Source organism: Pinus tabuliformis, chromosome 1_2, assembly GCF_031772625.1.
Source record: "Pinus tabuliformis cultivar Carrire ecotype Pingquan chromosome 1_2, CPIR1, whole genome shotgun sequence".
Lineage (NCBI taxonomy): Eukaryota > Viridiplantae > Streptophyta > Pinopsida > Pinales > Pinaceae > Pinus > Pinus tabuliformis.
The window spans coordinates 230,602,699-230,674,787 of NC_142298.1; positions in this window are offsets into that span (position 1 = coordinate 230,602,699).

The window sequence follows — 72,089 nt, forward strand, 5'->3', positions numbered from 1 at the left end:
CTATTCTGGAAAGCTTATGCCTAAACTCAGTTTTTTATGTTTAAATGTTTTCAAGCTTATCCAATCAAGTAGAGAAGGACAAAGGGAAAATCTAAATGAGAAATCCAATATCCAAGGTCTTATATATGCTTCTCTAAAGGGACAACCTTTGCTACTCTCAATAATTCAGGATCCCTCTTTCACCCATAAATAAATAAGTTTTAATGCACAATCATCTTTAAATGAATAAATAAAGGAAAAAGAAGAGAAAGGCTTCCTACATAGAAAGGTGAAGCAAGCAACTTCGTCGGGGTACTATCCAGGCTCACTAGAAGAAGAGAAATGTTTTTGTTCCTAAAGTGACTCTGTCGAGGTACTGCCTAGGCCTTCTAGAAGCAGAGCAACACTAGAGATGTAAAATTATACTCTAAAAAAATGAAGCTCGTGAACTTCATTACCCTATCCTGATTTGAAATATTTTATGATTGATGATCCCATGTTTGTGTTCAACATCGTAACAGAATGAATGGGACTATTTTTATGCACAAGATAAGTGGGGAAGATATGGTAAGATCAATGATGAATCAATAATTCCTGAAGAACTAGACCCTGCATGAAAGAATTGACCAAGGAAAAGAAGCTAGAGTTCTACCAGTATGTCGCCAAGTGTTGTCACTGTGACAAACACCCTCCAAAATTTTTCATACACTCGAATTTTGGAGCCTTCTGTGTATCTTATGATTGGTCATTCCATAGTCACTTCTTTTTCAGCCGATTTTTTGAGCTCCCTTCTTGGACTTGAAGTGTTGAAGTCACTTGCTCACAGATGCTCAGTCTATAACATGTGCATGAGCACATTCATTTATGGAAGCTTAGACAAGAATAACACTTTCCTATCAAGAATATTCATGTATGATGTCCAATTCATTTGACAGTTAATGCACACTGAAAATGATAGTTTCTCACATTATAGCTGCATTTGTACTTCTATTTCGGTGATTTTTCCAAATTATCGCTCCCACACACCTTAGTTTTCGTGAGTGTCACTTTTATGTTTTTAGTTGTTCATTTATCTTGCTTACACTTTAACTAGTGTCATTTTCATGTTATGATTTCTTTGGCATGTTTTTTTCTCACCGTCATTCGTGTATCGCAAGTTTCATTCACATTTTTATCTTCATATAGCAAATTTCATATTTTCGCATGGGAATTGCCACTTATCATGAAAATTGGAGCTTTGGTTTATTTCAAGGGGAAATATTTGTGATAATCATTTTTTCTTATTGTGTAGGCATTGTTCCCACTCATTTCCAAATATTCACACTCTGTCTCACAAGTGTCATCATCATCATTATCGCAAAGTCTATCTTCAGTGCCGCACTTGTTATAAGTTTTCGCAAAGGTTGTCGCATTAAGGGAAGTATGTGTTCATACGTTCTGGATGATCTACGTTGTATTTCCAAGTGTCCAAGTGTGTGATAAAAGTCAAGTTCTATCACTGTTCACATTGGTTTCACTAATCCCGCACTTAGCCAAATTTTGGAACGTTCCTAGCAACCTAGCCTCATCCATCCCTCCTAAACTACGCATTGCATAGTCTTAGACATTAAGTAGCAATATTGTCTCTTGGCACTCCATAATGAAAAATATATACCTCCTAGAACTGGACATTCCATAACCTCAGTGCTCAAGCCCAATCCCTGACTCCCAAAACTGTGCAATCACCTAGTCCCCTCTGTACTCCAAAATTGCGACGTTGATTGAACTAGTGTCTAATGCCTTAGCCTAGCTCACTGAGCTCTCAAGATGTGCAATATTTTTACTAAACCTAGACTAAATTATGAATTGTGTAGTCTCAAAGCCCAAGATTTTCCCCTAACTTCATGAATTGTAAAACTACGTAGTCGCTCGGCCTTTCCCTTGGCCTCCCACTAGTTTTGGCTCAGTCAGCGGATCATCATGCGACATCTTAGATAGAGTTTGATCAGATTGATGTCTTCTTGACATGAGTGGATTGAAAACACATGAAATCTACCATGATATGGAAATATGATAAATAAGGAGATGGAGAAGGAACACATGTTAGATGAAACCTAAGGAGTTGAGGACAAAGGATGATCATCAGGTAAGAAGACAAAGGAACACTAGAATATGATTAGGACCACAGACTCCATTTGATTTACAACCTTCTGGAGGATAAATATGAAAAAAAAAAGCACATCTCTCATGTACATGAATTAAGAAGGACAACGTATAATTTCCACATCATTATGTCTTCAATGTCATGTATTGTTGCAAACATTGAAACTCATTTCATGTATTTTTTTTAAGTGTTTTGGTTCCATTTACAACATAGGAAAAGTGTCATATTTTCGCATATTGGTTTTCGTACATCATGTAAAATCCTATTCTGATGGTTTCAAGGGGCTACCTTTGTGTGTATGAGTTTTCCTAACCATGTAAAGACCGGTCGCACTCATTCACAAAGTTTTGAGCACTATCGCACATGTGTCGTCATGGTCATCGCAAAGTGTATATTAAGTGTCACACTTGTCGTAACTGGTCATAAAGTGGTCACATAGAGGGAAATGTGTTGTTCATGTGTCATGGATGATCTATGTTTTTCTTCATCAAATATTATAAGTGTGAGATTATAGTTTAAGTCTTATTACTATACGCATCAGTCTCACTAGTCTCACACTCAACCAAGGAACTTAGCTCCACCTGACCTACCTAGACTGCACAGTACGTAGTTGTTGTGTATGTAAATACTCTCTATGGATAGAGATGATCCCTCCAGCCCAATGAGTGGGTCTATAAACCTAAGTGACAATCTACCAGACACTTTCCTACATTACAATTGAATAGAGAGATGAAGAATATGGCCTACCTCATTTTGATGCTATCAAGTCATCCTTTGTTGAAAATTTCGAATCACTTGCATTGTGGACTCGTTCCTACTACTCACAATGTTTATGCACCTTCACAAGAGATCAAGACACAACAAGGCATGCAAATACAAACAACATATTCAAGGGAAACCTACTTAAATAATCAAGGAATGTTAAGATAGATGATACATGAGCATACACATCAATGGAAAATGATCCATCAGTTGTATATTAATAGAAAATAAGGGGAAGCATACAACCAATCCTTGGTGTTGATAGGCTCTCCTTCAAATCAATATCCAAGTCCAATATAATCTCTCCAAGCACTCCTTCTCCAAGCCAAATGAGTAGCATATAGGCAAAATATTAGCATAAGGGTGAAAATCGACATAGACCAACCATTTTGGAATGGGAGAGGATGAATATATAGGCTAGGAAAGGGATTTAGGATCTCTCCAAAGATAGGATTAGGCCATTATCTCAAGGAGGTATCTCATGGGGATAATACCAAGAGGCCAAGTTGGGAGAATTAGACCTCATTTATGCTAAACAACCTCCTGCTCACTGCTCTGGAAGCTTCTAGATCACGAAGCTTCTCATCCTCTTTGGGAAAATTTCCTTTTTTGGATCATCACAGGGATACAGGTGAATAGAGTGATGCCATAGCAGGTCAAGTATAGTGTAACTAGCAATCATCACTTTTTTTAGTGTCATAAGGGCGATGATTCTCAAATTATGGTTTTATAGTTATATATATCAGGGGAATATCAAGGCATTTTCCAATCAAAGTCTTAGGAAGGATCTGAACTACATGTATGAATGAGGACACTGCATGACGGTCATGTTTTAGGCACTTCAACGTATGTCATAGGTAAGTGTAGGAGGTGTGAAAAAATATTGTGTAACACATGCCCCCTAAAGCATGAAGGTAGACCGAGAAGTGATGGTTGAGATGCTTTATGAGCTTTTGCAAGGACAAAGACAAACAACGTGAGGAGACCTAAAACTAAAGGATGCATATACATATACATATCTCGTATCAAAACATGAATACAGGGTATGTACACAGCCATCCGGATGATAAGGATTATATGAAAGCATCCATGGTATGGGTGCAACCATCCAAATGAGAAGGATCATATTTGAATCTAAGGTACGGTCACAGCCATTCGATATAAAAGGATCATCATAAATGTAAAGTCCCGTGGTATGGTCATAGCCATCTATATAACAAAAACATGTGTATAATCATTAATAACATATAGCTCCATGCAACCTGAGTCATATCAGACAAGACTCAAGGTCTTACGGTCCATCACGACTCGATCAAAGTACGGATTCTAACATGTGAATGACTGTTTTGAAGTCGAACATGCTAGAAAACCACCTGATTACAGGCCAATGATAAGGACCGTTAACAAGTACGAGAGAAACCACCAATAATGACAATGGATCTCAAGGTATGATAATAAAATCTGTGAATGTGATAATGAAACTGATGTCGAACACTCATGGAATCATCCAATTGAAGGCCAATGCTGAAGACCTATCGTCGGATGTGAAGAACTTTCCATTAAGGCATGCAAGATCTAAGGTACTGAAAGGGAGTTTCTAAGTCATCTTCCTGAATAATGAGATGAAATCAACAGGAAGAGACCCATTGAAGGAGGGAAATTATGAGTCCCCCATCATCGACATGAAACAAGGAATAAAGTGGAATGAAATGAATAACACCCAAGACTATGACAATGGGTCAAAAAATGTATAGGTAAATAGTTGCATATAGGACTTCTCTTGAACACAAGCGACATGACTCTAGAGTGTGGAAGAATTTGGCTCAACATAGGACTAAATGTCATGATGACAAAATGAAATAGTCAAATGAGAGGAAAAAATGGATCACCCAAACTTGGGAGGAAAAGTGACTGAGTGAGGATATCCTAAACCTGACATGAAAGAAGAAGAGTGTCATGTTCAAGAGCGACATCCTACTTATACAAATGATGTTTCATTTACATTTCCCCCCACTATTTCTAGTGAGTACCCGAATAATTTTTATCACACACTTGAAGGGGATAGCATATGCTTGTCATGTAATTTCATTCTTCGAATGAATCCATCCCAATAACTTTTATGAGTCATAGGGAGGAGAAACTCGATCTCGTCATGGTGACAAGTATTTTGACGTAAAATTTTAACAAGTCCAATGTAAGAACAACTTAGTTTATTTTTCATATCTAGAGAGTTTGAAAAAGAGACGAAAAAGAAAACTCCATCATGCCCCTTTTCATAATTTGTCCCTCGAACCCAAAAAGGTAGAAAATAATATTCGAGAGAACCTCTTGACCATGTCGACCAAGGTGTACCTTTTTCATAAATAGTCAATCTCAGACCGAGAAAGGGGTAAATGTATACTGAGATGATGTCAATTCATTTAATTTAACGAGTTCGAAATGACAAGTACTTGGTGATATTTTTAGTTTTTAAAAGTCAGAAAAGGGCTTAAAGATGACTCCAAGTGGTTTCGTTTCTCATTTATTTTTAACGAGTCTGAAAAAGAGATATAACAAAAACTTGTTTGAATCTGCTAATAATAATCACATGTTCTCCAGAAAGTACCTATAACTGCACAAGGAAATTCACCCATCACTCACATCGAGAAATAATAATAATATTAATAAAATCTGCAAAAACAAACTCAAAAGTTATAAATAGCTCGTAAGTAAAAATAGTTTTATCATTTCACCAAAGTAAATTTTGAGAGTGCATTTGTTCCCTATTTCGCCCGATTTTCAAATGACGACTGTGGGAGATCTGGTTCCTCATTCGTCAAATCATCTACAATAGGTAAGAGATTTGCCTGTACTCTTGCATTTCATTCTATTTTTAGGATTTTTAATGTAGTTTTTGCTTGTGAGTATGAGGATTTTTATTTTTAAATCGCGCTGGTGATCATCATGGGTTCTTCATCAGACCCGTGATGATCACTCTTGAGCCTAAAGGCCCACATGATGACATTGATCTATTAATAAAAATAGGCGCTGTGGCGTCGAGGCGGGAGTTTTTGAAGAAGAGCACTCTTTAAAGAAAAAAATCTTGATTTTGATCCGTGAAAAAGTTTCTAATTTATGTTTAATGTTGTTTTGTAGGAGATCATGGTTCTAGAATGGAAATAAAGAGGCCATGAGACCGAATACCACCACGCATCCCAGGATCCAGAATGTGTCATTGCTTTTGGAAATCGCGGGTTGCAAAAGTTCTTCAAGACCATAGGATTGAGAGCTCAGATGGAGCTGTTGTTGTATTTGATCAACTTATGGGATATTGATCAAGAGCTCTTCATAATTAAAGAACAGGAGCTAGTGTTGGAAGAAACATATATTTATTTCATCACGAGATTTTCTAGGAGGGGAGAGAGAGTCTAACTCTTTGGATCTCGCCCAGGAGGTGAAAGTACTAGCAGTCTAGTTAGGAGACATTGCCTAGGTTTATAGATGACCATGGATGAGAAAGTGAAGACAGCAATAGTCACTAATATTCCCTTGAGAACTATCTTCTTCACCATAGCTCGCCTATCTGGAATGCAAGCTCTCAATGAAGCTTCACAATCACAATTCCGGTATGCAGTCGATTGTATGACTCCCACAATCTTCAACTAGTTTGGAGGGCTAATGGATAATATGAAGAGATGTCTAACCAAAGGTAAATGAGGGAACCTGAAACAATTTGGTTTTGGTTCAATATTGGTTACTTTCTTCCTAGAGCGGGTGCCCTTGTTTTGGAACTAGTTTGTAGAGGTACCAGATCCTCTCCCCTAGGATCTGAGGCTAGTGCGGTGGAGTCATCTCATTTCCCCAGGTGTAGGGGGCCAACAGATTCATTTTACTCCATATTTTTTCCACTGGATACATCACCAACTACTTGTTGTGGACGATTATGCTTAGGCCGACACAGATTTCAGATGGGATCCATATCTACCTCTACCACCAGGAGAACAATGGACTCATGCACGTAAAACTTGTTTTTTAATTTTTTTTAAGTTTTATGATTTTTTTGTAAAAGTGTAACTCAGATGTAACTTGTGATAAGTGTGCAGATGGTGGAATGGAAAAACTGCCTAGAATGTTGCCAATAGCAAGGCGAGTATCCCATTAGATAGTAGGTGCTAACTGTGAGGAAGGGGCAGACCCCTTGCTAGAGATGGAGCACAACCTGGACATGATTACTCAGGGAATACCATAGTGTGTTTCCATAGACGAGGTGCCACTGCGAGGGTTGAGGCACACCATAGGGGTATTAGCGAGACTGCATTAGCTATTAGGTCAAGTGATCAGAGCAGTTTCATGCTACCATGAGCATCGTGTGGGATGATAGCCTTTCTAGTTACTTTTACACATTTTGTAGGCTTTGAAAGCCAAGTGTCTTAGAAAACTTTATATTTTGAGATTTTGATGTAAACACTCTAACAGACACGGTATATATATACATATGCATGTTTTTTTTCCTAATGTCCATGTATCATGATGATGTGATTGGTTTTATAAACTATGCAAATGTCTATCAAGGACATAGTTTACTAATGCATCTATTAATGTATTCAAATTGTGTGGAGTATGTTGATATGTGATAAAATAAAAATTTCTTTCTAGTAATCGAACACATAGATACATACATAATATATGTGGATTTCTTACTACATAGTTATTTTTTAACTATAACACAATGATTTGTGAATCTAACTTGACAACTAAATCTGTAATGCCAAGAGTAGTTGCTTCTGATAGTAGTTCAATGACTACACTGTATTCAACAATATTTTTAGTTGTTCGACTGAGGGTTATAGCTTGTAAGTCAATCAACTCACCATGAGGGAAAGGAGTGCCCAAGATGCTGAAGACAAATTCCATGTGCTACGACAAGCACCATCAGCAAAACCGAGATAATGACTTGATGACATCTGCAAACTAAGTGTAACACAAGGTAAGCAGAAAAACACATGTCTACAAAGTAAACAAACACACCAAAAACAAAAAAGTGCACACTAATGAATTCACACACTAATGTACAAAAATTCATTACACGAATTTCACGCATAATAATTTTTCAAATACAACTGATTTCAGGGTTGTGACAATGCATTTCCTTTGTAATCAACTAGCTCATAGGAACCTTTTTGTAAAACACGTTTGATGATATATGGCCCATGCCACATAGGTTCGAACTTTCTAGCACCTAACTTATCATTAGCCTAATCATAAAGGAGGACCAGGTCGCCTTCAGAAAAAGTGCGAGGAGAAACGGTTTGATCAAAATTAGCTTTGACACATTTCTTTTGGGCTTCAATTATAAACCCATCAATTCAACAGGTCTCATCAAGCCTCTCAGTGTATAGTATTCGCTCCTCTTCAGGTGAGGATTAGGAAGAAGTTTGACAACTAATTTGAGCAAAGGGATTTCACATTCAATCAGGAGAGTTGCCTCTAAACCATAAACTAGCTAGAATGGAGTGAATCCAGTGGTCGTCGCAACGGAAGTTTTGTAGGTCCAGAGAGATGGGAATAACATCATATTCCAATCCTTTTTATCTTCCCAATGGTGCGTTTAAGCATAGTAATAAAAATTTATTAATTGCTTCAACTTGGCCATTGGCCTGTGGATAGTAAGGAGTTGAGCTATCATGACGAAGGCCCAACTAAGCAGTCAACTCTCCCATCATGTACTTATGAAAATTTGATCCATGGTCATCTACAATGGATCGTGGAATGCCAAAACGCACTATGACATGGTTAAAGAGGTACTGAGCAATAGTGATACCGTCAACATTGTATTTGGGCATCACCTCAGCCCATTTAGTGAAGTAGTCAATGATGATGATAATATAGTCATTCCCCCCGGCTGAGTGAGGGTTACATGTCATGAAGCCTATGCCTCATTTAGAGAATGGGATAATGGTAACTAAAGGGTGTAAGGATGTTGGTGGGGCACACTACTTGCGGTTAAAAATCTGACATTCATGGCATTTCTGAACAACCAGAATACAATCTTTAAAGATGGAATGACAGAAACAACCGGCGTGGAATATTTTTTGAGAAGTGGTGTAGCCTAACATATGACCACCATAGGCTCCATACTGGCAGTCATTCAAGACTCGTTCATCCTCTTCAAGTGTTAGACATCTGCAAAGAATAGAGTCTACATGGACTCGATACAATGTATCACCAAGAATCTGATAGGGTTGGGACTGATGCTGGATGCAACGTTGGTCGGATCAATACAACTCAGATCAAAAGGTTTAGGTTTGAAGATAAACGATACTATTTCCATACCATGGGTCAAGAGTGCTAATGAGAAACAAAGTTTCATCAAGAATCTGCATAGTAAAATCAGTAGAAGTGCTTTCATATGGAAGGGCACATATCAACTCAAGAAAAACAAGTGATTTCTTTTATTTGGTGGCAGTAAAATCCAAATCAAACTCCTACAGGATAACAATCCTTTTGGAGTATTTCCCCCACAGTAATGGATGAGTCAATATATAGTTCATGGGGTTGCAATTAGAAATCACCATGGTTTTCCATAAAAGGATATAATGACGAAATCTTTGGACAACATGGACTACTACCAAGGCAAGCTTCTCGACATGGGCGTATCGAGATTCAGTGTCAAGGATATTTCAACTTAAATAATAAACAACATGTTCATTTCCATTGTCATCATCCTAAACCGACACCATAGCAATGGTACTATCAGTTACAGCCAAGTATAGGAAATAATCACGTCAATAATAAGGGGGATGTAGTGAAGGAGCACTAATAAGCATGCTTTCCAAAGCGTCAAAGGATTTCTAGGTAACATCATCCCAAATGAAAGGAATCCCCTTCTTAAGAAAGTGAGTAAAACCCTTGGTGAGTTCAATGTATTTAGGAACTAATCGACGAAAAAATTTAGCCTTTCCTTGCAGGCATTGCAATTGAAGCAAAGAGGTACGGGGGGTAAGTTCATAATAACCTAAAATTTTAAAGGATTGATTCACATACATTCACGGGATACAAAAAAACCCAAGAGTTGACCAGATTCAACACAAAAAGGCACTTGTACAGTTTAAAACAAATGTTATAATGTCGAAATCACAGAAAAATGGAGCTTAAGTGGCCCGGATGGTCATGATGCTTAGCAGCATGAGTTGGTAAGTCATCGAGGTAAGGTTGAACAATGTGTCAAATATTATGAAATGCATAATACATTGCTCTCTTGAAGGTAGCACCAACATTCTTTAAACTAAAACGAAGCTTATTATACACAAAAGTGCCCCACGAATAGATAAAGGCCACCTTATGTTGACCAGTAGGTGAGATGTTGATCTGGTTGTAGCTAGAAAAACCATCCATAAATCAAAAAAATATCATTCCCATCACACTCGTCAATGATCTGATTGATAAACAGAATGGGATAATTGTATTTTGGACATGCGTGATTGATGTTGTGGTAATCAACACAGCCACGAATCATGTCATTCTTTTTAGAAACAGTGACAATGTTAGACACCCAATATATAAATGGGATATGATAGATAAAACCAACCTTTAAAATATTTTCCACTTCTGCCTTAATAGCAGTAGCCTTCTAAGGATGCACAAGACAAAGTCATTGGCAAATAGGATTTGCACTAGGATAGGTAGGTATTTCATGCACCACTATTGTTGGATCAATACTAGAAATTTCCTCGTATGACCATGTGAACATATCTCGAAATTATTTGAAAAGTTAAGTTTAAACACTAATCTCATTGGGAGAACAAGACATCCCGATATGAATGTTCTCGACAATTCCAGGTTTAACGAAAATGTCAAGAGGCATAGTTGCAATAATGTTTCCCATATTACCCTCAAACAGGACTTCATGCACCAAAACATGTGTTTGAAGTGGATGTTTTGGGCAGTGATAAACAAACACATCAAGACACGAAGACATCTCACAGAGGTTGGGAAGAAATGAAGAATTATGATGGGTATTGTTCGAAGGGGTTTCATCCAGATATATAACCTCAATGATACTCTCGTCAATAGGGAATGTCTCATTCAAAGGATTTGGAGAACCCCATGAACCAAGCCAAGGAGATGACACATAAGTATCTAGGCTCAAAAACAACATGAATTTTTGAAGAGGTCATTGAAGCCAAGGCAATTTCTTGATAGTCTTGCTCTAATGGACTTAATAACATAGAATCACCAAATGAATCAATTTGATCTAGAGTAGGAATAATCGAGGGATCTGTAGAAATTGAGATCATGTTGATCAAAGTGACATTCAGAGGTGGGAAAGTAAAAGTACCCATTAAAGAAGAATAATTGAAAAGACCTAACCCCACACTCTCATAAGGAATTTTAGTATTTCCCACATATGCGACATTGTCGTTTGATGTATCAGAAGAGAAAAAAGATAGTTGGTGGATGGTGAAAATTTTTCCTTCATGAGGAAAATGAAGCACCCAGAATAAAGAAGAAACCACTTAAAACATAGCATGGGTCCAACTTTGCCCAAGAAGAAGGTTGTAGTTGAGACTTGCATCTACAACTTCCACTTCTAGCTCAATGGTCTTTCCTTCTAACGTGATCAGAATGTTTGTGAGAATACGATATGGACGGAAGCCTCTACCATCAAAGACCTCCAAAGTGTTCAGGGACTGATTGAGAGGAGGATAGCCAATGGATTTCCGTCACGAAATAAACATGATGCAAGAGGAAGCACCTTCATCAATAAAAATCTGATGGATTGTCTTTCTTTTAATGATAACTTGATTCAGAAAATCAATTTGATGAGGAAGATGAGGAACGTGGTTTTCAATATTAAAGATAATTAAAATTGAATCGGCAAGATCAATAACGCACATAGCAGACAATAATGATTTCAACTACATCATACATGTTTGGAGAACTTCCAAAGAAGACATCACCAAAGGTTCTTGAGATAAATCTTCAATAATATTATAATGTTGTGAAGCTATAACATTCAGATTATAAGATGATTTCTGAAGTACACCTTTGGGAGGTGGTCCGATTACGAACTCATTGATAGGATGCTCAATATGGAGCATACCAGAAATGGATGGAGTAGAAGTAGAAGGTATATCAGTGACTTTTTTCTCAACCATCTGCTTTTGCGGGGTTTGATAGTCCTTTATTCAAGTAGCAACTGAAATAGTTGATGAACCTTGCATCATGAAAGCTTGGGAACCAGAGGAAGAAGGGGATTGCAGTTGGTATACCAACTATGTCTGCTGAGATCAAAAAGGTTCTTTCAAGATAGCCAGATTCCCTTTCAATAAGAAGTTAATGTTAGTATCCCGGGGAAAATCCTTGGTATAATGGTATTCCTCACAAATGAGGCAAGGATATTTCAGCTTTCGCTTAGAAGCATCATAAACAGACGATTTGGGTGGATCATGCTTTAGGGTATCGCTTTTTGCTTTACATTTACCCTTTTTCTTACATTTTGAGGTCTTATCTGTAGTGGTAGACTCAAAAGCATGTACCTTGGAGGTTTTACCAAGATTTGATGAATTTTTTGAAGGATTATTGGAACCAATGTTTGTGTTATCACAAAATCACTACTGAGGGCTGCAACCAAGCAAGATTTCATGTAACTCTTTCAAACCTAACTTTAGATCAAAGATTAGCCTCTTTGATCAGAGAGGGCTCTCTCACAAACTCTTGATAAAATCCTTCAAACACTAGATGGCTAACTCTTTATTCACTTATGAAAGCATAACTGGTTGGAAACACATCAAACTGGTTCTCATTGGGCTATGGAGTCTATAATATTAAGTAAACAAGGAAAACACAGTGATCTCATGGAAATCAAGGCTCTTAGCATTACATGTCAAACATACTCCACCAAAACATAGCTTGCTGAACACACAGGAAGTCAGAGCATAAGATTATGAATTCTGAGTGATTGCATTACAACAAGACTATAAAAGAACATAAAGTATAAAACACCATCATTATATTTGAACATGACAATCCATCGAGAATCTTGAGAAGAGAATAACTCTGTTTTACTATTACTGTCAAAAAAGGTCTTACAATGGCCCAAAACAACTCTGTTTTTCTATAAAGTATCCAACCTTTTTTACATAAAAGTTATTCCTATATATAGCCAATCAAAACACTACTGCATGAGACTCCTCAACAAGCATGAAGGGAGCTCGGAATTTTGACATTAATGACCTTAACTATATCATAAACAAACTAATTGATTACAAGAGATATGGTGCTACGAAAACAGAGGACTCCATCACATTGGCACTTTAAGTCTTTCTCCTCGTATACTTTGCTGCGTTCTTGGAGCTTGCCACCTGTAGCATTACAATAATAACCAAACCAAATTGACAGCAGATTCAATGTATGAACAGCTTCGGATGCCTGATGCATAGATGATTCATCAACCAATAAGAAAATGAAGCCTATATTCACGGTTGTTGCCTCCCATCGGTGTTCATGTATTAATGATCCAGTTTCAAGCCATTTAATCCTTGGATAGTCCCATGTGACTGAAGAAAACTCATGATCTGGCCATCCCATAACTAGACAAGTGTATCACTTAACACCTCAGCAGCTCTATCATAACCCTAAAAACTCGGACATAAAGTGAAACTTTCAACAAAAGATAAAACTTCACCTTTTCTTCGAATACTTACACCTGGCATCCTTTTTTAAACATCTGACTGACTTTCTATAGTCTCCATGCTGGCATTAAGTCATCTCTTTAAACATTGTTGACCTCAGCATTCAAACTCAAGTTTTCAATATAAACAGTCATCTACAGCAGTTTCGTAGCGCGCTACGAAACTGCTGTAGGTCATCAAAATTAAACACATGAACCTTACAGCAACAATAACTCAAGTCTGTGATTTCTTCAGTCATTCTATACAGGTGCAAGGACATCAAAAAGTCTCAAAAAGCTTTTAAAAAGATGATAACCAAAATATATCAAAATTTGGGAAGCACATTCCTCCTTGGATCATTTAGCTAGTTTGTCTAGCTTCCCTTTCAGGCTGATGACTTCTTCCTTCAACTTCTTGTTCTCTGCTCTTAGACTTGCATTCATTTGTTTCATAATCTTTGCCTGCTTCAGAGCTGGCACTGTCCATACATAGGCATCAGATACTGAGCTAGCTTGACTGATCAAACTTGTTTTACCTTTCATTACAGCTTTCTTATAGCTTGTATATTTTACTGCCTTTTCTTTAAAAACATTTTGAACCTGAAGTATTTCCTTACTTGCTCCAGCTTGTTTCTTAATGGCAATCACATTTCCACTTTGACTGATAACAACCTTATTATCCTTGTTCTTGCTTTTAGCTGCTTGGACTGTTTCAGAGAAGATTTCAAGTGCCTCTGTCCTAGGCATTTCCGAAGGTGCTTTCTCTTTCTGAGCTCTCTCCACTTCTTTAATTTGCCTTCTAGTCACTGGTATGCGTGGTTTAAAGGCATATTCTTCACTTGGTTCTTCAAACTTTAACCTTTTAGAAGCCCTTGACCTTTTAGAACTTTCAGGTGAGGATTGTGTTAGATCAATATGCATTGGTGGTACCAATTGATCTTGCTCAAGTTCAAGTGGTTCAATTTGGATTGGATGATCTTGTTCCAATTCAATGGCTTCAAGTAAGTCATTTAAACTACCCTTTGAAATAGGACTTTCTTCCACAGGGACTGACTTTCCTTTTTCTTTGCTTGGTTGGCCTCTAGTTTTCACCCTTGAAACCCTTTCAACTTCACTGGATTTAGCTTCATCTTTTCTTTTGTGAGTCTTCTGTTTTGATGACTGAGGTGTTTCCTTAGGAGATGACTTAGGGGTTTCCTTTTCAGATACTCTAGATGATTTTGGAGTTTTATCTACTGATGCTTCAAGTATCTCTTTAACTGCTGGCTTAGGAGTTTTCTTCATTGATGCTTCAGGTGTTTCTTTAACTGTTACAGACCTCTCTGATTTCTTTGTTTTAGCTTTGGGCTTCTTATGGTCTGTTATTTCTCTCCTAATTTCAGCCAAAGTAGTTTCCTCACTCCTTTCTTCTCTTTCTCTTACAGGTAATGGAGTGAGGCCCGTTTTACTTGGGAAACCGGCCATAAACACAAATGAATCCCAGTCTTTACCAATTTTATGTAGGCTATCCAACACCAGCAATTTAACCAGACCATGATGAAAAAGAGATGTTTCATAAGCATCTTTCTTTAACTGAATCTTATCACACATCTTGCTAATACTCCTGAACAAGTAAAAAGGTATGTCTATTGAACTCTTACCAGTGAAGTGTAACAGCAGCTTGAAGTGGTATGAGTAAACTTTGTTGTACCTACCCTCACATGTCAGGTACTTCTGGATACATGTCAATAGCATAGCATAATTCTCCTTTAGATAGCTCCTTGGGACAGCTTTAGTGAGATCTTCATCTACATAAGGTGCCTTCAAGAACTCCTTACACGGACCCATGTCAAACTTGAAATTCTTGAACCACTCTTGGCCACCCCTCGGGATTTCTGTGATAGTAGAAATGACTTCAGGGGACACCGGAAACTCCAACATGGCCACCTTCGAATTCAGTCTAGTGAAGTTCAATGCAAATGCCTTGGTCACTTCTGCATGTCCACCCTTTAATTTTTCACAAAATCGCCAACAACCAGCACTTCGAAATGCCTTTGCTACCTCCTCATTCCTGAGAGTTACATCTAACCCCTCCGGCTCTGTTCTCACACATTTACCAGAACGGTGCTCCTTTCTTTCCATGCTTCTTTAAGTATTTTTACACAAGGGAATGATGGTGGTTTGCAGCGCGAAAACAATATTTAGCTATAGAGAGCAGGCTCGCTTGCAGTAGTCCGTTTAAAACAAAGCTCAGGCTTTTCATATAGCAAAAACATTCATATGATATAAAGGACTCATTATGAAATGACCATCTCCTATAACGTCCTTCAAACTGACACACAACTATATGACTTCGGACCTTATGGAAAAATAATGGCTAATCATGACATAGAAAGGGTGTGAAAAGACAATCATGATCGGATTTGTGACTCACTACTCTCGGATTAGACATTCAGAGAAAAACGCTGCAAAAAACCCTGAAACTCCGATTTCGTAGCGCGGGCAGTTCAAATTTAAGAGGATGCGCTACGAAATTGCTGACAAACAGAGCGCTACGAAAACACGCAAACATTATTTCGCAGCAAAACTGACCAATCACACCCGCGCTGCGAAACTGTGCAAGTACCAAAGACATCATACCCGCGCTGCGAAGCTGCGCAAAGTACCAATGACATGACATGACATAACTAACAATGATGGAGGGTGTCTAATGATCTTGCCTTTACACGAATTCTCATCCACAACTCTTGAATTTCAAATTTGAAATTGACATAAACTAATAAACCTATTTACAAGACTTCAAGACTTTATAAAAACTTATGGACAACCTTATATATATGAACTATAGTTCCTAGTGATAACAGTTTGAAACATATTTTTTCTTTGAAGTAGTCTTAGTGGAAGTCTGATACACTGAACCAATTACACCATCAATAGGTGGTACATTGAGAGACTTTTAGGATTTCGGATCCAAATATGGTCTTGGAGCATCATGGAACATCTCATATAATGTGCCACATTGGGAATAAACTAAGTCTATATACTGAGCACATGCAATTGCTTGTTCCTCGATAACATATCCACCCACTGCTATATCTGTAGAATTTTTGTTTACAAATGATTTCATGAAGCATTCGGTTAACAACTCATTAGGAATCTCGAATTTTATGAGGTGACACCGACGTATCCATTCATGGATATGATCAGAAATGTGGGTAGTAGTATCTTGATTCAGAGATGTGAGCAAATGAGTGTCAATTTCATATCGAATCAGTAATTTGAAGTGGGTGAGGAAGGCCATAGATAAAGAGTTAAATTCAACATAGGTAGTTTGAGGCAACGCAATGTACCATTTTGTGGCAGCACCTGTTAAGGTTCTCTAAAAGAGGCAAAGATGGATAGAATTGTCAACATATCAATTTGAAGAGCACCATAAGTGATATTTCATCACATGAGCTTGTGGGTCTATGGTGGGTCCTCTTCAAACTTTCCTTCAAACTTAGGGCAATTGCTTGTAATTTTAGATGGAACCAGAGGCCAGTAAGGGGAATGAAAGATAGGATCGTTTGTGAGCCTTGAGGCATCAAGCAGTTCCGACGTAGCTAAAAATCGAAATTGTGGATTAAATGGCATGTAGGGTTTTTGAGGAGGCCCAAATTGCAAGTTCCATCCTTGCTAGTAAGGATTCTACCCCCACAGTGGAGGATTTGACCATACGGGATTTGATTTTTGCCCCAGTGAGGATTACCTTGACCATAAGGTGTATTTTGTCTAGGGTAGGTTTGATATTGACCTACCATAGGCCGTTGATAAGAATTATACAAGGCATATAGATTGTAATGTTGTTGGACCTGTTGACCATGGACCTGAAGAGATTGGCCTTGTTACTGTAGGGGTTGACCTTGTGCTTGCAAGGGTTGAACTTGTTGATATATACATATTGAGCTTGTTTTAGAGGTTGAACTTGCTGCTGCAAAGGTTGAGTAGGCTATTGATAATGTTGCAAAGGTTTCCCTTGTTGTCGCAAAGGTTGCCCTTGTTGTTGTAACAGTTTCCCTTGCTACTGCAAGGGTTGTTGAACAATTTCTTGGGATATACCCTGAGGGTATTGGTAATTTCCAAATTGAATATGACCATATCCACGAGGAATAGTGGATTGACCACGTTAGACATAAGCTCTTGCTTAAGGAGTGTAAGATGGATTGACCCAGGCTTGCGAACCATATGGGACATAAGCCTATTGGAGTGGAATCTGAGCCATATAAGTCTATTGATACTAGATATTACCCAACCCAGATGGACCAACAAGGTTGGAATACCAACATAATAAAGTTGATTGGCTCCAACCATGTGAGTTTGTAATCCACTCACATTGGTTTCACTTGACACTAGAGGAATGTTCATATTTTGTCCCCTAGGTACTGGCACATTCTATCCACATGATGGAGGGGTGGAAGAACTAACTGAAACCTGACCTAAAACAATCGGTTGTACTAGAATGGATAGTTGAAATGACGATATAGGTTGTGATGGAATTGTAGGTTAAACGGGAACTTACGTGATAATAGTTTGTACAGAAATTTGAGAGGTCATGTTTGGAATAAACAGACCAGAAGTAGGCATGGCATTGGAAAACCAAATGGGACTTTGATACAAAGATGAAACACTAGGAGTTCCAAAAATTAACTAGGTTAGGCTTGTATAACCAAGTGGAAACATGGGCCGACTGGTTTTAGGAAGTATGTGAGATGGGACTCTTCTTGTAAAAGGAAATCCTTATGGAGAAAATTCATACCCTTGTTCATCATTGACATGAGGAGTATGAGTAGTGGAAACTTCCGAATGACTCGGAAAAGAGGTGTGGATCTCACCTTCTGAACCCATGGGTGGAAACAATTGGCAAGGAGGCGTCTGATATGTATGAGGAGATAACTCCAAAGGAACATTAGTCCAGTCATAAGGACTGTAAGGACGCTGAGGAGATATCACAACAAGATCAAATAATGGATTCGACATATATAAGACAAACCTTTGTGGACTCTCAGGGATTCCTGGATCAAATTCTTGAGGTGACAAGGAATTAGATGGTGGTGGATGAGAAGAAAGGGGTTGAATACTTTGGACAATCCAAAGTTCAAAACCTTAAGCTTCAAGTGATAAAGGAAGTTCTGGGTGAACTCCTTGTGAAGACCCTTCAGTATCAGACAATGAAAGGGAACGTTGGGGTGAACTGAATGGTTCAGTTACGATGACATTCTCTCAAGAGTAGAAAAGGAAAGGAGATTCGTTGAGGGTTGATTAAAAATAAAATTTACAATGGTTTACGAAAGATTGGGTCAAGAAGCAATTGCATGGGTTTGACATGTTACGTGGGCAGTTATTTTTAGAAACAAAAACTTTTCCTTTTCATGTTTTAAGAGTCGTGAAAAGGACGAAAAGGTGACTCTAGTCACTTTTATTGGTTTTACGAGCTTGAAAGGACAAGTGCTCGATGATATTTTCAAATTTAAGGTGTCAGAAAAGGTAGAAATGACCACTGAAGGTACTCTAGGAAAAAAGGATTACCAAGTAACTGTGAACTACAATATACACCTCAGCAAATAAACTTACCAAGGACTTGACGTATGTGCAGGAAATCTCCCCGAATGTTGTGTTTGGTGTATCATGTTTACAGGGTGGTAGACTCGGCTTCTTGTGGATAAAGGTTTGCAACCTATGAGGGTCTCCCTTTATATACTCAATGGTGCAGGGAGAACAAGTCCATGCTATCACTGTCTAATGCAAGAGTATTGCGAACGACAACTGCTAAGTTTTATAGACACTGGAACACGTCTCTAGCCTAGACCACTAAGTAAGAATGTTAATGTTTCAACTTTTCCTTAGGTTCATTGAGGTAAATTTTAAGTTTATCTTTGAATTAAGTTTTAGTTTTGAGGGCTCAATGATGTCACCTGTTCCTAGAATGCAACGAAATGATGAAAATGAAACTTTTAATTCGATGAAGGCTATTCTACTAAAGAGAGAAAAACAACCAATCAGTGCATCAAACAATCCAAAAGCATCAATACAAACTTTTCAATGCAATAAAATGAAATATAATCTTTCAGTCTACTAACGATTGCAATGCCATAAAGATGAAAATATTTTTATTTTCAATAAAGATGTAATCAATGCAAACCAGTGAAAAAGAGCAAAAGAAAAAGCAAGCAATTCACTAATCATGAACAACTCTTTCATTCTCCGATTTGAATGCAAGAAATGTTTTGAAAATGGTTCGATTATATACACTTTCACTTTCTGAAACACAATAATAACAACAAGCACTTCCTTTCGATTCAATAAAAAACACACAATTTTGTAATCTATTGCTTGCCAATGGAACTAAAGTGACTTTCAAAGCATCTACTCGATTCAACACTAATGAAGATATCCTTATACCAAAGAACCAAAAGTGACTTAAAAAATATGTCAAGATGCAAAAGAACTCTTTGAACAAAGGTGATTGATCTCTAAAGAGAAGACCAATGAGTGAATGAAGGGTGACCTAGAAACCCTAGGAACCCTAGAAAGAAAATCAAGCTCCAAACACACTTAAACCAAATCAAAAGATAATTGTAGTCAATAAAACATGTCAAGCAAGACAATGACACTGTCATCAGAATCAAAAACCATTGCTAGAAGGAAAAAAATTGAAATCAAGAAGAAAACCCCTAATTTTCTTAAACTTCTCAGATCATCACACCTGTCATAGGAAAAACAATGATAATCATGACTGTAACTAAAACTTCCGTGATTCCATCACGAATGTCAGGGATAAAACCGCGATGGTTGAGAAAGATGAGATAAAACCAAAAAAATCTTAAGGATCAACAAAAATAAAGAACCTTCAAGAAATCAAAAGTAAGTGGAAAAAGTTACAGACAAACAAACAAGCCTGAAAACAGATGGTTGGTCAAACTCAACACGAAAGTAGGATGAAGGATTGAATGGAAATGATCATAGCATCCCAAAGGGAGTTTCCATTTTTTCCTAGGTAAATCCTCTTTGCAGACAAAGATGATTCCTTTAGCCCAATGAGTGGGTCCAATAACCTAAGTGACAATATACTAGACACTCTCCTAGCTTACAATTGGAAAGAGAGATGAAGAAGATGGCCCACCTCGTCCCGATGTTATCAAGTCATCCTTTATTGAATATTTCAAATCACGTGTGTCACGGGCTCATTCCTACTACTCACAACATTTATGCACCTGCACAAGAGATCAAGACACAATAAGGCATCCAAATAAAAACAGAGTATTCAAAGGCAACCTACTTAACTGATCAAGGAATGTTAAGATAGATGATACGTGATCATACACATCAATGGAAAATGAATCAGACGTTGTATATTAATAGAAAATAAATGGAAGCATACAACCAAGCCTTGATGTTGATAGGCTCTCCTTGAAATGAATATCCAAGTCCAAGATAAACTCTCTAAGCACTCCTTCTCCAAGCCAAATGAGTAGCATATAGGCACAATTAGCATAAGGTTGCAAATAGACATAGAACAACCATTTGGGAATGGGAGAGGATGAATATAGAGGGTGGAAAATGGATTTAAGATCTCTCCAAAAATAGGAGTAGGCCCTTATCTCAAGGAGGTAGCTCATAGGGATAATACCAAGAGGCCAAGTTGGGATAATTTGACCTCATCTATGTCGAACAACCTCCAGCTTGCCACTCTTGAAGCTTTTAGATCACAAAGCTTCTCATCCTATTTGAGAAAATGTCCTTTTTGGGATCATCACAAGTATACAAGTGAACAGAGTGATGGCATCACAGGTCAAGTACAATGCAACAAGCGATCATCGTTGTTTATTAGTATCATAAGGGCGATGATTCTCAAATTATGGTTTTAAATCTATATCCTTCAGGGGAAGCTCGGGTCATTTTTCAATCAAAGTCTTAGGAAGGATCTGAACTACACATATGAATGATTACACTGCATGATGGTCATGTTTCGGGCACTTCCGGGTATGTCACGGGGAAGTGCAGGTGGTGTGACAAAATACTGTGTAACAGTAGTTCTAGACCTTAAGGTGTGACCTGCCCCCTTTGTACTACAAAATGTGCAATTCCTACCTCCCAAAACTATTTCATTGTGTAGTTTCTATGCCCAAGGCCCAACCTTGACCTCAAGGATTGCACAATCATTCTTCCCAGCTTGGTCCTAACTACGCACTGTGCAAGAAAAAACCTCAATCTCTTTCCATGAGCCCTTGAACTGTGTAATTACACAATAGCTCAGTCTCTCTTTCCTCCTAAAATAATGCAATATGTCATCCCAAAGTCCATCTCCTCAGCCTACCTCGCTTTCATCAAGGACAACAGATTTTTTTTCCCTCAGTCTAGCCTAAATTACACACTCTGTAGTCTGAATGATCAAGCCTCGCCCCTAGCTACTTGAACTGTGTAAAATTGCACAATCACTAAGTCCGCTCTCCTCACCTCTCACCTCGTCTTGGCTTAGTTAATGGATCCAAATGCACTATCTTAGACTAGGGGGTTTTTAGACTGATGTCGTCTCGCCATGATAGAATTGCAGATGCAGGTACTCTGTCACAACATGACAGGTTAATGAAGAAGGGGATGCATAAGGGAAGCATGTTGAAATGCATCTTTGCAGCTGGACATGCAAACTCATCAATCGAGGTAAAGCAAAGGGACCCTAGTTTGTGACCACAACACAAGACTTTAGATCATTAAAGAATCCTTTTCACCAAGCCATGAGTAGGTGGAAGACTAAATCATTCTTAAGCAGATACTAGAGACACAAAAACAACAGTGGTTTGGAACTGCCACACCATCAAGCAATCCATGTCAACAATGTCATGTCATGATTTGTCATAGGCCACATCATCATTGTGGATCATGTATATTCAAAATGTATTGTAAAGTGGAAGTCCAAGTGACACACATGGAATATGAAGCGTCATGTAAGTTGAAAGGTCATAGGAAGTCAAAGAGTCACGAAGGTAGTCAAAGAGTCACAAGGAGGGTGAAGCATCACCCCTTGGTTATATATACACCCTCATTGTATGAGGAAAGGACTTTTCACCTTGGCTCCTCCCGCGAGGCATTAGAGAGATAGATCAGTTCTTTTGAGGAGCAAGGAGTGGCTCCAATGCTCCACTATTGGATCTATTGATGTTCATTGTATACATGTGTCTTGGACATTTTACTTAACAAGAGAAGCCCTATGAGCCAACATGTTCTTTATGCATGGATTATGGATATTTGTAAGACTATTCAGTGAATGTTTGTAATACATGTTTTCTTTCATTTGTGCTAAAGTAGTTGAACTATTTAGGCTATTTTGGTACTTGTCATATTGATAATGTGTTTTAATTGCTATTATCATTATCACATCCTCATGGAATAATTTGCTCGATATTAGACAAATATTCCTCTTCATACTAGTTTCAATGACCGCCACATCGCTATGGAATATTTCGCTTGATGTTATACGGACCATTCTTGTTCATGTGTGTCTCTACTAGGGTGGTACTACTACCTCTCTCTTAGAGGCTCACTATTTGTTATGAAACCAGCTCACAAAAAGATAGAAAAGAGAGATCCACGCCTTAGAATTCAGCCTCTTCGAGGGGGCAACCTCCTTTACATTACATAAATGAGCAATTCTTGGATGATACAAATGAAAAACCCTCCTTTCTATATATAGGAGTCTAAGGAGTCACAATATAATCTAGCCGAACTAACAATAATAATATAAAGCCACAAAAATAACAATAGAGGGATTCTATGGGGCACATAAATAACAACAAGGGGGTAATAGGGGCACAACAATATAAATAAGGGGTATAACTACAATAGTAATGGGGTAATCACTAGTATTATAGGGACCCAACATGCCCCTCTCCTTAAAAAAAGTGTTGTCCTCAACGCTTGAGTAGTTTTGGATACTTTTGCATAAAATTCTCATCCTCCCATGTGGAATCTTCAGCGGATAAGTTCTTCCACTTGATAAGATACTTTGAAATTGATCGATTTCGTAGCTGTCGAGTTCTTGTTTCTGTGACTGCTTCCGGTTCCAATATAATTTTTCCTTCCTCGTCAAGTTTTGGCAATATTGTTTGAACTGGGAGCTTGTCGCCTATAACTTTCTTTAAACATGAAACATGGAAAACTGGGTGCAATCGAGAAGCTGCAGGAAGCTCCAATTTGTATGCCATAGTACCAATCTTTTGCAACACCTTGTATGGACCATAATACTTTGGTGATAATTTATTATCCTTCTTAGCTTGCTTTAGGGACATTTGCTTATATGGTTGTAGCCGTAGGAATACCCAATCACCTACATCAAAACTTCTTTCACTGCGATGTTGATCTGCCTGTTGTTTCATTCTATTTTGTGCCAACATGAGGTTATCCTTTAAGAGTTGGAGGACTTATTGTTGATGTTCGATGTGATGTTCCACTGCCTGAACCTTAGAATTTTCTCTTAACTATGATGTGATGGATGGTGGTTGATACCCATAAAGTGCCATAAATGGGGTCATTTTTTTTGCTGTATGGAAGGAAGTGTTATACCACCATTCAGCCAGAGGCAACCATTTGACCCATTGTGTCTGTTTATCAGATACAAAGCAACAAAGATATCCTTCCAAACATTTGTTTACTATCTCAGTTTTCCCATCAGATTGCGGATGATAAGATGAGCTATGAGCTAACTGAGTACCAAGACAAGAAAATAATTCTGTCCAAAAATTTCCAGTGAAAATGGGATCTCTGTCAATTACAATAATCTTTGGGTTTCCATGTAGCTTTTGAATTGTTTCCATAAATGCAGTAGAAACTATACTGGCTTTAAATGGAAAAGTGTGCATACTTGGTAAGTCTGTCAACTACCACCATGATGACACTCTTTCCCTCAGACTTGGGTAAACCTGTGATAAAATCCATTGAAACCTCCTCCCAGCGTTGCCTTGGAATGGATAAACGTTGTAATAGACCCGGTGTCTTAATTGTTTCAACTTTATTTTTTTGGCAAACCAAACATTCCGCCACAAACTTTTGAATATCTGATTTAAGGCCATCCCAAAAAAATTCCTTCTTAACCCTGTGGTATGTTTTTAAAAATCCTGAGTGCCCTCCTAAGGGAGAAGTGTGCAATTCCATAAGAATCTTTTGTTTTAGCTGGGAATTCTTACAGAGGTATAAGCGATCTTTGTACCATAATGAATCATTTTGTCAGCTAAATGTATCAGACGTACTGGAATCTTGTTGTAGCTTTCGAATAAGTGCCCACAATTCTTCATCATTCTTCCATTCCTCTCTTGCTTCGTTTATCCAATCTGGTTAGATAATAGAAATGGCTCACAAAAATGCTTCCACATCCTCATCCTTTCTTGAGAGTGCATCTGCCACCACATTTTGCTTCCCTTTTTTGTAGATGATTTCAAAGTCATAACCCAACATCTTTGTGAACCACTTTTGTTGCTCTTCAGAGGATAATATTTGTTCTAAAAGGTATTTAAGGCTATCATGATCCGTTTTTACCTTGAAGTGTCTACCCATTAGGTAGGGTCGCCATTTCTTAAGTGCATGGAGTATTGCCAACATTTCCTTCTCATAAATAGCTTTGCTTAAAAACTTTCCCTTGATTGGATGACTTTCAAAAGCAATGGGTCTTTCATCTTGCATTAGAACAGCACCAATTCCATTTCCTGAAGCATCACATTCCACAATAAAGGTTTTTGTGAAGTCCGGTGTAGCTAAGACCAGTGCTTGGCACATTGCCTCTTTAAGATGTTCAAAGGCCTTTGTTGCTTCCGGAGTCCATGAAAATGCATCTTTCTTCAATAATGTTGTTAGAGGTGCTGCTATTCTCCCATAATTCTTAACAAACTTGCGATAATACCCTGTCAACCCAAGATATCCTCGTAGATGCTTTATAGATGTGGGAATTTTCCATTCCTTAATGGATCTAATTTTGCTAGGGTCTACCTTAACTTCATGAGATACAATACGACCCAAATATTCCACCTCCTAGACTCCAAAGAAACATTTGGATCTTTTTGCATATAATTGTTTCTCCTCCAATAGTTGTAGCACCCTGTCAACATGTTCAACATGATCCTTCCAAGACTTGCTGTAGATTAGTATATCATCAAAAAATACTAACACAAATTTTCTAAGGAATGGTTTGAAAATTGAATTCATCAAACCTTGAAATGTTGAAGGTGCATTAGTAAGGCCAAAAGGCATGACCAAAAATTCATAATGACCCTCATGAGTTCTAAATGTCGTTTTCGGAATGTCTTCAATCTTCATTCTGATTTGATGATATCCCGAACAAAGATCCAACTTGGTGAAGTAAATTGATCCATGCAATTCATCCAGTAATTCATCAATGACAGGAATGGGGAACTTATCTTTAATAGTGAGCTTATTGAGCTCCCTATAATCCAGACACATGCACCATGATCCATCCTTCTTGTGCACCAATACTACTGGAGCAGAGAAATAACTTTGACTTGGTTGAATTATACCAGCCTCTAGCATTTCTGCAACCATACGTTCAATTTCACTTTTTTGGACATAGGGATATCTGTACAGCCTGATGTTTGGAGGAACACTTCCTGGAATCAGATGAATAGCATGATCATGATCACGCATAGGTGGGAGACCTTTGGGAGTCTCAAATACCTTGGAATGATTGTCCAAGACTTTTTGGAGATCTGGAGAAATAGATGATTTCAATGTGGAAACATCTAGCGAACATAATTGTGCAATTACACCTCTTTGCTCCTTTTTTAGAAGCTTTGTCATACCATTAGAGCTGATTATCTTTCCTAGTTTCCCTGCAATACCCCTTAATTCAACTTCCTTTCCTTCCGTAGAAAATTTGATGAAAAGTTCTTGAAAATTAAAAGCTATTGTACCCAAGGATTGTAGCCATTGGACTCCTAGTACAACATCAACACCTCCCATTGGAATGGAAAGCATTGGGCTAGTCAATACATATTCTCCCATGGATAGCTTGATATTATGGCACCTTCCAGAGCAATTTATTGTTCCTCCATTTGCAATCATCACTTGACACTCTGGTGCTGGATATAGGAAGCAATTCAATTCTTTTGCAACCCTACAATGAATAAAATTGTGGGTGCTTCCTGAATCAATCAACACTATTACCTTTTTCTTCTTGATTTGTCCTTCTATCTTGATGGTTTGAGGAGTGGTAATTCCCGCCAATGCATTACAAGATATGGTCGGATTTATTTGTTCTTCATCTAGGCTTTGTTCTTGGAGTATATCTTATTCTTTTGACCTTTCTTGCTCCTTTTCTTCTTCCTCTTCACAATCTATGTAGAATAATTTCTTCTCAGCACACTTATGACCTTTAGTGTATTCGCTATCACAACTGTAACAAAGCCCTTTTGCTCTTTTTTATTCCAATTGTTGTGGTGTCAACCTTATAGGTTGTGGAAGACTAGGGGCAACAGCACTTCCGTCTTTATAGTTGTGAGTGGTATGCTTCCTGGTTGCCATAATTTTGCTTTCCATTTTTCTTGCTAACCTGAATGCCTTCTCTAATGAATCAGGTTCCCAAAGGCGAACATCATGTTGGATATTATCCTTTAAAGACCCTATGAACACATCAATCCTATGCTCCTCTGGAATATCTTTTACCCTTATGTTCAATTTTTGGAACTCCTCAATGTGCTCCATTACTAAACCCTTTTGTTTGAGACTTATCAATTGGCTAAAAAAAGTGTTTCTTTTTGTATCTTCATAATGTGCTATCAATTCTTCCCTAAAAATTGCCCAAGTGATAAAGTTTTTATGAGAGCAAAGCCATTGATACCATACAAACTGATTTGGTTCCAAATATACAGTTGCCATACGTACCTTTTGTGTGTTTTGCACATTATTGAGATCGAAGAACTGCTCCATCTGTAATATCCATGTGGTGGGATCCTTGCCATCAAACTTCCTCATATCGATTTTTGGAATATGGTGGGTCTTCGATCCAACATTAGAATCTATGGAATCATGATTAACATTACTTTTGTTCACATCATGAGTTTCCTTTACAACCTTTTCACCATTAGTAAGTATCTCTTGTAGAAAATTTGTCAAATATATCTTCAAATCTGCCATGTCTGTCTTCAAATCTGTCTTCAAATTTGCCATGTCTTTCTTCAAATCTGTCTTCAAATCTATCTTCAAATCATCCATCTTAGCTTACATGCCATTTATCTTAGATTCCACGCCATTTATCTTAGATTCCACGCCACTTATCTTAGCTTTTGTTAGCTTTTGTGAGCGTGACATGTGTTGCACTTGTTCTTGTAATTTTGATATATCATGTAGCATTTCTTCCTCTTCTTCATGAGTCATGCTAGATCTTTCAGGTTCCTTACTAGGTGTTTGAATTTTCTTTCCTCGGGGCACCAGTTACCGATAATAATGCTTTACTATGCCCTTTGAATTCCGTTAAACCAAGCTTACACAAAAATTAAAAAAAAAACTACACACCTTTTTTTCACTTTATAGAAGCCTGATATTGAATCTGATGTATCTCTGTAATTTCGAATCATCCAGTTCTTAAATTGCAACCTGTAGTAGACTTCTGTTTCCTCTTTCCAATGCCACAAGTCTGACCCAAATTGGATTCTCCAAGGAAGCGTTATGTGAAATCTCCCACAGTGACTTGCTTTTAGACTAGTTCAGTAGAACGAAATTGTACGACGTGCCACGAGTCAATGTTTCAACCTTTGAATCTAAAACATGCATACAAGAAACTGCAGTCCGTCCTATTTCTGTACCTTCTTACGAAATTTGAATCCGATCCCCAGAGAGAAAGTTATGACGATTTTCCCCAGGTCACCTGTTTTGAATGTAATTCAGGAGTCTGCAAAAAGACCAACTTCCGCAGATCATATCTCCGCAAATATCATTCGAAAAGCTCTGAAATTCGGACCCGAGGTTCAGCGCGATTTCTTCTAAAATGGGTTTTTTTTGCGAATTCTGAAATGTCAAAGAAAAAAAGTTATAGCGAAAATTCCACGATGACCTGTTTGGAGCAGCGAAACCCTAGAATCCAAAGCTCTGATACCAAATGTTATGAAACCAGCTCACAAAAAGATAGAAAAGAGAGATCCACGCCTTAGAATTCAGCCTCTTCGAGGGGGCAACCTCCTTTACATTACATAAATGAACAATTCTTGGATGATACAAATGACAAAACCTCCTTTCGATATATAGGAGTTTAAGGAGTCACAATATAATCCAGCCGACCTAACAATAATAATATAAAGCCACAAAAATAACAATAGAGGGATTCTATGGGGCACAGAAATAACAACAAGGGGGTAATAGGGGCACAACAATATAAATAAGGGGTATAACTACAATAGTAATGGGGTAATCACTAGTATTACAGGGACCCAACACTATTCCTCCCCTTCACAATGAAAGAAACTTGACACACATAAGATTGAATACACACCAGACACACCCCATTTCTTTTTGAAGGTGCATGTGCACTCCTCTCTCTTGCTAACAATTAGATCCAAGGCATATCTATAATAATACATGGAAACTGGGCTGATATTCTAGATGGAGCTTCTACTCCAAATGGTGTGAGGTCTAATTTGGACTTCACATTGGGGAGACCCCTTGGTTGACAGATTTTTAGCACTCACAACAAAAGTGTAAGAATATTTTCTTTACAATAAAAGAAGAAGGAAAAGCAAAAACAACAATGGTTTTCTCCCACATTGGGTTTCCAACTAAAATATTGGTGCGCTTGTGTGTTGATGTATTGATTTTTGTTGCATATATATGGTTTACATGCTTTTATACTTAATGTTTCTCATGGTTTATGACACAATATATTTCTAATGAAGTAATAGATTGAGATAATTGTGAAATGAATGAATAATTTAAGTAATTTTAAATTGGGAATGAGATATTGATTCACCCCACCCAGTATAGTAACATCATAATTAAACTGAGATATATGACCCTTGAGAGCTCCTTTAGCCTATGCAAGAATAATGTAAATAATAGAAAATTGTCATTGTTGTCAAACATATCAATGAAAGATATTCATTCTAGATCCATATACTAAATGTGCTCTTGGAGAAATATTTATAATGTTCAAGGTGATATTTACGATGGGTAATTACTGTGGATAATTTGACGGTATTTTCATGACCAATTCAATCATACCTTAAACCATTAAATATATTTTCATGTGGAGAACTCAATCGAACATTCTAATGATTACCATGAGAAATTACCATGGTTAAATCCAAAGATAGTTCACATTTTCACTGCGAGTATGACATGACTTCCAAGTGAAAATCGTCGCATTTTCCTAGTTAGGATCCCAACAAAAATCACACTGTACATCGCTTACTCTCAGTGAATGTTGCCACCAATAATGTTTGGTTGGAATTGATGTCAACCTTGTAGCATGTGATTGATTGGTTGTAGGTGTTTGGCTATGCAGTGTTGAGTGTGCTCGATTTGGAGTAGGTGTTTGGCTAAAATTACCAATGATTTTTCCCATTGTATTTGGTTTGAGATCTTAGTGGTTTCCCATGTGTTATAGACATTTTTGTGCCTTACAGCTCTAAGCATGAAATTTCCATAAACCAAGGGATCCTAAGTCCCCTAAAAGTGTTGTTCTGGCCCCTAAAGGAACAAGGTCAACAAATTACAGCTTCTCCCAGAAGTTCTCCACCAGAAACTGCTCAGAATCAGTCAAATTAGGATCATTTCAGCTGCTCCACTAGCTAGCTGCGTTGCATAGCACCCAAGTACACTAGCTAGGTGCATTGCAATGCACCTAAATGCACTACCAGTGTGCGTTGAGCGGGAAATGACAAATGGCAGTGTCATTCCACGAGGTGGACAGACAATGGAAGCTTCTAGAATCTTCCCCAATGACACTTGCCTCACTGAGTTCGACCAAGGATGAGTAAGAGGCTCTTAGTCTCCAAGTGGAAACAAGAATTGACAGAGAGAGGCCACTAGTCAAATCATAAGCTGACTCATCCTCTTTGCATACATCTATATATGGATCCCTCATCCCAGAGATCCAGAGGCTGGAATTTTGTACATTGCAGAGAATTGCTGTTGGTTTTGAGATAGATATCAGAGTATTGGGTGATTTATGCTTTGTTGGAGGTGAAGAGGGGATTCCTTTGCTGGGAGGTTGATGCTGGATCAGGAATCATCGTTTGTAACTCCTCCTAGATCTTCTTGTTATATCAATAAAACTATTTGAGTTTCTCCTACATGCTTGTGTATCATTGATGTTTGTTACATGTGTATGTTTAGCTTAAATCTGATCCTAAGCTATTTATGAATATAAATCCATGTATTTGTGTAGTTTTCTTCTTCTGTGATCTTACAGGAACTTGGTGAAGCTGGGCAAGTAAGGGAGTAGGTATCTGGAAGCTGTCAAAGAGGAGAGAGATTGGATCAAAGGACTAGTGCAAGACACAGGTTGGTTCATCCTATTCCTCTTCATTTATAGTTCATAAAGAAGAATACGAAAGTAGTTTTCTCTGTTTGTTTCTAAGGTCACTGTCACACCTTAGTGGGATAGGGTCGTTCTAGGTAGACACTTTTCCTGTTAACAAAATGGTGACTCCACTGGGGATCGTGTCTAGTTAGTTTGTTTGTGTTTCTCTTGTTGTTTGTTTCATAAACATAGAAGTAGCAATCGAACTGCATTTGCCATTAACAAATGCAAAGTAGACCTCTGCTACTTCAATCCATTCACTGGATCTGTTTATGATTTGAACAGCTGATTCACAAATGATTTGATTGCCCTTTGTGATAGCTCTTAGACCTCCTTTAAATCTACCCTCTCATTGTGCATTACTGATTGCTTTTACTCGGCCAAAAACCATAGATTAAACTACAAACCGTGACCCAGAACCCGGATAGAATTCTCGTTTCTGCCCGAGCGCAGGCTCTGTGAAGAGATTCTGCATTTCAACACAGTTCCCGAGAGGGCTACCTGCGCTGCAATCCAGTTTCTCTGTGTAACAGGTGCGCTGATCAGCTTAGCCTTGTGCAGCTGAGGTTCTTTGCTTCATTTTTTCAGTTTTTTCTCTGATTTTTGCAGCCTATGATCAGTGTATGTGTCTGTTTAAAATCCCCTTTTCTTTGCCTTAATTCTGCCTCCTTTGTACAAAAAGACTGTAGATGTTTTTGTGTGTTTGTTACATCATTTACAGTTTTCCATTGAAAAAGTAGAATAGTCATACTGTTGTCCTTTGATTTAGATCTGTCATAAGTGTCGATTTTGATCATAGGAGAAAGTTTATTTGTTGTTGACAGTCGATTATGCTTTTACTTTTTGCCTTTGGTTTGAATTTGTGACTTTCTAGTGTCGAAACGAGTATTTATTTCAAAATCATAAAGTGTCATAATCATCTCTACCTTTTGATTTCGAAAAGAAGCTTGTTTGTGTTTGTCACTTGAAAGCAAATTCAGATTTGTACATCAACTTTCTTTTTAGGCATCAATATTAAGAAAGTGAAAACAAATACATGCACATCTGCATTTGCATATTGACAGTCTGTGTGGCTTGATTTAGGAAAAGTGCATTTACAGTGTGCTCTTTTCTCTTTGAGAAAAGATTGTGTCTTTCTTTTCCCCTTGTAGCTAGGATTTGCATTGTTGAAAAGAGATAAAAGTTTGCTTATCATCTTTAGATTGCATTTTAGGAATTACATCTACATCTCGTGGTGAACCCAAAAGGAAAACTTCATAAGAAAGATCAACTTAAAATAAATTGAATGAATCTAACAACGCTTTGGAACTTAACGCACAACATTTAGAGGTCTAGGCTAGAGACGTATTCCGGCGTCGTAAAGCCTGGTAACTGTTGTCCTCACTGATGGTTGGGTGATTCCTCCACTTTGAGACGATAAGTGCCAGTACGGACTTGTGCTCCCATGTACCGTCGAGTATATATTGGGAGACCCCTATAGGCTTAAAACATTTTATCCATAGGAAGCCGTGTCGGCCGCCCTACTGATCGCAATGCACCGAACACAGCATTCGGGAAGATTGACTGCCGTACCGTAAAAAGTATTCTGCAGTTTTGCGATTGGTTTGGTACTCCCTCTACCTAGATCTCCAGAGCAGTCCCTTTCGTTCCTTTTCAGACTCCTTAACAGAAAAGGTCCATCTGAGCACTTGTCACTTCAGGCTCATTAAAAATCGAAGGAGACTAGAGTCATCTTTTGTTTTTTCTCGACTCTTTAAAACTGGAAAAACAAGTTGTGTCAAAGCATCTAAAAATTTATTTTAAACGGAATATTCATACCCTTTTCCTACGTTGATCTTAGGTTGAGAAAATGGAGTCTACCAACCAAGGAATTCCCCTTGGTGGAAATCCTAGTCCCTTCTCCTCTTGGGGAGATGTTGGTGCACCCCATATGGCCACATTGTCGCTTCCAGGACTGACAATTGGCTTGCCAGTCTGGCTCTTCTCAACCGATGTCATTCAAAACACCACCATTCCTGAACAATCGAATCAGCAATTAGACGAGTCCAAAGTTTCCCACCAACCTTCTACTTCCTCTAATTCTTCCTCTCCTCTTTCCTCGCTTGATGGGGCTGGAAAAGCCAAAAGTCAAGTTCCTAAGGAGAAGAAGGAGAAGAAGAAGAAAGAAAAGAAGAAGAAGGAGCCAAAGGCGAATGGGGGAAAACGAGTGTCGTCTAACGAAAATCCACACACTGCACCGACCAGGCCTAAATCGCTATGTGTCATTTGCAAAGGAGACCACTTTCACAGAGATTGTCCTTACATCCCTCAGATACTAAGGGACTGGTCTCCTCGTTTGCACAATCCGGTGTCATCAACCTCTGAGGATCATGTTGAAAGCACACCGTAAACTAGCAAAAGTGAAACCCCAGGACAAAAAAGGAAAGCTAGATTTCCTTGTAAACTGTGCGAAGGCAATCATGCCGTCCACAGTTGTCCCTTCTTAGATGAAGAGAAAAGAGTTTTGGATGATCGTCCGGTTTCACCGTTACGACTTCCTCCTGGATATAAAAAACTCTTGCCGAGTCCATCGCTAGTTGAGAATCCAGCTGGCCCGCTCAAGTGGTCGGCTGAAGCGCCTATCATCGAAGATAAACCATCTGAATCCATACCAGACGAATGTCAAAAGGTCGAGGCGGCAGTTGACCTGGTCTTGCCTTCAGAGGTTCTATCTTCGGATGATACAGTCACTGAAGAGAACAAGGATGACACCATCCAAATTCTCTTCATCAACACAGACTCCGATGAACATGGGGGCAATCTACCCATTCCCTTACCGCAGGAGGGAATTTCGTCAAAGCCATACCCGGCCGTCTACTCGGTCCCACCTCCAAGCAACCGAGTTGTCTCCTTCGATTGGAATCAACTAGGCAGACCCCGTTTACCAGCAAGCATACCATTCCAAATTATCGTTCAAATATATAGAATGGTCATGGTTGGTACCATCATAGATGAGGGGGCTTCTGCGAGTATCCTTTCCTCTACTACTTGGAAAGCGCTTGGTTCACCATCGCTTTTGCCTGAGATGAGAAATCTGGCAGGCTTTGATAAAGGAACCAGTCGACCTTTAGGGATCCTTCCTGATGTGTCCATAACATTGAGAAGGAAGACAGTTCAAATGAACGTAATGGTTGTTCAAGGACACTTGGATTATAACCTACTCCTTGGATGAGATTATATTTATTGCATGGGAGCCATCGTCTCCTCACTCTTTAGAGTAATGTGTTTTCCGCACGAAGGAAGAGTGGTCGAGCTCGTGGACCAGCTTTCATTTCCCGGATCACGCATAGCAAATAGTCATATACCATCCCTAAATGGTCTCTTCACGCAAGAAATGTCTCAATCTCCAGTCCATCCTCCCGATGAGCGCGAGTAATTCAGAGGGATATGACTGAAACCTAGGGGGCATGCATCCTGGTCTGCTTCGGCAGGAAAACTTCGGGTATAGGGTAGGTTTCCGCGGGAGAATATGACTAGTCTGTACCTCGTCCGTCGGTGGAAGAGGGGTTATTCTAGAATAAGATTCCCTTGTCAAAGTTATGTGAGTTGGCGGGAATCGTCACTCACCTTTGTTTATTTCGAGCAGCATCGCTGAAGAAGTGTTTTGTTTGCACCGTGAATAGAACAATCTTTGGGTAACCTGTAAGAGGTAGGCCTTTCCTGATAGAGCAAATGTTTTGTCTGCAAATTGAGGGGTAACCTTGAAACCATCTTTTATACCTGGGGGCATGCAAACCTTTTGGAGTGTAAGCAAAGAGCGATTATTTATCTGTTTTTTGGATTAGTCGTTTCCTAACTTACATAAAGAAAGGATGTGGGGCAACACTCGAAAGATTGCCGAGTTTTATATGAGACATTCTTATCATATGACTGGATTAATCGAGTAGTTTTAGCACATAGTTCAAGCTCGTTAAAAAATAAACATAAGACATGAGCAAATGTTTCCACCCGCGTTTAAGCTCGTTAAAAAATGAACTATTCCCCGGTAAATAACCACCGTGAATGTAGCATATCAGCCATTAAAGCCTTGGTCGTGTTTGCACCGTCACCTCCACTTTTCATTGGCCGATCATTCACCTCCATTTGATTGTTTACCCATTTTGAGGAACAGCTGCGAAGAGTGATTTCACTAGCCATCCTTGTGACACTACCGTGATTGGAAAATTCCAAACCTTACCTGGAATCAGCTGCTACCCATTTTATCACCCGTTCCTCAAAAGACGAGTCTTCTTTAAGCTCTTTTCAACTAACTCGTAAAATATGAAAAGATTGCCGAGTTTTGGCCTTCCAGCTCGTTAAAGCGACCGGAAGTGCTATCCCTCCTTTAGATTTTAATCTTTTTGGACCTGAGGGATTATTGCACAAAAAGATCGAGCGCTTGTTTTGTTCGGCTCGTTAAAATTATCGAAAATTCATCCCTTCTGTATTGTTTTATACTTTTTCGGACTTAAGGGATTAGATGACGAAAAAGGAATTTTGGAGTTACCTTTACGTACCTTTTCAGAATCTCTAAAAATGAAAAGGACCGAGTTATCTTTGTCGTTAAACTCGTTAAAAAGATTAATAGCGACAAACTTGTCTTTAGACGAGAACGAGTTTCACTATCGCTGGACTCGTTAAAACATAGTGATGGGTTTGCCCGAAGGGCAAATTATAGAACAAGCATATGTTATCCTCCTCAAGCTTGACAAAAATAAAGAGGTACTGGTTAGCAATGACTCGGGAAAAATTGGGAAGAAAACTCAAAGAATCTTTATTGGTAGCAAGTCTCTCTTGAACATGACACTTCCATTCCGTGCCTAAGTCGGGTTGGGTTGTTTCATTCACCGGTCACATCACCATGGTCACGCCATACCATCCACATTTGGGGTAAATGCTAACAATCCATCACATAAGTTTCGCCGACATGTTCAAGAGAAGTCATCCAGAGAAGTCACCCGTGTCCCATCCACTACCATACATTATACTTCATTCTTTCATGACCGCCATCCTGAACCGTATATCATCAGATTGTTTTCACCTCCATCAAAATCATTTTCTCCGTTCCGTGTCATTGATGTGGGATTCATTAAGGCCCTCCTTTGACAGATCGCTTCTTGTCGACACCAGCTCATTTTCCAAGAAGTTGATCTAGGAACACCCCCTTCAGTACTTTGAAGCTTGCATGCCTCAATGGCAAGTTTCTCACTTCCGGCGACAGGTATACATCAATGACCTTCGACCGAAAGATTTTGCGTGGTGTTCGACGCCAAGTCCTTTATTCACACCACGTGAATTGTACTGCAGTACCTTGAGGGTCATCATCATTATCGGTGATTCCTCTCGCGCTTGTTAACAGTCTACATCATTGATTGGTAATCAAGCAATGTCTTTCCATGTTCGACTTCAAAACATTTCTCACATGGATCGACTTGTACTTCGAGTGAAGATCGGACGAGATTGAAGACCCCATATCTAGTTTCATCCATCCGGGCTGCGATATATATTCAAGAAAATAAAGACATTGAAATGTACAGCATTGCAGCACAGATAATCATCCTACCAAAAGGATGATGGCTCTATCAGAATCATCAGTCTATCATCAGACGATTGTTTGTCCTATGTACATGAAAATGAATTTATAAAGCTGAGCATGGGAATGCCCACCTCAGCTAGATCATGAAAAATAATATGAAGATAATGTATTGTATTGTATCTTATTACAGGTCTCCTCCCAGCATTGAAAGAACTTCGGATCCTCCTAATAAAGCATTTCACCCGATAAACGGCCTCATACTTTAGGGGGCAACTGTTATAGACATTTTTGTGCCTTACAGCTCTAAGCATGAAATGTCCATAAACCAAGGGATCCTAAGTCCCCTAAAAGTGTTGTTCCGGCCCCTAAAGAAACAAGGTCAACAAATTACAGCTTCTCCCAGAAGTTCTCCACCAGAAACTGCTCAGAATCAGTCAAATCAGGATCATTTCAGCTGCTCCACTAGCTAGCTGCGTTGCATAGCACCCAAGTACACTAGCTAGGTGCATTGCAACGCACCTAAATGCACTACCAGGGTGCGTTGAGCGGGAAATGACAAATGGCAGTGTCATTCCGTGAGGTGGACAGACAATGGAAGCTTCTAGAATCTTCCCCAATGACACTTGCTTCACTGAGTTCGACCAAGGATGAGTAAGAGGCTCTCAGTCTCCAAGTGGAAACAAGAACTGACAGAGAGAGGCCACTATTCGAATCATAAGCTAACTCATCCTCTTTGCATACATCTATATATGGATCCCTCATCCCAGAGATCCAAAGGCTGGAATTTTGTACATTGCAGAGAATTGCTGTTGGTTTTGAGATAGATATCAGAGTATTGGGTGATTTATGCTTTGTTGGAGGTGAAGAGGGGATTCCTTTGCTGGGAGGTTGATGCTGGACCAGGAATCATCGGTTGTAACTCCTCCTGGATCTTCTTGTTATATCAATAAAACTATTTGAGTTTCTCCTACATGCTTGTGTATCATTGATGTTTGTTACATTTGTATGTTTAGCTTAAATCTGATCCTAAGCTATTTATGAATATAAATCCATGTCTTTGTGTAGTTTTCTTCTTATGTGATCTTACAGGAACTTGGTGAAGCTGGGCAAGTAAGGGAGCAGGTAGCTGGAAGCTGTCAAAGAGGAGAGAGATTGGATCAACGGACTAGCGCAAGGCACAGGTTGGTTCATCCTATTCCTCTTCGTTTATAGTTCATAAAGAAGAATACGAAAGTAGTTTTCTCTATTTGTTTCTAAGGTCACTGTCACACCTTAGTGGGATAGGGTGATTCTGAGTAGACAGTTTTCCCGTTAACACCATGGTATTTGGCATGAGAACTTAATGTTTAGTTAATCTTATTTTATTTTGGTAAAGTCATTTTGAGGAATGGAAGGTAATTAATGTTTTTATTTGGTCCCTTATGACGAGAAGGAAATTATAAATGTATTTTTGCTAATATTGGAGGAGATTGTGGAGAGAAAGAGCTATAATGCGTAATGATGCCTCTTGTATACTTGTAGCATTGATCAATAGAGTTTCGGAGAAGAATTTGTAGATTTGAGATGTTGTCATTGCATGCATTTTGAGTAGATCATATTGGGCCCATTATGAAAATTTTGAAACGAGGCCCACATAGAGGTTGAGGAGGTTGGGGCCTCCCATGACGGAAAATTTTAAGGATGGAAATTTATTTTAAAGTTTAGAAACCTTGGTGAATCTAACTAGTCCATAATTCGCAACATGTAAAAAAATTAGCAATATTTTTTTAAATATATTCAAATTTCTAATAATTTTATGTAGCCTCTTTATAAAATTTTGGCGATTTTTAAGGTAAAAAAATTTTATACTATAAAATTTGGGTGAATAAGTTTTAGAAAAAGTGGAAATTAGCCAATCATTTTTGTAAAAAGTGTGGAAAATTAGCCCAATTATGAATATTATCCCCTAAAATTTTCCCTACCTTTGGGAAGTGGTGGCTTGCTAAGATAGGTGTATGGATTCTTGTTAGTAGTACGAGTAAACAGTTGAAATAAAGTTGGGGCTTTCTTGCTCGTGGTGGCTAAAAAACTATAGTTTGGGTCGTATGTCCTATCTCGCAGTGGCTAGCAAATCTATGTAAATATTTTTCTCACAAATAATAGAAAATTAGAGCAGCCCAACAACAACACCATGGTTTTTCTACCCTTAAGGGTTTCCACTCGAAAACTTTGTGTCTCCTTGTGCAAGGTTTTCTTGATATATTTTATGGAGTTTATGTGTTAAGTTTATGTTGAATTTATATATTTTAGATCTATTATATTATGTTGGTTTATTGATCATTTATCATTGTGAAGAAACATTTTAAACTTTCGTAAAACCTAGCACTACTAATTCAACCCCTTGGTAGTGATCATATTTCCAACAAGTGGTATGAGAGTAGGTGCTTTGTTACAACTTAATTTCTAGAAGGTGGATCTATGCTCCAAGCCTCAATGACACAAATTTTCAAGCATGGAGAGAGAAGGTGAAATTAGAAATATCTATTAGAGGATCTAAAGTTTGGAAAATGGTAATACGTTGTTATGATGATAAACTTATGTCACAACAAGCCCAATCATTGGATGAAAAATCCAAATTTGTAATGTATGATAATATTCACTATTAGGACATTGATAAAATCATAGATCTCAATACTACAAGAGAGATATGGTATAGGTTGAGTGCACTCCATGGAGAAGAAATATAAAGGATGAAGGAAAAGAAAAATTGGTTAAAGGTCAAGCTCAACTTAGCTCAAAATTGGCATATATAGAGTAGATCTCACCAAAAAATAGAGATCTAAAAAAGCTTCTCCAAATACTTGAAGAGAGAGAGAGTACATTTTCAAGAAAGAAATTGTGGATATAAAAATCTAGTTGGAGGAAGCAAGGAGAATTGAAGAGGAGATTGAGGAGATTGGTAGGGAACTAAAAGATTAGATCAGCCATTGTGAAAAATTAGAGGGTAAAGTGGTTTGAGAAAGAGAAGGATTAAAAAATAGTAGATCCTACTAAAAGGGAGCTAATGAGGAAGAAGTCAAAAAGCCTAAAGCAAAAGCTTTCAGTAGCAAGAAAGGAAACTATGAGCCAAAGAATGTGTCAAGAAAATATGTAAGGGATGTTTGATGTTTAAGTTGTCAAACACTTGGATACATTTCAACTGAATGCAGGAGTAAAAGGATCAAATCTTGTGAGCAAACCAAGCATCCAAATAAGGAGCATTTTCATAGATTAGTCTCATCAAATTTTAGGTATAAAAATATATTTTATGGCTATTGTTATTTCTATAACCATTTTGGGCATAAAGATGTGGATTGTAGGGTTGATGTAAAGAAGATGAAGACGAGTAGAAGGAAGATCAACAAAATATATGAGCCTTTTCATGTATTCATTGCACACATAATATGTTTTATATGCTAAAATCTTGGCCATATGGCCAAAGATTGAAATTTCATGTGGCTCTTAGAGAATCTAGTCAACAAAGAAGAATTTAGAGAAGAAAAGTAAAGGCAAAGAGATTAGACTAAGAAAAACCATATCAGGGTTTTGAAGAAGAAGGATTATTAAGAAACCACAAAAGAAAATTAAGGTTTGGCCTTAGAAAGTTGCATGAGCTCAGGCACAGCTCCTACAAGAAAATAAGGTTTATTTAATAGTAGGTGTTTTTAGTAAAAAAGTTTTGTCTTGTTTCTTGTTTGAATTGAAATGTAGCATTCCCTCTTTTAACCTAGTATGTAGTGCCATGACGTGATCATACTTTCAAAAGTTTCTTTTATAATAATAAATTTGTTGTTGACTCAATCCGGAGCATTTGGAAATAGAAGGTGGTATGAATAATTTTTTTTTGTTGAAAATCCATCTAATGAACCTATAGCTGCAAACAATGGAGAAAGATTACAAATAAAAATATTCAGTGAGGATTGATGCAATTGGCTACCTACGTAAAGAAATTTATGGTTATTATTTAAAAATAAAAAAATAAAAGGAAAGGTGCACACAAAAATAGAGCAAGGTCTATTGACTCAAGGTGCTCTACAACTTCATTTTCAATTTCTTTTTGGAGTGTAATGGAGTTTCTATCGTGCTTGCATTAAAATCACGTTGATATGTTTTATTTCTAGTTGTGAGGTGTTAATGCCATCAAGGTTGGGCGCTCTTTGGTCAATCAATAAAATGAAAATTGATGTATACAACACTATTGATCAGATCTATGAAGCATTTTTGATATATTCCTAATAATTTAACAATTTATTTTGTGTATGTTGATCTAGTCATGAGGTTACAAATGCATTTTTGGTTGATTGCTTCTCCAAAGAAGGTGTAGTGGGGCACAATGATGGTTGATTCTATCCAAAGCTATAGTGGATCATTTATTTGGCATCTACAAAGAGTAATTGAGTCACATTAATGCATGTGTATTTGGTATAAGGGTTGTGGAAAATTAATCAATTGATTTGGTCAATGTGAAATATCAACTTCTTGTGGCATAATATTATGATCATGGTAAAATTGATGGGAAATTTTGAGCAATGGAGAAGTGTTCGATGCCTATAACTATTGGTGTTTAGTGTGTGCCTCTATAGTAGAGATAATTGTTTACAAATGTTTGACTTTATACTCTTTTAGAATCATCAAATATATTTGTGCTATGTGCTTGATCTTCTAATTAGTGTGATGACCAATAATATGGGTGCAACTAGTTTGATTTCCAAGGGTCTTATTCATAATCTAAAGTTTGATGACATAGTAGCCCATGGAGATAATGCATATATATATATCTATGTCATCACATAAATTTCAACGATTTGGATAACTGGTGTTGTTTGCAGGAAGTGAATGTAGGGAATCTTCCATTATAGAGTCTATTGTAGACCCCATTTTCATCATGTGTTTTCGGCTACATAAACATTTTTGGAGTCCCAAAAATTTGGAAGAATTTAATGTTTAAGATGGTTGGAATTAAGAAGCGCCATAATGAAATTTTAATTAAAATGAAAAAAAACAAGAACTGGACGAGGTTCATTGGGACATTATGTGTCTAGAGGCCAAATGGAGTAGCATATTTGAGTGTTAGATGTTCGAGTGGGATGTTTATTTTTGGATCAAAGGCTATATGTGGAGAAGGAAAGGGAATTTTTTTGCTATATGTGGAGAAGGAAAAGGAATTTTTTTTGTATGCAATGTAGTTGTGTTTCTTTTATACATTGTAATGATGTACTTGTTATGTGTAGACATGATGAGGTCGATTGAATGTTTCCATAGGAGCGATGAGAACATAATATGGTTTTGTGCTGGATGCTAAGATTAAATGTGATCTAATCTAATTATGTGACGAATCCAAGCAGCGGTCGTGGAATGATAAAACCTACACATTTTCCTTGTGTGAGGAATAATTCTTGCTCTCTCTTCTTCAACCATGGAAATAGATTCCGAATATCGGATCAAATCACATTGGCATTTAAATCTTTGCGAAAAAGAAACAAATCCACAAGTCCAAGTTCATGTTCCTTTCCTTAAGTTGTCTTCTGTGGAACAAGGACTTTGGAGATCTGACTCTACTTTTCCTGTGTAGAATCCACCACGATGCATAAGAATATTTGTTGTAAGAGGATGAAAACAGATTGATAACCGAAGGTCGGTGAATGAGGGAGAGGTTGCACGCGCGATAGGAGGGAGTAGCCAACCAGTGAAGCCATGGCTGCTTGCGTCCAATAGCCATCCATCTCTCCTTCGTCCTCACAGAATGTGGCGTCTCTGAAAGCGACCACTGTCATGGCTAATAGCATTACACCCGGCCTCGGTCTTCCACCACCCTATTGATACACTCGCCAATAGCGCCTCGCCGGGTTTTGAACGTAGCATCTCTGCATGCAAATAGCCGACTTGTCATCTTTCTCGACCTGGAACGTGGCCATCCAAAGCTCCCCTGGCCATGCAATCTCTGGACTCTTCGACCCCTGCTCTGCCTTAGACTGACCTATTTATTCCTCGACTCAAGACTCTTTCCAGCTTCCTCCTCCAGCCTTCGGGCCGGAGGCTCTGTTTCTCCTTCATTTACGTTTGCATGGCGTCTCTGTTCTCAGCATGGTTTCGACTCTCCGTCCCTGGCGTCGTGGCGGCTCCTCTCACAGGTTAGTAAGGTTTTCTTCTCTTCTTTTTACCGTTTACTACATTTCTGCTTGTTCATAGAGTTCTCTTTGATTCTTATGGGTCTGCTATATGCTTCTCGTGGACAAATTAACCCTCCAGCTTTTCAAAGTTACAGGCTTTAGCTACTGGGGGTTTATGGTCCTCATCCTGCCTACCTCCTGAGGGATTATCCTTTCCTCTTTAGGTGCAAAATGCTAAAAGCTCTCTTAAACAAAATTAGAGCTTCCTTTTTTATCCACAGTCCTTGTCAAGACATCCGTTTCCGAATAGGAAAATGGTGGTGCGCCCTTCGGTGTTTTTGTTGCTGCTTTGTCTGCAACAGCTGATCCCAAGTGCAAACGCTTCTCCCCGCCCCACCATCAACTCCCTCTGAGGTCCCCTGATTTTTCCGTCAACTTTCCCGGTAGTTGAATTCAAATTTCCTTTTCCGGTGGCTCTTAATTTAGCCTCTGGCAATTCCAGGCTTTTCCCACCTGATCCATAAATGCACCATGCTTGAACTTGCCCTTTTGGAGGCCGGCCAACGTCACAACTCCCTCCAAAGTACCATTCTAGAGTCTTCTCTTTTTCCTTCCTGTCCTTTTCGCTTAACGGGAGCTCTGGTCCCTGATCTAATCCTGTCCTCTCTCCAGCTCCTCTTCATGCCTAAGTCTTTTTCTCCAGTCATCATTCTTCGCTGGTGACATCTCTTGGGATCCTCCTCAAGCTTCGGTGGTACGGGGGATACCCCCTTGGGATCTTCCTCCTAACAGTGATGGCTGAAGATAGTGATTCGCCGGCCACGAAGGCTTTATTTGCCGCAGCCATTGAGGCTGAATCAACACATAATCTTGCCAGGGGGAATCCTAGCTGGCACGACACGCTGTCCGTCTCTCTTCCCTCTGGGCTGCGGGACCCTCCCCTCCTTGCCTCACACAGACAGCTTCGAGGCCGTTACAAGCACAAAGCACCGGTAAAAACGGTCCCTCCCCCCAAGGCAGTTTCTTTTTCGGGCCCTTCTTTGGTGGAGCGTATAGAGAGTCTACAGAAGTTCGCTTTGGTAGGGAAATGGTTCTTCCCGGAACTGGACGAGACTCAAATGAGGAGCTGGATTACAAAGTCATGGTCCCCCATAATCGGATACACACCAATTATCTCACGTCTTATGAAGGAGTGGTTTTCTTTCCATTTTCAAAAGGAGTCATATTTGGAGCTGGTTTTGAACAGACCTTGGGTCTCGGGTAGAAGCTTCCTGTCCCTGTCCAAATGGTACCTCGGCTTCGACCCCCTCAAAAATACCCCCTCTCACAGTATGATCTGGGTTAAACTCCCAAATCTTCCGCTCCATCTTTGGACGCCGAATATTTTGGCCACAATCGCCAATGCGATTGGCAAATTCATCTATGTCGATCCATGGGTTCGCGGGGAAAAGGACAAAAGAATCGCCTGGATTCTTATCGACAAACCTTACAAGGGTGGCTACCCTGATCAAATTGATATCTTCTGGGAGGGATCTAAGATATGTCAAAGGCTTGATTTTTGGGGTATCCCGTTTCGGTGCTCCTCCTGCCACCGCACTGGACACCTCATCCGAGACTGCAAATACCGTCGACACAGGCTTCCCACATTATCCAAGGAGATGGGAAAGCATACGAATTCGGATTCTCGTTCTGAATGTGGAAGCCCTGGGGGGAATCATTTCTCCTTCAATTCTACAGACCATCGATGCTCACAGGGCGACTCACAGAACAGGTTGGATTCACCTAATCTCGCTGATTTCAAGAGCCCTCCGCTCTCTCCCCCACTCATGAACATGGCGGACTTCACTAGCCCTCCTGTCCCCGAACAGATTGAAGAGAATGTGGTTCCTTCCCCACCGGCGATGAATGCTACAGAATTTGTTGTCATCTCGCATCCTATTCACATTTCCTCATCATCGCCCTCTCCATTAAATTCGCCCTCTGCCACTCACAAAGGTAAAGAGCCTCTGCTGTCCCCAACTCCATTCAACTCCCCCACAGAGTCCCCGGTCAATCAACTCGACAGCGATATTGACCTCCTCCTCAATCGCCAACCTTCCATCCTCGAGCCCCTCACCATCCACAAACCGTCTTTCCCCTCCATAAGCCCCGACTCTGCTAAAAATATCACAGTAAGGAAAAAGTATCGAGGCAGGAGCAGACATTTCCGAGGCCAGTCGATTGCTTCTGATCTGGGTGTCTCAAATTTCCCCCTCATTGATGTTCCTATTCTGGAGTCTCCTCCGCCACAGCCCCTTAGAGCAAGTTTGGCTGGACAGGCCTCAAAATGACCTTCCTAATCTCATACAACATCAGGGGCTTAGGAGCGGGCCCAAAATTCTTTGCTCTAAAGGCGACTCTTGTTTCTGCGCACCCTCAAATCATTTTTATCCAAGAGACAATGCATTCCAGCATGGTGGCTCTGTCGTATTTTAGAAGAATGTTCCCAACATGGCACATGGATGCCACCAACGCAGATGGCATGTCTGGTGGGCTTGTGGCTCTCTGGAATCCGCTCTCGGTCAAAGCGAAAGCTTACAAGTGCAGCGCTGGAATTCTTTTATCGGCCTCCATTAGAGGAAGACCACACATTCTAAATATGTTGAATATCTATGCGCCATACAAGAACAGGCTTCCTTTTTGGGATTCTCTATTCAACTCGGAAATCCTAGACATTAATTCTTTGCTCATTGCAGGTGACTTCAACTTGACCCTTAGATCGGTAGAATGCTAGGGACAAGGCATTTATGTGGACAGATTGGCAGACAGAATGAGAATGGAGCTTCTAAAAAGAGACCTTGTCGACATCATCCCAGAAAAAATGCTTCCTACATGGGACAATGGTAGGCTGGGTCCTGCCTTCATAGCCAAAAGAATTGATCGCTTTCTGTTAAGCTCCAGCATCATCGAAAGATGGGGAATGCCCGTTGCTAAAACAGGAGGGGATCTGTCCTCGGACCATAAGCCAATTCTCCTTGAATGGGTATCCACCGAGCACAAAACGGGCTATTCTTTCAAGTTTAATTCCACCTACTTAGCGGATGAATCATTCAATGATTTCATCAGGTCCTGTTGGATGAATATCAATCAAGCCGAGGATGCGTTCTTATACACTTTCCGCGTCAAAATTCAAAAGTTGAGGGAGATGGTCAAGTCTTGGCAGATCAATAAGAAGCGGAAAGACTTGCAGGCCCTCCACTCCATCAACCGTGAAATCAGTCAACTCGCCTCCACCTCCCATCTCGGCGGCCTCTCCTTCGACAAAAAAGTTAAAATCAGGCTCCTCGAAAGGAACAAACAAGAGCTGCTCAAAATCGAGGAAGCTTCTTGGAGGTTAAAAAGCCGAGCAACATGGCTCAAGCTAGGGGACAGGAACACCAGATTTTTCCATAACTTTGCAAATGCACACAGAGCAAAGAATTCAATATGGGAAGTTGTGGATGGTAATGGTAACCTCCTATTTACACAACACGAAATTTCAGCAGAAGCCACCCGTTTCTTCAAAGAGCAATACAAAAGACAGCTCAGTCCCCTAAATGATATGCTTTGGGCTGTGGACCTGGTTCCGGTCATGTTCGACGAAGCAGCAAACGATGATTTCTACAGGCCGATCACGGAGGAGGAGCTCTCCCAGACAATCAAGAGCTTCAAAAAAGATAAAAGCCCAGGCCCTGATGGCTGGCCGATTGAATTTTTTGCACATTTTTTCGATCTCTTCAAGCATGACCTGCTCAATATGGTGGATGCCTCCCGTCACTCTGGAAGCATAAACAGTACCTTATCGGCCACCTTCATTGCATTGATCCCTAAAAAAGACAAATCTACATCGTTGGGGGACTACAGGCCGATAGCATTGTGCAATTCACTTTACAAGATCATCTCTAAGATAATCACAGAAAGATTAAAGAAAACTCTCAACTCCTTCATTACAAGGGAGCAACATGCCTTCCTAAAGGGTAGACTTATTCTAGATGCTGTAGCCATGGCACATGAATGCCTTTTCTCCATCTGCACCAAGAATATTGATGTCGCGGCCTTCAAGATTGATCTGCAAAAGGCATTTGATTGTGTCGACTGGAGCTTCCTCAGAATACTCCTTGCAAAAATCGGGTTAAGGCCTTTGGCTATCAGCTGGATTATGGCATGCGTAGAATCTATTCATTTCTCTGTCATCATCAATGGAATCCCATCTACCTTCTTTCAAGCTGAGAGAGGGCTCCGTCAGGGTTGCCCTCTCTCGCCCCTCCTGTTTATATTGGTGATGAATACTCTCAGTACACAGATCAATCATGCTGTTGCTCTGGGCAGAGTTAAACCTGTCAAGATATGCAAGGACATCTCTCTCTCCCACAATTTCTTCGTTGATGATATTTTAATCTTTGCTATGCTCTGCAAATCTTCTTGGGTTTGTCTCTACCTTCTCTTTCAAAAGTTTCAATCTGCTACAGGTCTCAAGATCAATAATGGGAAATCAGTGCTATACCACAATGAATCAAACCCTGCAATAGCACATTGGATCGCTGAACGCTTTTCTGTCAATCTCTCTCTCATTAAGGACGGGTTCTCATATTTTGGATTTCGCCTTAAAGCGAAGGGATATCGATGCCATGATTGGCTCTGGCTAATTGAGCGCTTCTACTCCAAGATTTCTAGATGGGAAATGCATTTTCTGTCTCTTGCTGGCAGATTTATATTGGTTCAGGCGGTGCTCTCCCAACTTGCGGTCTATTGGGGCCACCTCTTCTATCTTCCGGCCTCTGTCACCAGGAAAATGACATCCATTGCTGCCAACTTTTTATGGGGTGGTCGATCCTATCAAACAAAATTTCATCTCGCAAGAATGGATATTATCTCCAGACCGAAAAAGAATGGTGGATGGGGCCTTTTAAACATGAAGGTTTTTGGAAAGGTGCTCATATGCAAATCCCTTCACAGGGGTATTTTCGGGGACAGTCCGTGGAGTTCTATTATCAAGCAAAGATACCAGAAAGGCCGGAACATGGCTTTTTGGCTCAGAAGGTCTTCCCTTGGCATCAGGTATGGATCTCCCATTTGGTGCAGTTTCAGAAAGATCCAAACGTTCTTCTTGAAGCAGTTAAAATTGACTATTTTCTCTGGCTCCTCTGTCTTTATTGGTTTTGATCCTACCCTATCCAGCTTAGAATATAAGATTCCACAGGTTTTACTTTCTTTTTTCCACACTAAGGGTCTCTTCACCTGGTTCAATCTTATAGACTCCTGGTCCTCTCTAGAACCCATCTGGAAATCTGACCTTCAATTAGGCATCCCCCCTCCTCTTCGCCCTCTCTGGTCCACATTCACTAGCGCTTTCTCTCAGGGGGGGATTCTCCAACTGGGCACGAAGGATGAACTCATCTGGTCACCCAAATCCAAAATCCTCCCCATCACTGTCAGACTCATATACTCTGTCCTTTCATCTGATCTCCCCCCTCTCCCCTCCCTTTTCCCCTTTAACCTCTGGAAAGCCCCCTGCCCGCTTAAATCTATCCTATTCTCTTGGCTTCTCTTCTCCAACCGGAATCTATCCTGGGAAGTCCTCCAAAATAAAGGTTGGCACGGTCCTGGAAGATGTCATCTCTGTCTGGATGATGAGGAATCGAACTATCACATGTTTTTTCAGTGTGCTGCCGCCTCCGAGATCTGGTATGAGCTCTCCTTCACCTATGGTTTTCCTCACCGCCTTTTCTCCTCTGTACAGGAAGCATTTTTGTGGTGGGCTTCTCAATGCCCACAATGGTAGGCTCTCTTCATTCTTTCCTATTGGCACATCTGGAAATGGAGAAATGGACGTGTTTTTCAGGGTTGCTGCTTGCCACTGGCCTCCATTTTGCCCATGATTTTGGGCTCCATGCCATCGGACTAACTATCCGTCTTCTGTCTACTTATTTGTTTCTCTCTGATATATTTTTGTTCTCATACAACAACTCCTCTCTCTTTGTATATGCCCATCTGGCCATTTACAATTTCCCTCTGATCTGTGCCTTCCGTTCTATCTGAGTTTTTGTCCTTATTATGCTCATCGTTTTGCACAGTTTCTATTGGCAACATTGGCGGTCGCGCAATTCCTATATGTAAATCCTGACAATATGCTCAACGATTTTCGCAGAGGCTTTTGGCATCTATGTCGGCTACGGGTGCTCATATCCTACATGTATATCCTGATATTTATATGATCTTAATATAAACCATACAGATTTTTTCTTTCTGAAAAAAAAAAGAATTTGTTGTAAGAGGATGCTTTGCTATGACTGAGGTTGGACATGGCAGTAATTTCTTGGGCATAAAAATAATCACCACCAATGATCCCTCCAGTCAACGATTTGTCATCACTACACCTTATGAATCTTTTCAGAAGTACTGGATCAAAGGAGATGCAAATTGTGGCACCCATATGGTAGTTTTCTCCCAACTTATTATTAATGGAGAGAATGAAGTTGTGCATGCATTTATTGCATAAATAACAGAAATAAATGGGAAGATATGTTCAGGTGTACGAATTGTCGACTGCGGTCACAAAATTGGCTTGAATGGATTCAATAATGGACGAATTTGGATTAACCAAGTATGAATTCCATGTGAAAATATCACGAACTTTGTTTTTGATGGGTTTCTTGATGGAAAGTATCATAGTCGAATAGATGATTCTAACTTGAGATTTACAACTTTCCTGGACCCTTTAATATATGGTAGTGTGACCATTGTTGTTAGTGCTCTATATCAAATTGGATTAACAACTACAATACAATATTCATTGACAATACATGTTTTTCATCTCTATCTGGATTTCCAGAAGTATTGTTTCTTGACTATCCATCCCATTGGTGTCGTTTTCTTCCATTGCTTGCCAAACAATATTAGTTATACAAGAAATGATCTTAAGATGATATATTGGAAAATAACTCAAGACCGAAAGACTATTCATGTTATTTCCAGTGGATACAACAATATGTTCACCTGGGATAACATGAAAACATTACCGAAGTTTCATGAAGCATGTGGCGGGAAGGGTCTCAAAACAAATAACCAGAGGTCCTAAAAGGTGAATATGATGTGTAATCGACATTTGAAGGAGACAACAGTGTACTCATGCAACAGGTGAGTAAAGCACCATTTTCAAAATACTTTCTTGCTCGTAAGAAGAGAAAAGCATTAAGGGGTTTGGGCCTAGAGCATGTGAATAATAACTGGCCCATAATTCCAGCAATACTTGATTCATCTACATCGTGAAATATTGAGTTCCAAATTGATATATTCCATTTGAGGGAGTGTGATTTATTGGAATATTTGGCAACGAAAATATCTCAATGTGTTACTCTTTCTCAATGCACAAGGACAATAGTTGCTTTGACCTTGAGCTATGAATTGACAGAGGACCTGGGGAGAGCTTTCTTTGAATGAGCAGTGTTAGATTCTTTCATCTTGGCTGAGACAAAGCTTGTTGTTGTTTCTATGAAGGACATTCTAGGGAGTTTGAGGACCATTTATGATTTTATAACTCTTGAAGAAGATATGGCATTCCTCATGTATGGATATTTATCACCACAACAATCGGAAATGATCCAGAAAGGAATGAATTGTGACCACATGCTCTAGATTTGCTAGATTTCTTTGGAATTATTTAGCCATATCTTCATCCAATTTCATTTGACTAGATTGAAGTGAATTCATGGGCAATAGTTCATCAATAGTTTAGTGTGCTTTACTGCAACAAAAAACTTCTATTGTTTTAAGAATTTTCATTTTAAATAAAGTTTATTTAAAATATAAGTGTGGATTGTTACTATTTTTAAGAATAATACTATCCAAATTGGCTTATATTTATTCAAAATTGAATTCGAATTGAATTTGATATTTTATCTTTGCGCCGGATCTCGCCACAGTTACGATTTTGTTATCTCAAAAGGATAAATGTAGCGTAATGCTATTTTTAGATTCTCTTGCTTTGATGAGGACAGAACATTAATTTTAATTGATATATTGTGAAAAAGGTGAAAAGTTTGGGGAGCAAGAAGCTTGAAAATTTTGTGTTGCAATGATTTACTTCTATTCAAGTGAAGGCATCTCAAGTGATTGTTACATTTTTGTATGTTGTTATAACTATGTATGACTGTTAAGGTTGTACAATTGTTTTTGCGGAAGTTGAGCTCAAAGACTATGCCAGAGTATGTGATAGAGTATTGAACATACCTTGTTGTGCATGCAAGAACCATGGAACATATGTATGAGCATTGAATTGCTTGTGTGATTTTCAGTTCAAATATTATTGTTTGATGGTGTGATGGTTTTCTGCTAGAAAGCTCGTGATTCATTTGGAGTATCAATGGCAAGGAGCTAAATACATTGTCGCAGTAGAAATCATGTTGATCCACATAGTGAAGCAGAGGATGGAATGGATAGTGTGACAGAATAAGGCAGAATTTAACATATTTGTTTTGTCGAGAAAATATCGCAAAATACATATATTTCCATGAAGCCCTGTAATTTTGAGTTAATTTTGTAGCTTCCATTTATGTATGGTTGAATCGTTGTTGTTAGATATCTTTGATTCCATGAGATCATGTGGATTTGTATGTAGCAATACATTATGGGATGAGTCTTTTGTTGTTGAGATTCATCATTGTCTTAGTGAGTGCGTTGTAATGAGCCGAATGTAAAGTGTATTAGTTTCTTGTGCCATGTATTAATGTTGATATAAAGCCCTGTAATATGCTTGTAAATCCATATAGTGGTTGCTAAAGTATTTTGGGTTAGTTGATCAGAGGTTTTCATACATGAGTCTTGATGTTGTGTGAATAGTATGTCCATGGTTGAGTGAAACTTATTATCATGTAAATATATTTCTATCAAATCTCATATACTTGAACAAAGAGAAGGTGAATTTCTTGATCATGAGCCTAGCACTTTCATATGTTTTTTCAGCATATTGTCTTGAGGTGTTATATCGTACTACGAAGCATTATTATTTTCAGATTACAGGACTTCTTGCAGGTGGAGTTGCAGATGAGAGAGTATTGGTCATATTATTGGCATTGTAGAGTCAATGATGTTACTTCTAGTTGTGATGCGTATGTGTGGTTGCTACTTCTAGTGATGAGAGCGTTGTTGTCTATTGTATGAGTATGGTGCTGTTACTAATTGATGAGGATAATATTGTTGACCAAATTTTATTGCTGCTAGTAGAGATGAGAGTGTTTTTGTCTACTTTATGAGTATGATGTTATGATGAATGGATGAGGATAATATTGTTGACCATAGTTCGTTGTTGTTTCTTAAGGCACCAAGTATTACATCTTGCCGTGTGTGTATTGGCCATATATTTTTGTGTGTGTTAGCGCTTGAAATTTCACCTCAGGCTGAGAAAGGTAAACCTCAAGGGAACATCAAACCACTTAGCCTCGTAGCTAGCCCTACGGGGCAGGAGAGGGCTCTCTCCGGTCTATCTCGGTAAAGATTTTCAATGGGTGAGATGACCAATAGGGTAACACTGGTTTTAGGCTAGTAAACTGATCAAAAGGGTTGATTTGGGGTTTTTAGGGTTTTTGGTGGCAAATTGAGGAGTGGCAATTTTGGGTGTGGGGATAGGACACAGTTTCTGCAGGGGATTCTTTGGGGCGAGATAGGATACAGTATTGATGCCTTAGATTGAGGTGAATGGATGAGAAATACAGGTGAGGGGCTAAGGAGAGCAAACAATAACTTTGAATTCTTCTTAAACAGTAGAAAACATTGAAATTAAACAAACTTAAAAGCAGAGCATGACAGTAATGAATTCTACTTTAACACTTCATTTGTTTAATATGCAGAAGGAAAAGTAAGGAAATGATTCACATAACACACTTACAAGTACATAGAGAAACACACCATCAATACATGTAACCACAAGAATCCCAAAAATGACTGCAAAACCCTGGTCTTCCTTAGCCAAAAATTGCAGAGATACAGTGAATAATACAATGATAGCTTCTCCCTCAAGAGTCCAACCATGAAAATGAGCAAGAAAGTACATAATATAGATGATCTAACCTCTTTCCCTGCCTCCATGGGTCGAGCTCACTATCCTAGGAGCTGTTTCAACCACTTCTAAACTAAGCACTACAAACTAGGCAGTCAAAACAACTTGCCTCTATAAGCTAGGAAACCAATTCATTCATTTAATATTTACCCTTTTCATGAATGAATCTTCTAGAAGTGTTACATAAGAGTAAAAGTGTCTTAAAAGTACAATAATTACATCAAAGAGAATCATAATTCACCCCAAAAAGTCAAACTGGGTCAAACTGCGTTTTTCTGAGCTGTACAGTGCATTTTGGAAAAATCTGCCTGACGGGTCGCGCGCCTTTGGGACCACATTTGGGGCACTTCCAGGTGTCCAAATTGGGCACAAGTAGGCTTTTTGGAAAGGTCTGTGAGTCTACTTTCCAACCCAACTGGAATTTCTGAATTTGGTGGTCATTTGCCCCTCCAAAAATCAAATCTCCCAAGACTGCTTTCTGCAGTTCAAAAAAGTGGCAGAAAGTCATTTTTTGCTAGTTTTTTGACTTTCAAGAGGCCCAAAACTTCACCAAATCTCAAGTCCATCCATGAGCATGTGTAACTTTGCATGAAAAATCTGGAAATGCTGAGTTTTTGTCAAATGGAGTTGCCATGATGAAGGGTCGCGCGGGGGGTGAGACCCGTTAATGGGAAAAACCTGTAAATTGCACAAAAAATTCACAAATGACAAAATTTTCTCCAAATTTCTTGAAATTTGGGCTGGGAGTCCCCAATCAAGTACCATGCTCATTCAAAGAGGCTTTGGCCAAAATTTGGAGTGGATCGGGCCTTTTCCGTCGTTTTAGTGCCTTGGCCAACCTCCTTGGATCCGACGATTGTAATTTTGACATTTCTATAAAACCATGACACCTGTGAAAAAAGTGAAGGAGGTTTTTCTTCTTTGGCATGTTATGGACAAAAATCTCTCTCAGTTTTCCAAAATTCATCTTTGATTGCTCTGGAACATCATTTGAGTGCGACTTTTCCCGATGTGTGAAACAAGGGATTTTGTCAAAATGGAGCGAAATGAAGGGGATAAGAGGCTTCTAAATTCTTGGGGAAATTTTTGGGAGTGGGGAGGGATGTTAGGAAGCATGGGAAAGTGGAATCTCAGAGATTGAGTGAGGGCAAGGGGTCCAAAAGGGCAAAACACATGCCAAACCTAGAAAATTGCCAGGTTGTAGCTAGAAACTAGGGTTTGTGCAAAAATGAGGAATTTGGGGGATCTAAGGGATGGGAAGCATTTGATAGGGTATTTTAAGGATAAGGGAAGGTGTATGAACATCTGGATACAAGTTTTGCCGATGACTTGACCATCCAAGAGAAATTGGCTTTCAAAACCCTGGGAGAGGGAAATGACCTTGCCAAGGCACAACTGAAGCATGAACAAGGTGTACAATGACTCATTAGACACTGAGATGATAATGACAACCCTATGAATGATGATAGACTCATCTGAATAATGACATGGACTGACATTTTGACAACTTTAGAAGGAGTTAAAGCAAACCCTAGACCTAATGCCTAGTGACCAAATTTTGCTTGAAAACTCTTTGAAATGACAAAATTTGACCTTGACACTCTGAAATCACTTTGTAAGAGCATATTTGATCATTGGAGGAAGGCTGGAAAGACTGACCCTAACAGTGTGCTTTATGAAGAGAAAATGTTGGCCATGTCATATTTTTTAGAGTTAGCATGTGTCTAGGGAGAGTTTATTGCACATTGTTATCAGCTATGTGGATGATTGTTGACACTATTGACGTTTCTATCATCTTTTCAACCATAGACCTTTTGCATTGATGTCAAAGGGGAAGAGTGACACAACCATTTGAGTTTAGTGTGATTGTCCGTTGACATCAATGCCAAAGGGGGAGCTTGTTGGCACCATCAATGTTTGTTTGGAGTTGATTTGAACCTTGTAGCATGTGTTTGATTATTTGTAGGTGTTTGGATATGTAGTGTTGAGTGTGTTATTTTAGTTGCAGGTGTTTGGCTAATTACCAAGGATTTTTCCCATGGTATTTTGTGTGAGATCTTGATGGTTAATTTATTTTATTTTATTTTGATATGGTCATAATGATGAATGGAAGGTAATTAATGTTTTGATTTGGTCCATTATGATGAGAAGAAAATTATAAATGTATCTTTTCTAGTATTGGAGATTGGGGAGAGAGAGAGTTAGAGTGCATAGTGATGCAGAGGTTGAGGAGGTTGGGGCCTCTAGAAAGTGGTGGCTTGCCAAGATAGGAGTATTATTTTTTGCTGGTAATGGCTAGCAAAAAATTGACATAAAGTTGGGGCTTTCTAGTGAGTGTTGGCCAACCAATTATAGTTGGGGTCATATCTCCTAGCTGGAAGTGGGCAGCTAATCTATGTAAACATTTGCTTTGACAAATAATATAAAATTAGAGTAGCACAATAGGAGCAGGGTGTTTTTTCTCCCCTTGAGGGTTTCCACTTGAAAACTTTGTGTCTTCTAGCATATGTTTTTCTTGATAACTATTATGGCTTTTATGTTTAAGTTTATGTTGAATTTACTTATTTTAGATCTAGTGTATTATGTTGGTTTACTGTGGTGAATTTTTTTTAACTTGTATAAACCCTAGCACTACTTATTCACCCACCCCCTCTTAGTAGTGATGATATTTCCAAAAAAAAAGATAGAAATATGAGGAAAATACTTAGATCTTCCATTGATAATTCTTCCACATTGTTTCATTACTTCACTAGCTATCTCCAGACCCTATCAAATCATCATAATTAATTATTTATATAGAACCTCTGCACCCCTACAGATCCATTGTCAATTACCAAGGATATGATTTAACCCAAGTTGTCATAATAAGATCACATTTCAAGTTGACACAAGTCGACATCAAAAACAACACACTAACCATAATGCCAATATATATAATGCCAACATCTCAATGCTTTCACTATCATATCTAAGGTGTTGCCTCTTTGGAAATGCACAACGGGTATCGATCCCTCAATATGGAAGATACTTCTACGCTTTGTATTGGTGAACATAGGGGCAATGGAAATTGTTGGAAGGTGATATCATTCAACAAGTATCTGGCTAAAAAAATTGTTCATCAACATATTATTAAACATCCTCATCGAATAGTTTGGAGTTTCAAACTTGAGAATGACCATCGTGTCTGAGAATATTATTCAATAGGGTCGACAAGGAACTTTTGACTACATGGCTGTAAAGGCTATGTATTAACCAATTCAATGAAGAAATATTTCCCAGAAATATCTGGATTTCCTTGTTTTGTCATCCTTGGCAGAAAAAACCGCAGAAGATAGTGATTATATGCATGGCAAAGTCAAATGGTCGATACACAACATTGGTCAGTTACAAAAGGACACTTGGTCTGAGGAATTTCTGATGGCGATCAACAACTAAATATAAAGTACAAAAAAAAAATTCAATAATTATTGTGGCATTAAAGCTATGTTTTTGTATCTGGTCATGCACAATCACATGTAATGAAAAGCCAACAGATAATAAAATCATGAATTTTACAAATGGATTGTCAAAAGATTCAGTGAAAGAGAAATTTAGCTCGGTAATTTTGATGGTATGGCAAAGAATGAAAAGCCAACTTCAAAAAATTCCTTTGACAAGACTCTAAAAGCTGCCATGATTTAAATGAAAATTTTTTGTTAAGAGGGAATACATGGTGACTTTTCTTATTGGCTTCACCTTCATACTTATGTTACGTCCATGCATATTTAACTTTAGATGTTTTTATTTATTTTGTAAAACAACAAATTAGGTTATGTTATGATCCTAGGCTTAGATATATGCTCCCACAAGCAAGAATAATGTTGGAGTGATGATTTCTATTAAATCTCCAAATCTTCTATTAGATATCCAAATCTTCTTGACTCCTCCATGAACACATTAGTTAGATATTCCATTATAAGGTGTCTTTTACTATTTCAACCACACACTACCCTATGGTACACTAGGGTTCCCATTCCAACTTGTTCCTTGAGTCCTCATACCTGTTCTAAGCCACCAGTGAAAGAAAAAGAATAAAAATGGATTAAAAGCATAATTGTTTCATGATAAATCTTTTCTAAAGACAAGTTCGCAAAGAAATCAACTTATTCATGGTTTAATTTTGAATCAAGGGCTATAGGAGGAAGCCTAGGCAAGATTTTTTTACCAAATGGATGAAATGGCCAATCAAAAGGGAAAATGAATTCGACATTTTAAGGATGTAATTTACTTTTGAATTCCTAGTGCAAGTTATATTTATTATGCAATTCAATGTAGTAAATAAAGCAGTACATTTAACCATTTTATATATTGCAAACTAATACCTTGATTGTGGTTGCATGCATGTAGAAATGAAATTGTTTGAAGGTTGTTGTGCCCAAAGAAATTACAATCCTTATGTCCCATTGGTAGTACTATAGATAACATTGTTATTTTAATGAGAAATGATGCCACTAATTTTAAAAGTCTTGGTGACAGAAGGGCATAAAGAGATATGTAGAGGTTTTAGAAACCTAATATTCCTTTAAAATTATGAAGGATAATGAGAAAAATTACTGAAGATTGTGTGTTGGCTTGAAACAACAATTATTCTTATTTCCTAACTTTCTTTCATGAATTTAATGACTAGGGTTTAATTATTTATGTATAAACATTGAGGGGATTTTTGGCACTTGAATACTTTAGGAGAGTTGTAGCATTATAGACTTTAAGAACATATGCTCTTGGTATCTCATAGGAAGAGTGATTATGAGGCTAGGTTTTGTTCTTTAGAGATGACAATAATTTCTCTCATTCCACTATTGGATTTTGAGATGCTTGTAGTGCACATTATTGGATTTATCAACATTTAATGAGAAGATTTTTCACTCCATGAAATGATTCTTCTGCATATTAATGGCATTTGTAATGGTTATCCAATTCTTTTGTTGTGTATTCATGAGTATTTACATATTGGTTACATGTTAATGAAATGATCTCTTGCATGCATCTTGTATGTTTGCTTTGGATCTCTCCTCTATCATTTCATGCAAATGTAGTAATTAATTGTGAAATAATTTGCAATTGATTTCTAGCACTTCCCTCCTTATGTATGTTTTAGTTATCCTTAGTTATCTAATTCTTTCTTAAGAGAAGCTCCTACCTATTATTGTGTTGCTAATTTCTTCTATTATGTTTAGGTAGCCATCAATGGAGGGTTAATTTTGTCCTCATTCCTATTGGGAATAATGCTTAATTAATTTGTTATGTAAATTGCTCACAAATTAGTGAGCAGATTTTGTGTTCTCTACAAAATTAGGGCAGAAAATTATTAGGTTGGTCACTGCTATGAAAATTAGGTGTAGTTGATTGATAATCATTTTAGTAATAATTTTACTATATAAGAATGTAGTTAATAGTTTAATCAATATATGAGATTTACAGGAGTTTTGAGCTCACACAGTAGTTGTGTTTTATTTGTTAATTTTTTTATTTTTTTATTTTTTTATTTTATATATATATATATATATATATATATATATATATATATATATATATATATATATATATGTATGTATGTATGTATGTATGTATTTTTTCTTCATAGTTATGTTGGATTATCAGCTAGCTTAAAGAAGCCATTTCATAGTCTACAAGTGGTATGAGAGCACTTAAAATTGTTTTGGGTTAAAGTTGTATTGTTGGAATTTCGCCAAATTTAATCATGTCAAATTCTAACTAGATGTGAGTTCCAAGATTTGATGGGAACTATTATGATTATTGGTGCATTAAGATGCTAACCTTTTTTGTTGGAAAGGATTTGTGGGAGATTGTTGAATGAGGTTATGAGGAGCGCGCTGATTGGAATGCCCTTACAACCAATGAAAGAACAAGAAGAAAGGAAGCAATGGAGAAGAATGATCAAGCTTTCTTTCACATTCAGATAGCTCTTGATAAGAGCTTATTTCCAAGAATATTAGGAGAAAAAACTACTAAAGATGCCTCGAAGACTCTACAAGAAGCTTACCAAGGTAGTGATCAAGTTAAGGTGGTCAAGCTTCATACATTGAAGTGAGCGTTCAAGAATTTGAATATGCAAGAAGTTGAAAGTGTGAGTAACTATTATGTGAGAGTCAAAGATGTGGTCGATAGAATGGCTACACTTGGAGAAATTGTAAGTAATGAAGTTTTAATTTAAAAAGTATTCAGATATTTAACACATAGATGGAATCATGTTGCCATAATCATGGAAGAAAGTAAGGATTTGACAAAACTATAGTTTGATCAATTGGTTGGATCTTTGATGTCTCATGAAGAAAGATTGAAGGACACCTTTGACGGTGTAGAGAAAACTTTTTCCCCTAAATTACAAATTACAAAGAACAAAGATGCAAGGAGAAGTAGTACCAAAAGCACTCAAGGCCAAGGTAAATGGAAAAGCCAAAATTATTCAAGAGGTAGATGAAGAGGTGGCTCAAGTGAAGAGGTAGTTTCAGAGGTAGATTTGATAAGAGAAATGTTCAATGTTACTATTGTAACATGTATGGTCACTTTGAAAGAGAATTCAAATTGAAAGAAGGTAGAAATGATAATTATGCTCAAGAAAGTGGTGAGTATCCTCTAGATCACTTATTTTTATCTTATGCCAAAGGTGAAAATACTAGTAAAGATGTTTGGTACCTAGATTTTGGATGCTCTAACCATATGACAGGGAATGAGAAGTTGTTTTCAGGAAAGGATGGAAGTTTCAAATCCAAGATCGAGCTTGGTGATGATAAATCACTTGAGGTTGTTGCCAGAGGAGCTAGGAAGGCCCAAACAAAAGAAAGTATAAATAGTATTCATGACATTTATTATACTCCACAATTGAAGCATAATTTGTTGAGCATTGGGCAGCTATGTGAGAAAAATTATAAAGTAGCCTTTAAAAATAACACATGTACTATCTATGATAAGAATAAGGGAAATAAGGTGATAAATGTTGTGCCTATGACAAGAAATAGGATGTTTCCCTTGAGATTTCATGAATATAACAACAATCTTTCAAATATGGGTTATGTGGATTCAAGTTGGTTACGGCATCTCAAGAATGGGCATTTAAATTTTCAGAGTTTGAATTTTCTAAATTCACATGCATTAGTTTCTGGTTTGCCCAAGGTAGAAGAGCATAAGGAGGTTTGTGAAGGATGTGCTAAAGGAAAGAATGCAAGGGAAAGGTTTCCAAAGGGCACTAGATGGAGGGCTCATCACCCACTTCAGCTTGTTCATTCAAACATATGTGGTCCTATGCAGACTAAGAGTTTGGATAAGTCATCATATTTCATCACTTTTATTAATGATTACTCACGAAATTTTTGGCTATATTTTTTGAAGGCCAAAAGTGAAGCCCTGGATACATTCAAGAAATTCAAAGCCCTTGTAGAAAATGAGAGAGGGTGCAAGATCAAATGTTTGCGTACTGACCATGGAGGAGAATTTTGCTCAAAAGCTTTCCACAGTGATTGTGATATGAATGGCATCAAGAAGCAGCATACTACAACATACACACCCCAACATGATGGCATAGCTGAAAGAAAAAATTGTATTGTGGTTGAAATGGCAAGATGCATGTTACAAACTAAGGGATTGAGCAATCTTATTGGGGAGATGCAGTTGCTACAACAGCGTACATCCTCAATTGCAGCCCCACCAGTGCACTCAAAAATATGACTCCTTATGAAGCTTGGTATGAAAAAAGGCCTAATGTTAATCATTTCAAAGGTTTTGGTTGTTTGGCTTATTTGCATGTACCTGATCAAAATAGAAAAAATTTAGATGCAAAGAGTGAGTTATGTATTTTTATTGGGTATAGTGAGACAAGAAAGGCTTATAAATTGTATAATCCTCTAAATAACAAGCTTATTGTCTCAAGAGATGTAATTTTTTATGAAGGGGGAGTTTATGGTTATAAAAAAGGCCATGTTGAGAAGACAAAATATGTTTTGAATGATGATATAATTGTTGATAATGATCATGAGTAGCCAACTAATGTTTCTGTAACTAGTGGCTTAACTCCACCAAGCATCCCTTCATTAATTTCTTCAACATCAAGTTCAAGTCCAACTTCTTCTCCAAGTTCTACAAGGAAGGTAAGAAGATTGAGTGATATTTATCAGAGGAGTGCAAATCAAGCACATGAAGAAAGCCCAATAGGTGAGATAGTCAATTTTTCTTTATTAGCCAAGGCTGATTTTGAACCATCATGTTTTGAAGATGCATGTACTAATGAGGTTTGGATGTAGGCCATGCAAGAAAAGATGGATTCCATTCAAAGGAATGACACTTGGAAGTTGAAAGAGCTTCCACATGACAAGAAAAATATTGGCACCAAATGGGCCTATAAGAGTAAATTTAATAGTGATAGGAGTGCTGAAAGACACAAATAAATATTAGTTGCTAAAGGATCCACACAGAAATATGGAATTGATTATGAAGAGACATTTGCACCAGTAGCAAGACACGAGACCATTAGAATGTTGATTTCATTAGAAGCTCAGAAAAAGTGGAGCATACATCATATGGATGTAAAAAGTGTTAAGCTCTTGACCTGTGAGAAGATACCAGAATATTGAATATGCGAGGAAATATACCCAAAACACAGAACAATAAGAAATAATAGCAAGTATTTTATTAATTAGAAAGCAATGTTCACTTGCCTCTTCGAGGGGGCAACCTCCATTAGAGCTAGGCTCGATTACAAAATAAGACACCATGTTCCTCGAGGGGAGTTTCTATCCTTTATATAGGATTCATACATGCAATACCATGGGTTAATACCATGGTTCTTATTAATACCATGGCCCATTTGCAACTAACTCTGATCCCTTCATTAAATGCAGGTCAACCACTTACAATTATTAATATGGGCTTTATTGACTCTTTACTAACTATAACTATGACTCAATCCTATTACATAAATAAGGCGGTTAGGGTTGGACCCTAACATGCCCTCCCCCATAAGAATAGCCTTGTCCTCAAGGCTGAAGCTACGGAAACTATTGAAGGATAGTGGTTGGTTCCTAGGTCACATCTTCCGAAGAGATGTCTTTCCACTTGACGAGGACTTCCTTGATCTTGCAGCCGCGTAGGTGCCATTCTTGCGTGTCAAGAACCTGTTTAGGTTGGAGCTAGATTGAGCCTTATTCATCCAATTTTGGTAGATTGGTTTGAATTCGGCATTGGTTCCCAATCACTTTCTTGAGGCATGAGACATGGAAGACTGGATGGATTTCTATAGTGGGTGGCAGAGCTATCTTGTAGGCAACTTCTCCGATGCGCTGAAGTACTTGATACTGTCCGTAGAATTTTGGAGATAATTTTTGACAACCCTTGTCTTTGAGTGATGTTTGCTTATATGGCTGCAACCTCAAAAATCCCTGATCCCCTTCTTGAAATTGGAGTTATGAATGATGTTAATATGCCTATTGCTTCATGCGGTTTTGAGCTTGATGGAGATTCTCTCTGAGGTGGGCCAACATGGTTGTGTGGTTTCGAAGGAGTTGATCCATTGCTTGTACCTTCGAACATCCCTTGATATAAGAAGTAGGGGAAGGAGGGAGTTGACCATAAACTGCTTCATAGGGAGTAATTTTGGTGGTGGCATGATAGTTAGTGTTATACCACCATTCAGCTAGAGGTAACCACTGTACCCATAGATGTTTCCTTTCTGAAGTGAAACACTTAAGGTAGGTCTCCAGACATTTGTTGATTGCTTTAGTTTGACCATCAGTTTGGGGATGATAGGAAGTACTGAGTTGTAGTTGGGTCCCTTGTAGCCTAAAAAGTTCCTGCCAAAAGTTACTGGTGAAGATCGGGCCACAATCAGACACAATGGAAGTGGGCATGCCATGCAATTTGAAGATCTGGTCCATGAAAGATTGAGCTACCAAAGTCGGTGTAAAAGGGTGGGGTAGTGCACAAAAATGAGCATACCTAGAAAGTCTGTCCACAACCACCATGATGACTAACTTGTTGCCTAACTTCGGAAGACCCGTAATGAAGTCCATAAAAACCTCCTTCCAGATTGAGGTCGAGATGGGTAATGGTTGTAATGTGCCTGGGGCTTTGACTGTTTCTCCTTTGTGGAGCTGACATATGTTGCACTCAACTACAAAAGTAATAATGTCCTTTTTCATGCCTGACCAAAAGAATGAACGTGGAGTGCGAGCATAAGTCTTCTAAAAGCATGAATGACCTGTAGTGGAAGATGAGTGAAACTCCGCCAAAATGAGACTTTTGAGGGTGGATGTTGGTGATATCATGACTCTGTCCTTGTAGCAAAGAATCTCATCCTGCCAAGAATAGCCCACTCTGGAATTTGGATCCGCCTGTAATTTATTAATGAGTTGGGAGAGAAAATGATGTGAAAACCATTCCTTGCGAGCCTCTTCAATCCATTCTGGAATGGGAAGGGGCATTGCGAGTAGTGTGCTATCCTCCTCAAATTAGCGTGATAACGCATCTGCTACGACATTTTTGTGCCCTTTCCTGTAAATTATCTCATAATCATATCCCAACATTTTGGCAAGCCACTTATTTTGTTGTGGCATGGAAAGGTGTTGCTCCAAAAAATATTTAAGGCTTTGATGGTCTGTGCAGATTTGGAAACGCCGTCCTAATAAGTATGGTTGCTAAGTATCGACTGCATATAAGATGGCCATCATCTCCTTCACATAGGTAGATTGTCCCAGATTTTCCCCACTTAGTTTTTGGCTAGTGAAGGCCAAGGGTCGACCTTCCTGCATTAATACTACCCCAATACCCATACCTGAAGCATCACATTCAATCATAAAAGAGTTGGTGAAGTCTGGTAGTGCTAATACAAGAGTGGAACACATCACATGTTTGAGAGCTATAAATGCCTGTTGTGCTTCTTCATTTTAGAGGAATGATTTTTTCTTGAGAAGGTGAGTGAGGGGTCTAGCAATGCGACCATAATTGTAGATAAATTTGCGATAGTAGCATGTGAGACCCAAAAATCCTCTCAAGCTCTTCAAGGTCTTTGGTTGAGGCCAATCCTGTATTGAGTGGATCTTTTTGGGGTCCACCCTGACACCTTCACGCCCCATAATTTGGCCCAAATACTCAACTTATTCCATGCCAGAAGAGCACTTGGATAGCTTAACAAACAATTTATGCTTCCGGAGCAAGTGCAAGAGCATATCTACATGTTGAAGATGTGTGGCCTAAGTGTGGTTGTAGATGAGGATGTCATCAAAGAAAACAAGGACAAATTTTCTGAGATATGGTTTGAGCAGGTGGTTCATGAGGCTCTGAAAAGTGGATGGGGCATTACAAAGACCAAATGGCATGACCGGGAACTCATAATGGCCTTCATGAGTTCGGAAAGTAGTTTTTGGAATGTCTAACTCTTTCATGCAACTTTGGTGATAGCCCGAGCGAAGGTCGAGCTTAGTAAAGAACTGAGCCCCATTTAGTTCATCCAACAAATCATCGACAACTGGGATGGAAAGTTTATCTTTGACCGTCAGCTTGTTGAGAGCCCTGAAGTCTGGACACATACGCCATTCCCCATCTTTCTTGAGCACCATGACCACACGTGATGAATAAGGACTAGTGCTAGGACGAATGACTCCTGCTTTGAGGAGTTTCTTGATGAGTTTTTCAATTTCATTCTTTTGGTCATATGGATATCTATATGGGCACACATTTGGGGGTTGGGCCCCTGGGAACAAAGTAATGCTATGATCATGTTCCCCTCTCGAGGGTTGAAGCTCATGATGCTTGTCAAAGACCGGTAGACGGTTGTTTAAGATCTGTTGCATCTCAGGATGAATTTGAAGGGAAGTGGTTTCGAAGGCCTGGATGGCATTAAATTGGGCTATAACTCCATGGTGGCCTTTTTTTAACAATTTTTCCATCCTATGTGAGTTGATGATAGAGGGATCACCCACCTGGAGTCTGTGGAGGGTATGTGTGTGGTCGTTTTGCTTAAAGCTCATATATAACTCCTGGAAATCCATTGTGATTGGGCCAAGTGTGCGAAGCTATAGAGCACCAAGGACAATGTCGCACCCTCCCATGTATATGGAAAACATGTGGGTCTTTAACTGATAATCCCCCATTTGAAGTTTGACATTTTCACAGCGGCCTTCACATTTCATTGTTCCCCCCATCAGAAATTTGGACCTGGAAGTTAGAGACTGCTCTGACAGAACAATGCACTGCTTCCGCGACTCTGTGATGGATAAAGTTACGTGTACTGCCACTATTAATCAAGACTACTATCGGGCGATGCTTAATAAAACCTCTGATTTTGAGAGTTTGGGGAGAAGAAATCCCTGCCAAAGCATGCAGTGAGATAACTGGTTCTTCAGGTACATTATCTGGCTGGTTGTCCTCATCTTCCTCCTCTTGTTCCTCAAGTGGTGGGGCTTCCTCCAATGAACTATGATCAGTAGCATCAATTTTAAAGACTTTGGGCTCCTTGCACTTATGCCCAGGGTAGTATTTCTCATCACAGTAGTAACATAATCCTTGCTTTCTTCTTTCCACCATTTCCGTTGGTGAGACCTTTTGAACCTTGAGTGTTTGGGTAGTGCTTTAAGCATGGGTGGGGCAACCCTTGCCTATGAAATTTGGGCGATTGGACTGGGCCGCTAATGCATGTTCTACTTCACGAGCGATCTTGTAGGCATGCAGCCATGAGATAGGGTGTTGGAGTTGGACATGAGCTTGCATGGCTTCTTTGAGACCAATGAAAAAACATTCCAAGTAGAACTCATCTTGTAGACCTCCTGCGTAGAAAGCTAAGGCTTCAAAGGCTGTAATATATTTGTTCATTGTTCCTGTGTGTCAGAGCTTAGTGAGATGACCCAAAAAGTTAGAGTCATGGTCAAAGCGAGACGTAAGAGCTTTTGTGAGTGTCTGGCAAGTCATGGGCCTTCCATAGCAACGTTGATGCCACTGCCACCATTGCCATCTTTCATTGTCCAAGTACATGCTACCCACACTAAGCTGAGTCGAATCATCTCTGATGTGATTCAGTGTGAAATATTGCTCCATTTGTGCTATCCATGTGGCTAGATGAGAGCCATAAAATTTATACATGTCCAGCTTAGGTGGTTGCATCTAGGATTGTTGGTGGTTGCCAAAGAGGTGAAGAGAATGGCTAGACTCACCCTCAATGTTTTCATTGTTAATATATGCCTCCGCGCGTTCCTCCATCTTGCCCTTTGTGAGTGTTTCAATTAAGGTCTACAACAATGACAGTACTTCGTTCAATTTTGATGTAAGGAGGTCGATCTTCTCATTGGCCATAACTTGAGCTATAGTTTGTACCATGCACCGATCCGATGCACTTAAAATTTGGGACCGCAGGAAATTTCTTTTGATGCTAACAATTTAATGGTACCACCTTTCTCAGCTCGTCGACCTGATTCTTATGGGCTAAGTTTTACTCCTTGCTTAGGAATACTGCAGTAGCCGAATCCCAGAAAAGTCAATGTTACCCAAAGTCCTGCGAGAATCATGCCTAGGTATAGGATCCCACACCAATGATTAGATCTGTTGGCGAACCTGCAACTGCAGAGTATGAGTAGTAATGTGGCAGTGATCAAACCCTTGCTACTAGATCTAAATGGCGGTTCTGATTGTTATGACTGCTACAAAACCCGAACTGCTAGATCTGGATGGCGGATCTGATAGATCGAAATGGATCGAAATGGAAAATCTGATAGATCTGAATGGTGGAACTGATTGTTGTTGCTGCAACAGAACCCCACCTTATTTGATCTGGCACAGATGATGCATGATCTAGAGAGAGACACGAGAACTATGGTCTCAAGGAGTGTTAGGTGCTACAGATCACAATATACATAAGGGTCTAATAGTAGTACTTGGCCCAATCTTTCAGGCCACTAACCAAGGAGGATCAATTGTACCCTTAGTCGTACAACCCGACTACCCTACTGTACGTGTGAGTAATCTCCTCGAGTGCTATTCTCGGTGTATTGTAGCAGCAAGACTACCGACGATTTATCGATGGTGAGATTTTAAGAGAGCCTAGGGGGCTTCCAATATACCCAGAGGGTACTTGGGAGGCAGTCTGTGCACGTTTCTGTCTAATGCACTACTACTCAAAGGGGTACCCACATGGGTTACAAGGGAGTTCAACAAGCATGACCACCACTTGTATTTCTTGTGTGCATGCCTCCTAAAATACACAGGTTTATGCACTCAATGTAAAGTGCTCTAATACCACTTGTTATGTTCTTGATCTACGAGAAGATACCAAAATACCGAATATGTGAAGAAATATACCTAGAACACAGAACAATAAGAAATAACAACAAGTATTTTATTATTCAGAAAGAAATGTTCACTTGCCTCTTTGAGGGGGCAACCTTCGATAGAGCTAAGCTCGATTACCAAATAAGACACCATGCTCCTCGAGGGGAGTCTCTATCCTTTATATAGGATTCATACATGCAATACCATGGGTCAATACCATGGTTCTTATTAATACCATCTATCTAATACCATGGCCCATTTGCAACTAACTATGGTCCCTTCATTAAATGCAAGTCAACCACTTATAATTATTAATATGGGCTTTATTGACTCTTTACTAACTATAACTATGACTCGATCATATTACATAAATAAGGGGGTTAGGGTTGGACCCTAACAAAAAGTGCCTTCTTGAATGGGTACTTAGAGGAGGAAGTATATGTGGAGCAGCCACAAGGTTTTGAAGTGGAAGGAAAGGAAAATAATGTCTACAAGTTGAAGAAGGCTTTGTATAGTCTCAAGCAAACACCAAGACTATGGTATGCAACAATTGATGGATAATTTTAGGAAAATGGCTTCCAGAGAAGTAAGAGTGATCCTACCCTTTACTACAAACAAGAAGGTATTGATATTATAATCATAACTTTGAATGTTGATGATCTATTGTATATGGGTAGTAGTTCTAAGATGAATGATAAATTCAAAGTTGCTATGATGAATGAATTTGAGATGAAAGATCTAGGAATGGAGGTTTATCAAAGTAAGGATGAGATTTTCATTTGTCAAACAAAGTATGCACAGGATATGCTAAATAAATTTGATATCCTTGATTGTAATCCATCCCCTACTCCAAGTGCTCATGGAGAGGCGTTATGTAGATATGATGGTGTTGATTTAGCTAATGAGAAAAATTATAGAAGTATTGTGGGGAGCTTGATATTTCTAACCCACACAAGGCCTGATATTACATATTCAGTTTCACTTGTTTCAAGGTATATGACAAATCCATCTGAAATACATATGAAGGCAGCCACGAGGATTTTAAGGTATTTGAAAGGCACTCTAAATTTTCGTATTCATTACTACTCTTCTGAAAAGTTCAATATTGTTGGATTTAGTGATTCAGATTGGAGAGGTAGCCTTGATGACCGTAACTCCACATCTAGAAATTGTTTCTCTTTTAGTTTTGGTTTGATTACATGGAGCTCAAAAAAACAAAGCATTGTTGCCCTCTCATCCACAAAAGTGGAGTATGTTGTAGTCACGTCAGCACATACACGATCTCTTTGGCTCAGAAAAATTTTGGAAGAAATTGGAGAAAATCAAATTCAACCTACAGTGATTTATTGTGATAATGTAAGTGCCATCAAGTTAGCAAAGAATCTAGTTCATCAAAGCAGGACAAAGCATTTTGACATGAAATATCACTTCATTAGAGATTTGGTGCAGAAGAAGGATATTGAATTGAAGCATATAAATACTCAGGATCAATTAGTAGATATCTTCAACAAAGCAGTTGTAAAAGATCAATTTTTGGCACTACAAGATAAGATAGTAAATCCTCATTAATGATTAAGGGGGAGTGTTGGGAATAATGCTTAATTAATTTTTTATGTAAATTGCTAACAATTAGTTAGCAGATTTTGTGTTCAGTGCAAAATTAGGGTAGCAAATTGTTAGGGTGGTCAGTGCTGGAAATTAGTTGTAGCATTAGTATATTTGTTTTAGAGTTGATTGATAATCATTTTAGTAATAATTTTACTATATAAGAATTTAGTTAATGGTTTAATCAATATATGAGATTTAGAACAGTTTTGAGCTCACACAGTAGTTATGTTTTATTTTTTATTTTATTTTTATTTTTTTAATGTATTTTTTCTTTGTAGTTATGTTGGCTTATCAGCTTGCTTAAAGAAGCCATTTCATATTCTACAATTCCTTAGGAATTTTACACTTGGTCTCACATTTATTTATTTTCATTTGAAGGCCAAGAGTAGGACACACACACATGGTGGCAATCGGGCCCATAAACTAAATGCGGCTACTATCTCGAACGGTATGATGTCTAATTGAGACGTCACATTGGGGCCCCCTACTATTGGGGAAACATTCTAGACTCACAACATAACCATAATTTCAAAAACTAGAATGAAGGTGACATACTTATATTTTTATGTTTTATTTTACATGTTGTTTTAATATGGTCATCCTTAGCATCAAGTGACATTATCTCATTCAGGGGAGGATTCTAGCAATAAAACATACATGTTAAATCCAATATAAAACTAATTATTCAATCAAACATTTCAATAATTGAATTCCAGTATACTTTTTAAAATGAATATCTCAATTTGGAAATTAGAGTTGATCACCAAATAAAGGCAAAATACTAGGTGAGTAAGTAAATATAGGTTCAAATTTGAAAATTGGGGCCAATTTTTCAATCATGCCCATTAATGGTTTATGTATGGATTAATCAAGTTTGAAAGGAAATAGAAAGAGATTTTAAATATATGTTAGAGTTTAAACAAGAGCAGTGGTGGGGTAATCAAATAGTGCATAGAGTTTGATAGGAGAATTTGATTTGGATATTAGGACCACAATCAAGCCATGTCCATAAAAATATTGGATATAGGCAGTGAGTTGGAAATTGGGGCCTTTCCAAGTCTATTCCTCTTACATAGGAAATAAAATGGAAATATGGTCCAACATGGAAATTAGAGAGGATCACCAATCTGGGTTTTTCATGATTTAAGGAAACATTTCAATGTTTAGGAGTGTTGAAAATTCAAACATTAGATCAAAGTTTAAGTAAAGGTTTCAAAATACTCAAATATCAAACCAAGTCCAAGTTTTCTCAAAGGAAATAGAAAAGTTAAAATAAATAAATAAAAAATAGCTTGAGAAAGAGGATAGAAAATGCGAACATGAAATTCAAAAGAAAAGTCAAATTCAATGGTGAATAATTAGGGGCACAATTTTGAAGTAAGGACCAATTTTTGGATTGGGAGAAAAGTTTGTAGATATAATTAAACATGGATCCTAATTTTAGTATCAAACTAATTTAAAAGTAAAGAGGCAAGTTGGGTGACTTATGAAAGAGGTGGCTTGATTTGAGAATTAGGCATGATCGAGGAATTAGGTTGATATGGACTAAAAAAAATCAAGAAAGGAAAAAGGTTTAAGATAATATATCAAAGATTGATTGTAATTTTGTCATTTTTATTCTATGAATTTGTATTGATAATAACACAATTCATATAAAAAACAAGAAAAATGTTGTTTTCATATTTTTGCATATGTATATAAAATTATAAAAAATAAGTACAATTTAAATAAAATATTTTACTAAATAACATGAATGTGCTAATTATCCAATCATTTTCCAATTTGATATTATGTATGCTAAATATATAAAACAAATAACCCGACTAGTTTCCTTAAGCATTTACAAGTCTCTCTCATGCGTATGGTTGGTTCTTGGTTCGTGATTTAAAGAACCACCATATTCTCAATTTGAGGGAAGTTCAAAACATTTTTTCTTTATTTTATATTGTCTGAAATGAATAATAAGTGATAGTTTTCTTAAAAAAATTCAAGTATCTCTTCATGCTTATTATGCTTATTATTGGTTGATGACTTAAAAAATTACAAATATTTGACTATATAAATCCCCCTCTTTTGAAAGAACCATCATATTCCAAACTTATAAGAAGTTTAAAGCAATTTTACTCTTTAGTATATAGACCATAGTACATTACTTCATCTCTATAAAGGATGTTTGATTTATTATATCTCTCCTCTTAAATGTAATTTATTTTTTCTCCAAGTAACTAAACCATAAAGAAATGTCAAAATTATCATTGGTAACTTCTCATGAATGAGGATTAGATTTGCATGGAGAATAATTGTAAAGGGAATATTTAATACGAGGTTTTGAATCTTTTGGACTAATGTTGACCAACCATAGTAGTCTAAAAAATAATCCTTTTACTCCCAATATCATGAGTTGCTTTCGAATTGAAATAAATTATATGAAAGATTTAGAATCTAGCAATAAATAAGAAGTGGATTACCTAAAAAAAACATAAAATTTAAGTAATGATATTATTACATTTAATTAAACAGATTTAATACAAGCAATAAATCCATGAAATCATTCTCGTTAAGAATATATACATTAAAAGTCTTCATAGTTCAAAGGGTATATGGGAAAGGAATTCCTTGTCCCGTCAAGTATTAATAATACTAGGTGGGATGTTACAACATGCTAAGTAAAATCATTCACTAATAATTAATAATACACTCTTAGCTAGGGTGCTCAAATTTGAAAGTATTAACTCATTATTTGATGTAACGTTAGTTTAAAAATATTGAAATAGAATGTCACGGAAGGTAAAATAGTTAAAATTGAAGAGTATATGGAAGTAATTGAAAGAAATATATAACAATCATGAAGATGATGGCTATAGTGTTTTTTTTTATAACTAATAAAGAAAACACATAATATTCTTGTAAATATAAGTGCAAGATCAAGAATTTGTTTTGAATTAATATTAAGCATATGAAGATAAAAAATATAACGAAAGAACATTTAATTATGATCACACCATCCTTCTATATCTACATTTATGCCTAATTTATTGTTATTTTGAAGTCTTAAATTTTTTAATACATATCCCCTCAAAATAAATTTAGCCAACTAACTAGAGTATAGCTTATGATATGACATCATCAATTATAATATCCTATTGCATATATTTTAATTCTTTCAAACATGAATTTGTTAAAAAAATGGAATTGCCATACACTAATCCTATTGTTTTTCGTTACCCAAAACATTCTAAAGTTGTGCAAAATAATATGTCATAACTAGGATGGAACTTAACATCCTCTCCATGACCCGGAATTATCGCATGAGAATCAACGTCTGACTCTAGAAACTAATATTGAGTCGAGTGGC